We start from the raw sequence: 72,089 nt of genomic DNA, 5'->3' as shown, positions 1-72,089 counted from the left end.
TCCAAACTAAATGTATCCATTGCCAACCAACAGATTAGAGGCTTTCTGGGCAGTAGTTGTTTTCCTGGCCAATGCCTGGTTTGTGCTATGTTTGATCAGTAGATATGAATCCACTAGGAATAAACTGATATGGCTACAGCAAAATGCTAGCATTTCTTCTCTTCCTCCTCAAACACAAAAGTTACTTGATTGAGCTATAAAATGTGAAAATAAGGAACCACTTGATAATCTCATATACCCAGGCTAGTTCTCTACAATATGACAGAAGAAAGACTGAATGTGTCCAAAGAAGATTGTCTCAAAACGGAAAGCTGTAGCACCTCGGGTTCTGTGAAACTAGAAACATTATAAGATTTAATTTGAGTTGGAGAATGCAGTTATTGACACAGCCACACCTCTATGAACTCTTGTTCTTAGAGACTTGGACCTGACTTAATGTCAATTGTTCACTTCAGGAAGGGGAAGTTGAGGAACACTCACCAGTCATAAACACAAAATAATCTGCAGATGCTGGGGTCAAAGCAACACTCACAACACGCTGGAGGAACTCAGCAGGTCGGGCAGCATCCGTGGAAAAGATCGGTCGATGTTTCAGGCTGGAACCCTTCGTCAGGACTGTGGGAGTGAGGTTGGAACAGGAGAGAGGAGTGCTGAAGTTGAGACAGTTGATGTCTCAGCGACAGTTGGAGATAAAAAGATCGAGTGCAGGTAGAAGGCCCGGGCAGGGTGTCCAGGAGGAAGAGGAGGGTTGAAGACAGGAGAAGGTGTCATCAGTAGGGGGAGGGGAATCCTTGCCAAAGAAGTAGCCTCAGAGATGTAAGCGACGGAAGAAGAGTTCAGCATCATGGCGGGCACGGAACTCACTGAGGTGTGGACAGAGGGGGACAAAAGTGAGGCCCTTGCTAAGGACAGAATGTTCTGCCTCAGAAAGGGGGAAAACACAGAGATCGCAGAGGGGGAGCAGTGAGAGAGGGTCTCACTGAACTCCCATCAAAGAGAGGATTTAAAAAAACGGAGATCACAGAGGGGGAGCAGTGAGAGAGGGTCTCACTGAACTCCTGTCGAAGAGAGGACGACTCATCAGTCATCATTGAGGGATCATCAATAGAATGAGTAACCCATTTCACATTCCTGGGTATCAACAGCTCAGGGGAACTAGCCTGGACCCAATGCACTGACACAATCCTGAGGAGGGCACGTTAGTGACTATACTTCATGAGGCGACTTGGTATGCTACCAAAGACTCTGTCAAATTTCTACAGATGTATGGTGGAGAGCATTCCGACAGGTTGCGTCACTGCAAAGTACAAAGGCTCCGATACTCAGGAAGAAAAGAGACCACAGAAAGTTGTAGACTTAGCCGGCTTCATTATGGGCACAGCTCTCCCTACCATCATGGACATCTTCAAACGGCAGTGCCTCAAGAAGGAAGCTTCAATGACGAAGGGTCCTTACCATCTGTGACAAAGCATTGTGGCGTAGCAGTTAGTATAATGACTTTTACAGCACTAGTGACCCAGGTTCAATCCACCACTGTCTGTGAGGAGTTTCTACATGTTCACTGTAATCATGTGGGTTTCCTCTGGGTGCTCTGGTTTCCTCCCACATTCCAAAGACATCTGGGTTAGTAGGTTAACTGGTCTTATGGGTATCATTGGGCAGCACGGGCTGTTTGTGCTGGAAGACCTGTTACCATTTCATATCTCTAAATAAATGAATAAAACACATAAAAATCAATGAATTTTATGACATATGCCAGTGATAGTAAAGCTGATTCTGATTTAGTGTCTGCCAATTCAAGTTTAGCTCTTGCTGGCGGAGATTGAAAGCTATAATGTAGTCACGCTGAGATCTTGATGCTTGGGAACATGTGCTACATGGGCAAATAGTTGTTATGATGCATTATTCTCTCAACAGTGCCTATGTTTGATAGAAGACACCCATGTAACATGATGTATCATGAAGCACAGGGTAACAATAAAGTCAAGAACACAAGAGATTCTACAAATGCTGGAAATTCAGAACATCACACACAAAATGTTGGAGGAGCTCAGCAGATCAGGCAACATTAATGGAGAGGAATAAACAGTTGACATTTTGGGCTGAGACCCTTCTTTAGGACTCATGGAGTGTTCTGATGAAGGGTCTCAACCTGACACGTTGACTGTTTATCCCTCTCCATGGATGCCGACTGACCTGCTGAGCTCTCCAGCATTTTGTATGTGTTGCTCCAATACCTTGGTAGTTTTATATCACAAGATGCTAGAAGTAAAGTAGAAATAAAAAGAAGAATTGCCATTGCCAAAACCAACTTCCAAAAAATGAAACCCATTTTTACCAACAGACACATTTCTATGACAACAAGGCTTAGGCTACTGAAATATTACACCTGGTCAATCTTGCTGTATGCTTCCGAAACATGGACTATAAACACCAGAACTCCAAAGAAACTTAGAAGCAACAGAAATGTGGTTTCTTAGAAGAATGCTGAAAATATCATATAGAGATAGGGTAACTAATGAGACAGTACTCCAACGTGCCCATACAAAAAGATCTTTAATGAGAACATTAAATGAGAGGAAAATTAAATTCCTGGGCCATGTCATCAGAAAGGGAGAAATAGAATGCCTTACATTACAAGGCCATATGCCTGGGAAACGCGGAAGAGGAAGGCAAAGAAGAAAATATATGGACACTGAAAGAACTAACAGATTTAAGTGTGCGAGATATCATCGACACTGCGAGGGATCGTTCGATGTGGAGAGCCATGATCGCCCAAGCGTGTAACGCGCAAGGCACGTGAAGAAGAAGTTGTTCCAATACCAATAAAACATCAAATTCAATTTTCCCTCTCTGGCAAGTCAAATGCCAGAGTTAGGTGAATTGGTGAAAGAAGGATATCCTGATCATTAGCTTTGAGAGTGGCCATTTGTATACTTCATCGCCATCTTAAGGTCATCTGGATTGTCAGTGTAGCAAAGACAAGCCATGTAAAATGTTGAAGAAGCACCTACTTTAATGAGACACAGATTCCACATGCATAGCCAACAGTCAGCCCCAGGAGGTGATCACCTAACATCCAACAATGTCCTTCCTACCAATAGGCACCTCCCCACCCAACACTCCTTATGCTTGGATATAATTCCACCAAAGCCACCAATTTCTTTATACCATGACTTGTGCTTTATGTGATTATGAAGAGCAACGCAGGCTAACCTGATCACTTGCTTAACCAACGTGACTTCTATTTTTCGGGATACACCTCTGGCATAAATCTGGAACAGAAACATTGGACGTCATTACCCCAAATAAGGATCAATGACATCAGTTATCAAATTCTTGCCACTGCCTCAGCAGGTATCAGCCAGGTCAGTGTGGACTTTTGGTTCATATGACATTTTTGATGCTTTCCTCCAACATGCCTGTGCAATCAGCTCAAGAATTGTGCGTATCTCGAACCAGTTCACTGGAGATAAGATGCGTTACGTTATATTTTTGACTTCTATGAAATTAACAAATTTTTGAATGTGCCAAGGGATAGTCACTGCTCCACATGTCAGTGTTGTGATATCACAAACAAGAGAAATTCGGCAGATGCTGGAAATTCGAGCAACAGACACAAAATGCTGGAGGAACTCGGCAGGCCAGGCAGCATCTATGGAAAAAAGTACAGTCAATGTTTCGGGCCGAAACCCTTCAGCAGGACTGGAGAAAAAATGCCGAGGAGTAGATTTAGAAGGTGGGGGAGGGGAGAGAGAACCACCAGGTGATAGGTGAAACCTGAAGGGGGAAGGATGAAGTAAAGATCTGGGAAGTTGTTTGGTAAAAGATATAGAGGGCCACGGAAGAGAGAGAAAGCGGGGAGGAGCACCAGAGGGAGGTGACGGGCGGGCAAGGAGATAAGGTGAGAGAGGGAAAAGGGGATGGGAAATGGAGAGGGGGGAGGGTTGGTGGGCATTACCAGAAGTTTGAGAAATCAATGTTCATGCCATCAGGTCGGAGGCTACCCAAACGGAATATATGGTGTTGTTCCTTCAACCTAACTGTGGCTTCATCACGACAATGGAGGAGACTATGGATGGACATATCAGAATGGGAATGGCAAGTGGAATTAAAATGGGTGGCCACTGGGAACTCCTGCTTTTCTGGCAGACAAGATGCTTGGCAAGGTAGTCTCCCAATCTACATCGGTCTCACCAATGTACAGGAGGCCACACCGGGAGCGCTGAACACAGTAAGTGACCCCAACAGTCTCACAGGTAAAGTGTCGTTTCACCTGGAAGGACTGTTTGGTCGTGAGGGAGAAGGTGTAGGGGCAGGTGGAGCACTTGTTCCACTTGCAAGGATAAGTGCCAGGTGGGAGGCAGTGGGGAGGGATGATTGGACAAGGGAGTCATGTATGGGGAGCAACCCTTGTGGAAAGCAGAAAGTGGCGGGGAGGAAAAGTTGTGCTTGGTGGTGGGATCCTATCGGAGGCGGCAGAAGTTTTAGACAATTATGTGCTGGATGTGGAGGCTGGTGGGGTGGTAGGTGAGGACAAGAGGAACCCTATCCCTGGTAGGGTGGCGGGAGGATGGGGCAAGAGCAGACGTGTGTGAAATGGAAGAGGTGCAGTTGAGGACAGCTTTGATGGTGGAGGAAGGGACAGAGGAATTGAGAAAAGGGGAAGGCGTTTTTGCATGTAGTAGGATGTGACAAGGTGTAGTCTAGGTAGCTGTGTGAGTCCATGGGTTTGTAATAGACATCAGTGGATATGCTGTCTCCAGAGATAGCGACAGTGAGATTGAAAAAGGGAAGGGAGATGTCGGAAATGGACCAGGTGAATTTGAGGGCAGGGTGGAAGTTGGAGACAAAGTGGATGAAGTTGACGAGTTCAGCACAAGTGCAGGAAGCAGCACCAGTGTAGGTGTAGTATAGGAAATGTGCAGGACAATCACTAGTGCAGGCTTGGAACATAGACTCTTCCATGTAGCCGACAAACAGGCAGGCATAGCTGGGACCGATACAAGTGCCCATGGCTACCCCTTTTGTTTAAAGGAAGTGGCAAGAGTCAAAGGAGAAATTATTTAAAGTGAGGACAAGTTCGGCAAGGTGGAGGAAAGTGGTGGTGGAGGGAAACTGGTTAAGTCCAGTGTCCAGAAGGAAACGGAGAGCTTTAGGCTTTCCTGGTGGGGGATGTAGGGATATTATTTGTTTGCTCAGTGGATTACTGGCTCCTGGGTATCACACTAGCAACAACTAACCAACCCAACTGATAACTTTTGGAAATAAATAACTCACTTAGTCTTCAGGGCATCAAAGTTTAAGTGAGTTATTTACTTTCCAGTTTTTAACCTAAAAAGAAAAATTAAAGATCAGTGTTATTTGTCACATGCCCATCGAAACTTACTGTAAAACATGTCATTTGCAATAAATCAAATCAGTGAGGATTGTACTGGGCCACTCTTCCAGGACCAACAACTTACTGACCTTAACTGTACATCTTTTAGAATGTGGGGAGAAACTGGGGGAAACTCACATGGTCATGGGGAGAACATACAAACTCCTTACAGACACCCACTGGATTCGAACCCTTGTGCAGTAAAGCATTGCACTAACCTCTACTCTGCCATGCCAACACCATTGGAGCTTACCAGTGATTTCTATATTTTCACCTAATCCTTACATTCCAACGATTCAATTTGTCCAATTACGGTAGGTTGATCATTACTTACAGAGTACAATGAGCAGCTTAAATGAAAAGAAATAGCAGTAACATCAATACAAAGCATGATAAAAGAAGCCTAGCATGGGACAACACTACAAAATGTCTGAGGTGTATGCAAAGAAACAAAAAGATTTGATATAAAAGCACAATGCTAACAATTATATCTACTTGCTCATGAAGTACAATAAAAGATTTGATGCACAGTATACTTTTGTTATAATGCTGACTGACAATTTTTAATATCATTTTGGTCTTAGTAGTAGTAGTAGTAGTAGTCATACTTTATTGATCCCGGGGGAAATTGTTTTTCATTACAGTTGCGCCATAAATAGTTAAATAGTAATATGTAAATTATGCCAATAAATTATGAAATAAGTCCAGGTTCAGTCAATCTTCAACTAGGAATTCCAAATGGGGTTGAAAATATGTAACAATATTGGAAAAGTTGTTAAATAAAGTTAGCAAAAGACCGTGAATCAGAGAGAACTGTAGTATATTAGGGAGACAGCTTTTGTATATCAGGAACCAGACTGCAGTCTTTATTTTATATTACGTTTTTTTTAATCGGTTGGTTAATATGTTTATAAAAAGCCACTGGTGAATTTGGGGGTCAGGATCTGCCTTCTGAGACGCAGTTGCAGTTTGCAGCTCACCTTCTGAGGGAGCAGCAACAGTCAGGCCTTGTGATGAATGAGTACTGCAGAGCTGCTAAAGGTAATGCAGCCCTGGGAAAAACAACGAGTCAACCACAGGCAGCAGGCCAAGTTGAAAATAAATGGACCCAAAAAAAGAAACAGAGAAAAGGTTCAGAAAATGCAGATTAGTGAAAATGCTGGATCAGTTGAAATTTTCAAGAGTATCCAAAGAGTTTTTTTTCATTAAGTGAGGCTCTCAAGGGTTTTGAAGGAAACAAGGAACAGAGTTGAGGCAGAGGCCATCCCACACATTACGAACATCCGACCTTATGAACAGCCCTATATGTGATTAAACTCTCATAATAACTGAATCAGGTTTGTAATCACTGACATGTCATGAAACTTGTTGTTCTGTGGCACCGATAACTGTTCTGGGGTGATCGCAAGAAACTGCTGAGAGCTGGGGACACAGCTCAGCCCGTCGCGGAAACCAGCCTCCCCTCTGTGGACTCTGTCCTTACCTCAGTAAAGCAGCCAACATAACCAAAGATTCCGTCCAACCTGAACATCTTCGCTTCTCCCCTCCTCCACAGGGTAGAAGCTACTGAAATACCTGGCTCAAGGACAATTCCTACCCTGCTGTTATAAAACTATTAAATACAGTGCTGTGAAATAGATAAAATCAATCGGCCTGGGCAGATATATACTGTGCCTAAGATCTTTGCACAGTATTGTAGTAATTTTATGTATTACACTGTACTACTGCTGTAAAAAAAAAGAAATTTCATGACATGTGAGTGATGATAAACCTGATTCTGATGTCTGGATTGAGAGTGGGAAGGGGGCAGCGAGAGGGGTATCATGGTTGGGAAAAAGAGTTAGGAGGAAGGAGAGAGTGGGAAGCAGCAGAGAGACATTCTGTAATGATCAATTGTTAGGAATCAAATGACTTCCCCTGATATCTCAGGGCTGGGTGTGTCTGCACCCATGCCAGTCCCCACCACTTGTATTCCTTGTCTTCCACCTGCCCCACACCCAGGGCCGGATTAAGCATATGTTATAAAGAGACCCTGAATTTTAAAACTGCACATAAGTATTAAAGCATAAATTATTTACTTGCATAGTAAAGTAATTCAATTTTTCCATTTGCTATACAGCCAGATAATACGACAAATGTCTGACACTTCAGTAATAGTATTACTTACATATAGGTATCAATTTCAAATGTCAATTTAAAAGTTAGAGTTTCTAGATTTAGCATGAGCAAATTTGTTGATGATACTGGAAATGTCTATTTCACGCAGAAGTTCATGGTCAATGCTCATTAGAGTGAGATTGTTCAATTTGTTTTGACCGATGGTTCTCCTTAGTTCATTTTTAATCCTTTTCAGTTTTGAAAATGAGCGTTCTCCACTGCAAATGGTAACCATGAGTAACAAGTAGATGTGCAAGGCATTTTCTACATTTGGAAAACATGACTCCAAAGAATTGTCAGTTATCAAACGGTACAACTGTAACTCTACAAGGTCTTGTTTGGCACCAATATGAGAAGAAAGATCAGTTTTCAACAGTTCAGTAAACTGCACAAATTCTTCATTAAGACTTTCTTCCAGATCTTCCAGATATGATTTAATAAGATTTGATGACCTCTTTATGATCTCTTCAGGTGTAAATGACTGTAACTGATGAAGGAATCCAAAAACACCGTTCACCTTTAGATAAACTTTCTGCCTTTTTGACAGGGCAGAAAGCAAGCTGTCAATAATGACAAGAAATGTTTGGTTTTTAAACTTCTGAGTGTTGGCGCATGGCCAAGTGGTTAAGGCGTCGGTCTAGTGATCTGAAGGCCGCTAGTTCGAACCTCATCTGAGGCAGTGTGTTGTGTCCTTGAGCAAGGCAGTTAACCACACATTGCTCTGCAACGACACTGGTGCCAAGCTGCATTGGTCCTAGTACCCTTCCCTTGGACAACATCTTTGGCATGGAGAGGGGAGACTTGCAGCATGGGCAACTGCTAGTCTTCCATACAACATTGCCCAGGCCTGCACCCTTGAAACCTTCCAAGGTGCAAATCCATGGTCTCACGAGACTAACAGATGCCTATTAAACTTCTGAGAAGGCGTTTAAGATTCAGCAAGTGGATCAAGAGTATTAGAACCACTGAAATCATCATACATGCGATTTTGCTTGTGTTCTCTTCGAGTTTGCCGTTGATAATCTTCACACTTAGTCAGATCCTTGGCTTTTTGCTCAATGTCTGAAAAAGTAGACCGCATAGCTTGAATATGTCCATGCAAGGATTCATAGAGTGCACAGGCTGTGTTCAAGTCTTGATCAGAAGATTGCAAAGAAGCACTAGTCATTTGAAATCACTGTAATACTTGATCCCACAATATGACCATTATTCCTGTTTCCAACTTCATCATGGTTTAAAGTAGTCCACGAGCCTGTTGTTGACACTCTGCCTTCTGATCATTGTTATTTGAAATGTCATCCAAGACTTGTTTTATTGCAGAAAAGCTCTGTAAAAGTGTTTTTGTTGCATCTGCACGAGCTGACCACCTGGTATCTGATATTCTTTTCACAATGGGCAAATGAGCACCACCACCATCAGATAATGCAGCAGAAAGGAGATCCCACCGATAAGTTGAAGCAGAAAAAAATGTGTACGGGCTTTCTACAAATTAAAAGAAAATTAATGCTTCTTGACAACATTCAGCAGCGTATTTTCCAACCAAATGTAGTGAATGTGCAAAACATGGAATGTAATCGGCAAACTCATTCAGCTCTTTAATTCGTGCTTGTAAGCCGCTATACTTGCCACTCATGTTGCTGGCATTGTCATAACTTTGACCATGACGGTCTTTTATATCAATGTAATTTTCCTTTAAGTCAAGTAAACTTTGAGTGAGCTGTTCAGCACTCTGACCTTCCATATCCAAAAACTTCACAAATCATTCAACTGGTCCAGACGGCAAAACATAGCGCACAGTCAAAGTCAGCTGGTCCACATTAGATATATCTGGTGTAGAATCCAATAAAACAAAATAATACTTGTATTTCTTCACTTCACTGATAATGTGATCCAGTATGCTGGATCCAATTAGATTGATGAATTTCTCATATATTTTAGATAGGTATGAGTTATGTCCCCTTCCTTGGTTTGCATGAGGCATTTATACCACGATACAGCAAGGAGCCAACACACGCCTGTACACACATACTGCACCATGCAGCATTCAGCTCCCCCGACATGAGAACAACAGCATTGCCAGATCGTCGTTGTTGTGGCATGGATGAAATCACAGAGCGTTGCGTTACCAATAGGTACAAGGCAGTTTCTTTATTCGATAAAACAAAGTTACAGCAGGCAGAGATCCCTGCCAGAATAGGTCTAACCGCCTTGTGATTGAGGCTCGATATTTATTTGCTAAACACAAAGCACAGTTCATAGTTACAAGTTTAGACAATTCTTTGAAGTTCTCACATCTTTTGATTAAATTCACTCTACTGGCACCAGTATGCCTAAACTGGCGTTCATGGCCTTTAGGAATGCAAGTTAAAATCCGTAATACATTATTTGGTATGCTACATGCTAACACAGAACATTTCATATTCAAAAAGCATAGATATGGTGTCTTCACAACTACCTGTAGACTTAGCATTCTTGTCTCAGAGGAACCAGAGATGCATTGTTACAAATGAAACTGGGTTCACAGCTTTTGAGGAATGCATTGTTATGAACTCAATCCACAGTACTTCGTCAATGAATGGAAGACTGATGTCTGTAGTCATTTATTTAAGTGTGAATGAATTGTCTGCCCAAAACTCACTCTAACAGTCATAGGAATACAGTGAGATGCCAATTTCACCAGACTGCAGCTTGCAAGCATTTACTGCGGGCAGGGCCCGTAGCATATGCTACTTTTGCTACTAGGTTAATCCAGCCCTGCCCACACCCCTCCCATGGCATCCACCATCGCCATTCCCAATCCTTTGCTTCTGCCAGATTTACTCTCCACTCCCTATTGACAAATACAGTACTGTGCAAAAATCTTAGAAGCCCTAGTTATATATATGTGCCTAAGAATATTGCAGAATACCGTAGTGTCTTAGTATGATAAGTTGAACTCCTGAGCTCACAATTCATCTTGGTATGATCATGCACCTTAGTGTTTACCTGCACTGTACTTTCATTCAAAACTCTGACATACATTTGTTCCATCAAATGGCAGAGCTAGTTTCCTCTCTCCATTTTCAACAGTTGTTCTTATCAGTTTTATATGCTTCAGATGTCATCCACTGCAATATTTTAGAGGTATGGTTACCACAATGAGTGTTTTTTTTTTTCTTGTATTTTCTGACTTACAGACAAAATCAACTTATGGACATCAATAATCAGAACTCACCTGTTACCTAGGACAGCTGGTACATATCATCCATCATCTAATTGCAGGGAATGGATTAGAATGAGCAGTTATTACTGGCTGGACACAAGCATAGATTTTGAAAAGAAAGTGTTTATAAGTATCCCATTCACTATAGTAGACATTGAGTGTTGGAAAGAGATTTAGATTTGGCAGCCTGATCAGTGCAAATGGAATAAAGCAGACAATTAAAAGTTCAAAGTAGCTTTTATTATCAAAGTACATATATGTCACCATATACATATATCAACTACAGTATGGAAGGCAGCAAATTGTGCAAATGCAAATATAAATAATAAATAACAAGAACATGAGATAACAAGATAAAGAGACCTTGAAGTGAGATTGTTGGTTGTGGGAACATCTCAATGGATGGGCAACTGAGTGTAGTTATCCCCTTTGCTGAAGAGCCCGATAGTTGAGGGGTAGTAACTGTTCTTGAACCTGGTGGTGCAAGTCCCGAGGCTCTTGTATCTTCTATCTGATGGTAGCAGTGAGGAAAGAGCCTGGCCTGGGTGGAGAGGACCTCTGATGGTTGATGCTGCTTTCCTGCAACAGTGTTCCATGTAGATGTGCTCAATGGATCGAATGGCTTCAAATGTGATGTACTATTAAAGAGTAAAGATGACAAGATCAACTTTATTTATCACAAGTACATTAAAACATAGTAAAATGAATCACTTGCATCAAATCAAATTGGCGAGAATTGGGCTGGGCAAGTGTCACCATGCTTCCTGTGCTAACACAGCATGCCCACAGTTCACTTACCCTAACTGTACCCATTTGCACAATGGGAGGAAACCAGAGCACCCAGAGGGAACTGGACAGTCACGGAGAGAAGATACAAACCCCCGACAGACAGGAGCTGAACGTGAGCAATATTGATGGTCCTTAATAGGATAGTGCCTATAAGTGGGGAGATTTAAAGAGAAAGAAGGACTTACATTTATTTAGTTCCTGTCACAACCTCATGAATTCTCAAGGATTTTATAGCCAACAAATAGTCTGTTTTAGTTCTAATGGTTGACTCCTTCACCTATCTTGGGACAAGCATCACAAACACTACCTCTTGATGCTGACCTATGCAACACAATAACCAAAGCTGCAGCTGCCAAGGCCAGGCTGAACGAGAGAGTGTGGAGCAACAACTATCTGACTGAGAATACCATGCTGTGTGTACCAGGGCAGTGCCCTTGGCACTCTCCTCTGCAGCAGTGAATCCTGGACAATCTATGCTAGTCAATAAAAGAGACTGAACAGCTTTCACCTGCATGGCCTCAGATGGATCCTGCAGATACCCTGGCAGGAAAGAGCCTCTAATACAGAGCTCTTACAATGTGCAGGCATCGCCAGCCCATTTGCACTTCTCAGCCAGAGGTGGCTCTGATGGTAAAGGCAAGTAAGGTGAATGGGCTCTGGTTGAAACCCAAAAGACTAGGGCAGCTGGCAAAGGATGCATGCCCATCTGGTCATTCACAGCTTCACTTCAAGGATATCTACAAAAAGGATCTGAAGCTGGCCAATATAATCGTGAACAACTGGGAAGGCATAGCAGATGACCAGGTTTGGCAGTTCGGAAGGGCATGCAAACAGCAGAAAGTACTCCCATCAATGAACTGGCTGCCAAGAGAGCTCAAAGGAGAGGGTCACTCAAACCAGATGCCCATCTTCCTTCACCTGCAGCCAGTGTGGAAGAGATTGTCACTCCAGAGTGGGCCTCCTCAGCCACTCTGGGAAGTACAAAATCACAAGTTGACTCTTCAGCATGCTACCCACCGTCTTTCAAGGCTGAAGGATGCCAACAAATGAAATCTGATCATGTGAAGTGAGATAGAATAAATCAGTGATCTCAAAATAGAGAAGCCTCTAAGGAAGAATGATCATCAAATGATACAGCTTTGCATTCAATTTGAGAATGAGAAGTTGGTTCTGCATTAACTACCTTAAACTTAAATGAATGTATTTGCAAATGTATGAACTACAAACATGAGAAAATCTGCTGTCACAGTGGGGGTCATTGATGATGGACCCAAATGCAAGACACAGACACTGAAGTACAAGGAACAGGACTTGACTAGAGTAGGGTCGTGACAGGATACAGACAAGGAGCAGGGACAAGAACACAGACCTGGTCTAGGACATGGACAAGACAGGGAACCCAGACAAGGAACTATGCACTACAAGCCTGGGCTTGGGCTCCAAGCCAGAGACTGGACAAGGACTCAGGACCTGGGTCTTGCCTCAGGCTCAGACCCCAGAACTAGGTAAGGACATGACATGGCTACAGGACAGGATGTGGCTGGGGTCTTGGATCTTGAGGCTCAAGGCTTGGAGACCAGCTTGGGGTCTTGAGGCTTGGAGACCAGCTTGGGGTCTTGAGGCTTGGAGACAGGCTTGGGGTCTTGAGGCTTGGAGACAGGCTTGGGGTCTTGAGGCTTGGAGACAGGGTCTTGGAATGCAGAGGCTGATAACTTGAGGCTGGAGCTTGGAGACAGACAGGAACTGTACATCAACATAGAGCTGGAACCTATCCTTCAAAAAGCCAGGACTCTTCTTTAACACAACACTAATATGAGACTAGACAGTACATAAACATAGAGCCAGGACTTATCCTTAGACAAGCCAGGACTCAACTTTATCTCCACACCAAGGTGGGACAGGTCTGTCCATCAGGTAATGGCAGAACAGCCAGACTTACCCAACAGAGGCAAAGACAAGACAAAACAGGACCCCCCCCCCACAGGGCAATAGCAGAACAGCCTGACTTACCCCACAGAGGCAAGGACAAGAAGAGACAAACACCAAAGAATGACAGACAGTTCCATCTCTGCATCAGGGTTGCTCTGAGTTGCAGTTCAGCCAGCAACCTCAGCTGGCTACAGAAACAGCCAGATCCCTACCTAGCTTGGAGTACCTGGCAGCCACTCAGCTGGCCCAGGAAACAGCCAAATCCATACCACAACAACAGCTCCAACTACCAACAGCAAGGCTCCATGAAGCAATGGTTCTCCAACACAGCCCAAAGATGACAAGTGTCCACCCCAGCCTTCCACCAGCAGGTTGCTCCCACAAAATTTTGACAATACTAACCAGCAGCCCACAGTCATCCTCAAGGCTACTTATATTCCAAGCCTCAAGATGGGAATCAGGTGCCTATGATTAACTCAACTAAAACGAGGGACAGCTGGAAGACCCGGAGTCCTGAGTCCACGGACCGGACCGTGAACCAGAATGCAGACTTCATGGACCAGACCATGACATCTGCAGGTGCTGGAAATCCAAGCAGCACCTAGAAAATGCAAGAGGAGCTTAGCAGTTCAGGCAGTATCTATGGAAAAGAGTAAACAGTCGACGTTTTAGGATGAGACCCTTCACCAACTGTTTATCTTTTCCACAGATGCTGCCTGGCCTCCTGAGTTCAGAATCCGGTTTATTATCACCGGCATGGACTGAAATTTGTTCTTAGAAGCAGCAGTTCAATGCAGTACATAATATAGAAGAGAAAAAAACACAAAATAAAATAATAATAATAAATAAATAAATAAATAAATAAATAAATCGATTACAGTATACTTGAATTGAATAGATTAAAATTTGTGCAAAAAACTATATATTTTAATAAGTGAGGTTGTGTCCAAGGGTTCAATATCCATTGAGGAATCAGATGGCAGAGGGGAGGAAGCTGTTCCTGAATCGCTGAGTGTGCGCCGTCAGGCTTCTGTACCTCCTACCTGATGGTAACAATGAGAAAAGAGCATGCCCTGGGTGCTGGAGGTCCTTATTAATGGACACTGCCTTTCTGAGACACCGCTCCTTGAAGAGGTCCTGGGTACTTTTTAGGCTAGTAGCCAAGATGGAGCCGACTAAATTTACAACCCTCTGCAACTTATTTCAGTCCTGTGCGGTAAACCTCCATTCCAAACAGTGACGCAGCCTGTCAGAATGCTCTCCACAGTATTTGTTGACATACCAAATCTCTTCAAGCTCCTAATGAAGTGTAACTGTTCGTTTCCTCCTGCATTTTGTATGTGTTGCAAATGTATGAAGGCAGAGTTGGCTATAGTTAATTCAGAAGATCAGACAAAGGGGAAAATACTTGAGAAGAGATAATCGATATTTAAAAAGCCATTTAAAGAAAAAAGGTAAGAGAGGATTGATTCAGAATCAGAGTCAGGTTTAATATCACTGGGATACGTCATGAAATTTGTTGTTTTGCTGCAGTATTACAGGAGAGCAGGATGTGAGAGGGTCACAAAGTTTTCAAAGGGGTAAGGTAGTGTAGAACTAGCAGACTTAGCTTCACAATAAGGAGTTGCCACTGGAGATGGAAATGCGGTGAAATTTAGTTCCTGAAGGGATCACGTACCGTTGGAAGTCTCAACTCAAGAGCTACAGAAGTCTGTTCAATCTATTCAAGGCTCAGATGAATTTATTGAATCTGTTCAAGGCTAAGATGAACAGATGTTTGGTCTCCAGAGGAACAAGGTTATGGGAAATGAGCAGAAATTACAGCTGAGGTCCTGGTCAGAGCAGCAGTGATTTTATTGCATGGCGGAGCAAGCTCAAGATGCTATATGGACTATTCCAGCTCCTGTTTCTTATGTTCTTAATAAAACTACTTTAAAAAGTATTCCCTGCTGCAGTGCTGGGAAACGCACCAAGCCCATCAACACTGTGTAAATACACAGACAGCAATATGGTTCAGCCAAAATCTTTCTCTTTGATTTTAGCTGAAGAATTAATATTGGCCAGAAAACACGGAGAATCTGTCTGCTCTTGTTACTTCTAATATGTTGCAGATAAACGAGAATATTCAGTTGGGTTTGATTTTATTAGAATCACAGCCATGATCTCTGCAAATCCAAAAGTAGACGGCCAAAAAAAAATCGTGGAAAGTTACAGACTAAATACAAATCATTTGAATCACTCATTGATATTTATTAATTTGGTATATTTTCCAAAGTTTTATTGTGGAAGTCACACATGTATTTGTTAAGTATACTAGTCTGTATTTGCTGAAATAGATAAAATCATTCGGCCTGGAGTACAATCTGAAGCAGTTCATAAATAGATTCCATTGCGAGAAGAGAATAACAGAGGCCACATATACTGGGACAGATCGTGGTAATTAACGGCACTCCCTTCATCATTTCCAGGGTTTCTTAAAATATATTTGGACACCCTGGATATGCAGTTGCCACGTTGACAGTATTCTCGCCATATAAACCAAATCCAGATGTTCAGATAATCAGCTAAGGCACAAAGAACCGATTGCTGAAGCAAGGGATAGCCCTCTGTTAATGAATCAATACGGCCAGATAGAACTAATAAATAGAAACGTAAGTGGAATTAATTAAAGGCTACGGTGCTCTTTCGTCCGGCCAGGCAGAGTTTTAAAGCCACTGAGCCAAATCTATACAAATAGTGCTGTCGATAGATTGTTCTGGTCTGCGACAGGGGATGCATTCCACTAGTAAACTATGCTTTTGATTTTCCACTCAGAACAATCCGAAGGGGGAGGGAAGGGCTGAGGCTGAAAGAGAGCCAGCTCGCCGGGGATAGCATTGCTTCATTTCCTGCAGGCTTGCACTAAAGACTGGAGCACTCGCACCGCCTCAGTCAGCCTGGTGCTCTCTCTCTGCTGTTCGGTCGTCCTTCTCAGGTATGATCTACGCTTAGTCTTAAACTGCAACACTATTCCTAAACTTTATTCCCGGCGCATTCACGTTTGCAGCCCATTTTGCTCAGATTTTCTTAACAATCCACTCTTTTGTTGATGCTTTGCTTAAAACTTTGATTTCTGCATTTCACACGTACACTTCCATTCACAGCCTTCAATGGTCTTTAAATGCGTTGTAATTCTCAGCGCTTGCCTGCTACTGTCGATGTTTCAAAGGATTTTTGTTTATTTCTGAAGGGCTTTGTTCACAGGATGGATAAAAACTTCCTTGTCCTTTGATGGACTAGGCACCGGGGTTACGTAGTTTTATGGATTCTGGCTTCTTTCTCCTTCCTTTCCAGTTCTGATGAAGGGTCTCAGCCCGAAACTGCGACTCTTCCATAGATTCCTTTCCATAGATGCTGCCTGAGCTGCATTTTGTGTGTGTTACCGTAGTTTTACAGATCCTCTCTGATTTTAATCGTTTAGTCTGCAGCCTCCGAGAGCCCCGTTAGGAAACAGGTGCTTTTAGTTTTAATTGGACAATGGGGGCCCTTTGTTTGAGGAAGGCGAACTGAACTCTCTGAAGTGAGCTGTCTCCTCCGACGAACAGCGGGAGTAAGCCAGCCTGTGTATTCAGGGCTGGGTTCCAGTAGGGGAAGAGAAGATCTGTGAGTGAGATTGCGTTCGAGTTGGGACCAGTCGACGAAGAATCTGATACAATCTGTTGGCACAGACAAGCGAAGCCGAGGATGAAGAGAAGTGAAATTCTTGTTCCTTCGACGACAAAGAGGCCCTTCCGATTGCATCTTTCCAGAAACTGTCGGGTGTAATTAAAACTTCTTTTGATGTGTTCGTAGTTTTCTTTAGAAGCGGCGAACCGGTAATCGCTGTGAATCGCTAGTTTTGCACCTTTCAAAATATCTAATCTATAACTAAAGAGCCTTATCAGAATTACTTAGATATATACGTAAAGAAGTACGTTTGTATCCACATCAATGTTAACGTATTTCCTCACTTGTCCCTGGCCCCTTTCAACGTAGACTTGCTTTAAATGTGGAAGTTTGCCGGACAAAAGCCTGTATACGCGAGGATGATTAATAAAATGTTTCTGTAAAGCATCTACTTCTGCATTTAAGGGGGGGGGGGGTTCGAATGTACTGTAATTATCGCTAGTGTGCAGCTCTTTATTGTGGTAACTCTGCACTCATTTATTTTACCAATCTTTACTATTCGGTTGGGAGAAGTAAATGTTGAACACAGTGAGGCTTTGGGTAGGTTCTGTGACTCGGTTGTGGCCAGATAACAGCAGCAGGTGAAGGCTCCCAGCTGTAAGTGGAGCTCTCGTATCTCCGCTCCGGGACCGATCGACCGATCGACAGCTCGACGAGCGAGACAAAAGTGTCAGCGTATTCACGTCATCCTATCGCCTCTTTGAACGAACCACGCATTAGTTGAACCCTCTGCTCTTTCGAACCATATCCTCAATCAACACCCCTGCCCCCCCACACCCAGTTTTGAAATCTAAATCCAATTTCCTTTTGACCGTTTGTTCCACTCCCAACAGGAGGAGGAGGAGACTACGTAACATCCACGCCAGGAACACCGGACTCAAGAAACAGTTTCCCCAAGTGGTACGGCTGACCAACACTTCCAGCTACTAACCCACTCCACCTCTACCTTATCACTTCCTGTCACTCACCTTATGTACAGACATTCCTGTATCTAGCGTCACTCTATGGACCATACATGCAATCAATCGATGTATAGAAGCTTTCTTAAATTCTTACGTATTTAAATTTATTGTGTTTTTTTTTATTGTGTGTGTTTTTTATATATGCAACATGGGATCCGGAGTAACAATTTCTTCATTCGATTTACACTTGTGTTCTGGAAATGACATTGAACAATTTTAATCCTATTTAATATTGAACAGGCCCCGCCCTTTCAATCAATTTCCATGTCAAAACAGAAGGCAGTGCGCCGAAAATTGCTTACGAATGCGACAAGACTGCTCGATCCATTAACGTTAAAACAAAATAAACCGCACTCAGATCAAAAGCCAATTTATCGTACTTACTAGAAATATCTGGAATGCCTAATACATTTTGCATCACACTATATGTGGAATATCATATATGTAAGACGTGTAATATTGGAGAAAGGTGAAAAACAGAATACAATTTTAGAACGTCAATTCGATAATTTAAAGTGTGGTTCAGAAATCTATATATATAGTCGGAAAGGAATTCGGATTGAGAAAAGCAAGTCCCTATACGGTTACAGTTCATGTATTGACGATGGTACATAAGCCAGAATGATTAATTGGTGTTATATTCCTCACAGCCGAATTAGTCCTTTTACTACTGCTAACTATGCGAGATTCTGGGTTTTACAGTGCGTGAGGGAATTATACTAGATGCTGTTCCCAAATTGGGGGAATCTTTCCAAAGCACCTCTTTAAATCTGTACTGGTCCAGTGAGCCGGTCCAGCAAAGAGCACAGGAGGAATGGGAATTCTGTTTTCGAGTCTCACAGCGTGAATGGTTGCTTATTTTGGATAGGTATTAATTAAGTTTCCCTGTATTTCTGACCGCTTTTTGCAGTAAGTGGTCACAGAAACACAGCTGAATCGAACTCCTGTTCAGATCGTAACCATAACTTCCGAAATCAACCCAGTTCATGTTGGCTCTAGGAGGGGGTGAGAGGAAATTACCTGGGAAAGAGGATTTCCTGTAGGTTTTCAAAATCTCTTATGGTACTCCTTTAAGCACTTGAAATCGGATACGTCAGATCCCTAAACATGCAAAGAAAAACATCTCTGTTACATCTACCAACACCAATGTAATACATCTGAAATATTAACTGTTTCTCCCATCTTAGATCCTCCGAATGTTTCCAGCGACTTCTGATTTTATTTCAGATCTCCAGCTGCTGCACTTTCTAAAGGAAAATATATTTTCACTCCCAGAATTCAGCTCATTCAAATCTTTCCAACGTTTGCAAGTGAATGGCCTCTATAGAAATTGTCCTGTGTGCCAGAGCATCTGTTGTTCACTTCTCCATTAATCATACAGGCTTCTGAGAGAATACACCATGGCTAATATTCACAGACCCCTCCTTGTTAAAAGACCCTCCACTGAAATAAAGATCAATACAGCATGGTAACAGACCTAATCACACACCTACTAACTTTGAAATGTGGGAGGAAACCAGAGCACCCGGGGGCAAAATCCACACAGTCAATGGGAGAGCATCTAAACTCCTCACAGACAGCGACTCTCACCACCACGTCCAAGAACAGCTACTACCCCTCATATTAGGCTCCTGAACCAAAGGGGATAACTTCACTCCACTTCACTTGCCCCATCATTGAAATCTTCCCACAACCAATGGATTCACTTCCAAGGACTCATCATCTCATGTTCTCATTATTTATGGCTATTTATTTATATTTGCATTTGCACAGTTTGTTGTCTAATGCACTCTGCTTGAATGCCCTAGTTAGATGGTCTTACATTGATGCTTTTATAGATAGTATTCTATAGATTTGCTGATTATTCCCATAGGAAAATGAATCTCAGGGTTGTATATGGTGACATATATGTACTTTGATAATAAATTTACTTTGAACTTTGCTTCCATTGATCATGTGTCATTTTAATGTGACTTTTGCATTTATTCAAAATACAGGCTTGCATGAAAAGAACAGTGGCAGAATAACTCAAACCCACCAATCCCTCAAGTGGGTTGGACCATTTCTGTAGTCAGTGTTTATTTTTCATAAACAAGAGATTCTGCAGATGCTGGAAATCTTAAGGAACACACATAGTGTTGGAGGTACTCAGCAGGTCAGGTGGCATCTGTGGAGAGGAATGAACAGTTGACATTTCAGACCAAGACCCTTCATCAGGACCCACATTTTCCATACTTTATATAGTCATTATGCCAAAAATTTCTCACCAACATGCATGAAAACCTCATCAAATATTTCATTAACATAGAACTAATACTGAGAAAATTTACAAGGATGTTGCCAGGAATTGAGGACCTGAGTTATAAAGAAATGTTGGATTGGTTAGGATTTTATTCCCTGGAGTGTAGGAGAACGTGGAAGATTTGTTAGAAGTGTTCAAAATCTGGAAAGGTATAGATAGGATAAATGCAAGCAGGCGTTTTCCCACTGGGGTCGGGTGAGAGTTGACCTAGAGGTCATAGTTTAAGGGTGAAAGGTGAAATATTTAAGTGGAAGGTGAGGGGGAACTTTTTCACTCAGAAGGTGGTGAGAGTGGAATGAGCTGCCGGTGGGAGTGGAGGACGCGGGTTTGATTTCAACATTTAAAAGAAGTTTGGATAAGTACATGGATGGGAGGTTTGGTCAGTGGAACGAGGCAACATAGTAGTTCAGCATGGCACAGATGGGCTGAAAGATTTGTTCATTGCACTCTACTGTTCTGTGATTCTAAAACTCATGGCCTAGCAGCGATGTAAAGCTAAACATTGATTTTGAACAATTTGAACTCTTGTGCTCTTCAGTTTCGTTAAACCCACTGAGCTATTCTGCCACTCAAACATTAACAATAAATCAAATCATTTAGGCAACTGCTTTAGATTTTGAAATCTTTCAAGTAAAATTATAATTCTTCAGCTCAGTAAAAATTCAGACGTGTTAGTACATTTTCTTACGATTCTGCAAGTATGTCCCAGCTCTGTACAGAACTGCTGCAAGCAAACATTTCAATTTTATTTGACTTTTTGAATGTTACCTTTCCAGTAGGATTGTCTTCATTCACTCCTGATTTGTTCATCTAGCATTGTTCAAGTTAGCTCTATGGATTTCTATTTGGACGTAAGAGAATATATCAGTAGAAGAAGCTTTTCATCAACAAATAAAGTGAACTTTGTATAATTTTTGCACTGTGTGGTTTGGAACTTGTTTGTGCTAAAGCACGTCTCTGCTATTTTGGTGATCGCTCTCAGTCGGTTCCTGTTATGAAGAAAAATCTAAAGATGGGACAATGCAAAAGGGAATGTCAGATGACATTGCTGCATAACCATATTACATCTGATGAGCTGATTGTTCTGAAACCAAGAAACCAATGCTAAGAAAATTTTCATTTTTGACAAACTATTTTTCAGTGTCCAAAGCATATCTCCAGATGCCAAAAGTATTACTGACTTCCTTAAATAGCTGCCAAGCCTCAGTTATGTGGGCACCAAGAGTCCACATTCTGGGGAACTTGCACATGCTGCTTAATAAGAATCTCAAATCAAAGAAAATCTTTTCTGCTCCTAATAGACATATATCCTATTTACCTGTACATTTTACTTTACTATCTTATTTCCAGCAATATTTTGTATTATACACACTACTGACGAATATCGTGCCATTCCATTACTTGTAAATCTTGTAAAATGTAACAAATCTCTATATTGTTGTTTTTCACCAAAGTTCTACAGACAACAAGAAGCAGTCACTTGTATTTTGTAAGAAAACATATATTCTAATTTTTATGCAGTAAGATCCCAAAATTAAGATATTGACAAGGCTAAAAAAATTATAAAAATTGTTTAATGAATATGCAGAATAATTCTCTCAAGTAAATCAATCACCTGCTGAACAATGGCTATGCAGTAACAGTCTAGCTTCTGTGACCAAATCATAAAATGTGATTAGAATTGGTGGTCTAATGATGACTCATTATTCAGTTCAAATGAAGTTAAATAAACATGTATTCAAAATGGTCAATATAGGGGAGGGGCTATTTAAATTACATGGTTAAATCTTGTGACTATATTATCCAAGAAACTAAACAACTCTTGTATCACACACACAGTGAATGTCATTGCATTATTTAACAACTGATATCATAAAGAAAATAACGTACATTACTTTTTATCTCAGTCCCTTGTTGTAAGAAACTCCTTAATAAGCCTCAGTCAGTGTAGGTTCATTATTTTTAAGGCAGTTGAACTGAAACACTGACTGCTTTTATCTCCACAGATGCTGCTTGTCTTGATCAGGATTTTCTGAATTTTCTACTCCTATTTCATATTTTTAGCATCTGAGGTATTTTGGTTTTCTGACAAAAGTCTTATCAGATTGTTTTTAGAAATAATTGGGAGATTGTTGGTGAGATTGTCAAAATAATCAAATGGAAGACAGGTGGGGTTCAAAGAAAATGGAAAAGACATCCATGTGAATTTAGATTTTGTTTAAAAAGTTAAGGCGCTTAGTATCAGGAAAAGTGATTTAATAAGACCCAAGCAGCTGGAGTTCATCAGGGTGAGATAAGTGATGGTGAGTCGAAGCCATGGAACGTGAATCTGTTGGGGAAGCTGGAGGCCTGAGGCCTGCGAGACCCTGAGTCCAGTGCAGACTGGAGACCCAGAGGCAGCCTGTCTGTGTGTGTGAGTGGGTGGGAGGGGGAAAAGGGGATTGTTTTGCTGTGGTTTTGTTTTGTTGTTTATGTTGTCCTGCTGACCGTGGTGGGCAAGCTATGCTGGCTCTATAATGTGTGGTGACACTTGCGGGCTTCCACCGGCATATCCAATTTTTGTGTTGGTTGTTGATGCAAACAACATATTTCACTGTATGTCTTGATGTGCATGTGATAAATAAATGAATCTGAATGTAATGGATGGGCTTCAAATGTTTGATTTTAAAGGATCTTCATAAATGAATGGACAGTAGATGTGGCAGAGAGAAAGCCACAGCTGGTGGGTAGTTCATTTGATCTACTCATCTCTAAACTCTTTTTGACACTTTGTTATTGCAAGTTAAAAACACACCCAGAACACGTTTCCATGCATGCAGTAACCTCATCAGTGTGGAGCAGTCTTGCATGTAAAGTGCTGAAGTAAGACCCCATTGCACGGTTACATAATGGAAAGTAAACATGTCTGCCCTGTACCAAATGAAGCGTTTGAGTCCAGTCCACAATAGCCAACAGCTGCAACTCACACATATCGATCATATCATTTCTCTTAGTAAATCAATCATTAAAGTATTATTTATGCTAATGCAGTCGTTGTTCCATTACATTTGAGAATGCCAAATTTCTCCCACCTAATTCGGTGAATGTCTTTCATTCCTCATGCGTGTGAAAATCTTGCACGGCAATTATTAAATGTTCAAATTTTTTAAAATTATTCATCATATAAATGATCCCTATCTTCTTTTGAAATGTGTTAATTTTGTATGTATAGAATCAGTGCACTGTTCTGTGAAAGCAAGCCATAGGGATCAAGTACAAAGCAGGTCTTAATCTGATTACACACTTGACTACTCAAAATAGTCATTAAGGAAACATTAAACACAAGGGAGTGTGCAGATGGGTGAAATCTTGAGCAGCACCTACAAAATGCTGGAGCAGCTCAGCAAATCAGACAGCATCAAGTCAGACCCAAGGTCCGAAATGTCGACTGTTTATTCTCCTCTTTAGATGCTGCCTGATGTGCTGTGTCCCTCCAACATTAAGGAAGCATTGATCTGATGAAGTTCTGGGATGTGTGGGGATGTGTGGGATATTATAACTTTTATAGCCCAAAGGATTTTCAGAAGTCAAGAATGAGCTATAAAACTTGTTGCTTATGATCGTTTTACGAGGGGTCATTGATAAGTTCGCGTTCTAAGGTAGAAGGAGTCAATTTTAGAAAACCTAGTACATTTATTTTTCAGCATAGTCCCCTCCTACATTTGCACACTTAGTCCAGCGGTCGTGGAGCATACGGATCCCTTCTTTGTAGAAGTCAGCGTCTTGGACCTCCAGGTGGTCCACAGCTGGGGTGATTGATAAATTCATGGCCTAAGGTAAAAGGAGATGAGTTATACAGTCCTCCCCTTCCCCTTTTCTTTCTCCCTGGGCCTCCTGTCCCAGTGGCCACACATTTTAATTCCACGTCCCATTCCCATTCTGATATGTCTATCCATGGCCTCCTCTACTGTAAAGATGAAGCCACACTCAGGTTGGAGGAACAACACCTTATTGCCTCCAACCTGATGGCATGAACATTGACTTCTCAAACTTCCGCTAATGCCCCACCTCCCCCTCGTACCCCATCCATTATTTATTTCTATACACACATTCTTTCTCTCTCTCTCCTTTTTCTCCCTCTGTCCCTCTCACTATACCCCTTGCCCATCCTCTGGGTTTACCCCCCTCCCCTTTTTCTTTCTCCCTAGGCCTCTTGTCCCATGATCCTGTCATATCCCTTTTGCCAATCAACTGTCCAGCTCTTGGCTCCATCACCTCCTGGCTTCTTCTATCATTTCGGATCTCCCCCTCCCCCTCCCACTTTCAAATCTCTTACTAGCTCTTCCTTCAGTTAGTCCTTTCGAAGGGTCTCGGCCTGAAACGTCAACTGTACCTCTTCCTAGAGATGCTGCCTGGCCTGCTGCATTCACCAGCAACTTTTATGTGTGTTGAGTTATACAGCTCTCGTGACATGCACGTGCAGCTCAACTCTTTCAGTGATTATGCAGAAAGTTCAGAGTTAATAACTCATCTCTTTATCAATGACCCCTGCTGTGGACCGCTTTCTGGTGATCCAAAACGCCGACTTCTACAAAGAAGGGATCTGTATGCTCCACGACCGCTGGATGTGTGTACATGTAGGAGAGGACTATGTTAAAAAATAAATGTGCTAGGTTTTCTAAAATTGACTCCTTCTACCTTAGGCCACGAACTTATCAATCACCCCTCGTATTAAGTGTTACAAGAGCGGAAAACGAACAACAAAGAGGAGCAGAGAGAGCAAAGGAAAAGAAAAGAAGTTGTGGTCATCTCACATTCATACTAGAGACAGCAAATTCCAGTCAGTGATAGCAATTAACCTGTAAAAATAGCCGGATTCCAGATGTGTGACTCCTGCCACTGAAAACAAAGAAGTTTCGGGAAAAATACAGAAGCAACTGTACCATAATTGCTCAAAAATTCACTGAATAATTATATGTATATAGGTGATTATATTAAAATTAAATATACAAGCAAACATAAGAAAGTTAAGCTACAAGCAAATTAACAATCTGACATCCTAACCTAAAAGTTGCCATTTGCCGTATATGCCACTGGAGCTCTCATATGATGCCATTGCTGTCAAATGTTCAGACTGTTTTCGATTGCTATTGTATAAGAGTCTACTCCTCTATCACAAAAACTGCATTTTGAATTGAAACAAGCCTTTTCTTTGAGGCAAGCAAAACAGAACAGCAAGTAAATGGCTCTGAAGTCACTTTGTGATATCCCAGCTCTGAGGCAGTCTCTATTCAGACAGCTGACTCCTGAAAAGCTGTGACCTTGCAATGACCCTCCCATAAAACTTTTAAATCACACATGGAACCCATCAAAATGCCAGTGCTCTCCGAATTTATTCCAGGAGCTGACTTCAATCTGTTGTACCGCCTGTGTGGAGGCTCTTTAAATACTTTGATTAGTTTTATTGGAATTGGTTTACTGTATTCATGTCCCAAGTACTGAGATGGAGTAGAAAATCTTTGGTTTGCAAGTTTTTGTATAGATCATTATGAAGAGTAAGCACATTGAGATAGTGCAAGGGAAAATCAATAACAAATTGCAGAATATCATGTTGCAGTTACAGACAAGTTGCATTGCAGGTTGAAGGGCCAGGACAAGGTAGACTGGAGGTACAGAGTATCTCATTGATGTACAAGAAGTCCATTTGTGGAGTGTAATTAGAGCTGGTTAGAAGCTCTCCTTGAACCTCATGGTTGCATTTTCAAGCTTTTATATTTTCTGCCTGATTGAGGGGGTTGGGGTCAGGGAGAAGAGAGATTATTTGAAGTGGTTGAATATTAATTTCAGAAGAGTACTCCCCAAACCTCCTGCAAGTCAAGTTTACTGTCATTTAACTATATACATGTATACCATCATACGAGACAAATTTTCTCTGAGAACCAGGGTGTAAGGCACTGTAGTACACATAAACAAACAAACTGAAGTGTATAAATTAAGTATTGTAAGGTACAGAACAGATTATCTGGTGACACTTCGAATACGATGCTGCAGATAGTTTAGAAGTCTAATAGCCCGAGGGAAGGAACTGTTTCCCATCTTAACTGTTCTTGTTTTTATGCATCAGAGTCTCCTGCCTGATGGTAGAAAGTCAAAGAGAATGCTGGATGGATGGTTGGGATCCTTAATAATACGAAGGGCCCTGTGTACGCAGCGCTCCTGATAAATGTCCCTGATGGATGGTAGGGAGCCCCTATGAGCCTCTCAGCTGTTCGCACAGTCCTTTGTAAGGACTTCCGGTCTGATGCATGGCTGCTCCCATACCAGACGGGGATGCAACTTACCTGGATGCTTTCAATGGTGCTCCTATAAAATGCAGCTAAGATGGTGGGGTGGTGGGGTGGTGGGATGGGAAAGCCTCACTTTCCTCCATCTCCTTAGGAAGTGGAGATGCTTCCATTGATTGCTTTCAAGGTGATAGGTCTTTACTTGCCCTTCTTTTGCTAGTGTCATGGGCACACCAAAATTGTGAGCTGAGCTTGTTCTGATTAGCATAATGCTAATCCTTAAAAATGTTCATCAAGTAAGAGCTTACTGACATTGCAATGCAGGGATTGGGAGAAATAGAGGAGCCTATTTAGTTTTGTAGACATTGTAGGCAATGGAAGAAGCAATATATGTTGCACAATTTTTTTTAAAAAAGCGCTTAACTGACAATGAACATTATTGTTGTTGAAAGAGAGCCTGGTAGCTAATTTACATGAGGCATGACTTAACAAAGTGAAAGAGAGAAGTGGTTTAATAATTTGTTTTAATGCTGTAGATTGGAGGATAAACGATGACTAGACAACTAAAGAATTCTTTGATTCTCCTTCATATAGTGCAGTGCAGTCTTTTAGATAGAATTATAGAACTCGACAGCACCGAAAGAAGCCCCTCGGCCTATCAGTCCATGCTGAACTATTATTCACCTACTTCCATTGACCTGCACCCAGACCATAGACCTCCATACCCCTCCCATTCATGTATCTATCCAAATTTACAGAGTCGTCAAATTTACATCTACCTGGCAGAGCAGATGTGCTTATAATGTAGTCTTTATCACTGAAACTGCTTTTCTCCAACTGTACGAGTTTTGGTTCTGTTCCCCTGTAAGGAGTGCAAATGACTTCCTAACACAGGAAAATATAATTTGTCCCTCGCTGAGGTTGTCACCTATCTTAAACCAAATGATTGAAGGGATTGATGAGTTCATTTGAAAGCGGAGAAGTTGAGGCAGACATCGTAAATGACTCATTGTGGAAGACTAATGGCCAAAAATTGAACTAATACGTTCCATGCATGGAAAATTACAATCTACAATGATTGGACCTTCAAAAAAAAAAGATCCCTTAATACTGTATATCCTTTTCATAGTTCCTTGAAATCAGGCTACCTCATCCACTTGCTCTCTAACTCCATCCTACAGCTTGCACTTTGAACTTTGACCTTGTGGCATTGGCTACCTCAATTTCACCATCCAATTCTAATTCACGAAATAGTTTTGTTAAAAACCTCCAATTCCTCCAGGTTTAGAACTGAGCATAATTAAGTGAGGAAAATGATGAGGTAGAGAATTCATGCATCAAAAGAATAACTGATTTCCTGTATATTGCTTTGTGTAAAAGCATTTTTGTATGAACACACATTAAATTTTATGCTTATTTTTTGTTTCTCCTCAGATCTCAAAACACTAAAATGAGGGCCTGGACCATTCTTGTCCTCTGCCTTGCAGGCAAGGCACTGGCTGCTCCTGTAAGTACTTGCAATAAAAGACAAGTTCAGAGCTGTTGTAATCTGGAATGCAGCATCTGGGATGAGGGATTGTGCAGTTTGAGCAAAGTGCATTTGCCAGTATGTGTGACCACTTGCCCAGACTAGGTTGCACTTGCTGTTCAGATAGGTAATTATTTGTTTCTTTCCAAATGTAAATGCACTGAATCTATGTATTATGAACTCACTGTGCAAATCCAGCAGGCATTCAGAACAACGCCCATTTACTTTGGGACACTGCAGCAAATATTTTTTAATCACGATAGGGTGGCGAGGTTGTGTAGCGGTTAGCGTAACATCATTTCAGTGTCAGCAACCCAAGTTCAATTCCTCCACAGTCTGTAAGGAATTTGTACTTTCTCCTTGAGTTTCCTCTCACATTCCAAAGGCATACGGGTTCGTAGGTTAAGTGGACATGGGTTTAATTGGGTGGCGTAAGATCATTGGGCCAGAAGTGCCTGTTACTGTGCTGGGTCTCTAAATAAATAGATAAATGGATTTTAAGAAGATTGCTTTAGATGGTACTTTCCATGTTCCTTTCCATTTTCTATTTTAGAATATTCTATAATTTGTTTTCTCCTGATCTCTGCATTCCATCAAAGGCTCCAGACAGGCTTGTTGAATGTTGAATAAAAAGATTGGAGATGAGAGTTTTGAAAATAGCACATTGCAGTTCAAAAAGCAATTGCCTTAAGTCTGACAGCTGTTTTTTAAATTATTCCCAATTTCACAGCAGGAACCTGTGGCTGAAGTGGAGGTTGTTGAGGAAACCGAACAAGAGGTAAAGCAATATTTGAAATAATGATAAGTTTGATATTTAAATAAATTCCAAAAGGAAAGCAAACAGATTCAGTTTTTATTGCAAGTTGCTCCCACACACCACAGCAAATTCCTAACCTATGTACATAAATGTATATGCTGAGTAAAGTTGATCCTTGATCCTAAACAATGAATTGTTTAGGAGCTAAGCTGATTCTGTGGCTGTGGCCTGCAGCCATCGTGCTCCTGGATTGGCTGTAGTGCGGAGGTGGCTCTTTGGCTGTGGACTCACTTCTGGGTACCCTGCAGTTCATGTTCTGTATATTATTTGTTCACTTTTTTAATTGTTTGTACAATGTGTTCTTTTTTCATATATTGGGTGTTTGATGGTCTTTGTTGTGGGCATATATTTATTATTGGGTTCTATTGTGTTTCTCTGTTTTGTGCTCCAAGAAGACGGATCACAAGGTTGTATACAGTACACATACATTAATAATAAACGAACTTTGAACTATGTACTTTGAATTACTGATGAATCTTATTAACAAATGTCTGCCATTGCAGTACGACTTATAAAAGATGTTTATCAGATGGGAAGCTAGTAAACAGCCCACTTTTGTTAGCTTTCTCCAATTGAATCATTATAGAACCAACAGATTTTATAGATGTTCTTATTTTGAGTCACGTTGCCTTTTTAGGATAATAATTTATTATTTAAATATAATTGCCTTAAAATCCACACAATGATACCTTTTCTGTGCTTGATTTTTCTTGGATAGGATTTTGCAAATTTTTTTTTTCCTTGAAGAGTGGACTTTCATCAAAAGATTGTGACAGTCACTAATATCCATCCTTTGACTTTCAATAACAACAGTAAAAACTGTAATTGGTGTACAGCTCAGAAAACACTCTAACAAAGCAACACACACAAAATGCTGAAGGGACTCAGCAGGTCAGACAGCAACAAAAGAAATAAATAAACAGTCAACATTTTGGGCCATGATATTTCTTCAGGACTTGAAAGGAAGATGGAAGAAGACAGAATTAAAAGGTGGGGGTGGGGGGAAGGTTGATAATTAGAAGGTGATAGGTGAGGCCAGGTGGGTGGGAAAGGTAAAGGACCGGAGAGAAAGGAATTTGATGGAGAGGAGAGTGGACCACAGGAGAAAGAGAAGGAGGAGGAAACCCAGGAGGAGCTGATAGGTAGGTGAGAAGAGTTAAGGGGCCAGAGGAGGGAATAGAAGAAGAAGGGAGGGGGAGGGATATTCTTAATGGAAAAGGAAACCAATATTCATGCCATCAGGTTGAAGGCTACCCAGGCAGAATACACAGTGTTGTTCCTCCCCCCTGAGGATTGCACAAGAGGAGGCCATGGGCTGACATGTTGGAACGGGAATGGGAATTAAAACATTTGGCCACCGGGCGTTCCACTTTTGACAATGGAGCGGAGGTGTTCAACGATGCATTTACAATGCATCTCACCAATGTAGAGGAGGCAGCATTGAGAGCTCGGACGCAATAGTTAACCCCAGCAAATTTGCATTTCCTGTGCTTTCTGAGGTGGTCAAGGAACTTGTTCATGACTAATATAAGATGAATATGTGAAGTCATATTTGGAGCCTTGTATACAGCTTTGGTTACCCTGTTATAGATATGAAATTATTGACCTGGAAAAAATGTGGAAAAGGTTTACTAGAATGTTGCTTGGACTTGCGACCTATTTACAAGGGGAGGTTGCTTAGGACTGGGACCTAGGTGATTGGGAGGGTGACCAGATAGAGTTTTAGAGGTTCTTGATTAGTAAGAGTATCAAAGGTTATGGGGGGAAGGCAGGAGAATGGAGTTGAGGGGGATGATACATCAGTCATGATGGAATGATGGAGTAGACTCAAAGGGCTGAATAGCCTAATTTTGCTTCTATATCTTATGGTCTTATATAAGATTATGAAGAGTATAGACAAGGTGAAAGAACATGGTCTTTTCCCTAGGGATTGGGTGCTAAAAACAAGAGGACATAGGTGTAAGAACAAGAGGCATAAAGGAGACATCAGAGGCATTTTTTTCACATAAAGTGTTAGATTTTTGGAATAGGCTGCCAGAATTAGCAGTTGAGGTGAGCAAATTAATAACACTTACAAGCCTTCTTGATAAGTACATGGATAGTGGGCTATGGGCGAAACACAGGCAGATGAGACTAGCTTGCTGAGAAACATATTTGATATGGATGATTTGGTCTGATGGGCCTGTTTCCATTTTGTATGACTCTATGACTAAACAATCCAAAATCTGTACCCCAAAGTGAAAGGTGAATGGGATTTACAATGATATTGCACCGCTACATCCTGCCTACCTTTGCAGTAACTGTTCTGTGAAATCAGCCAGCTCCATCATAGGCACTAGCCTCCCCATCACTGAGGACATCTTCAAAAAGCAATGCCTCAAAAAGGTGGTCATTAAGGGCCTCCATCATTAAGAATATACTCTCTTCTTATTATTACCATCAGGGTGCAGGTACACCAAGCTGAGGACATGCACTCAACATTTTAGGAACAGTTTCTATTCCTTCACTATCTGAAGGGACAATGAAACAACCCATGAACACAACCTCACTATCTTTACTCTCTTTTTGCACTACATATACAGTATATGTATATCTATGTATATATAATGTATATATCTTACTGTAATTTATATTTTTTTATTGCAGTGCACTGCTGCCCCAAAACTACAAATTTCACAACTGGTGTCAGTGATATGAAACCCAATTCTGACGGTATCTTTTTCCATCTCACTATCTCTAAGTTTAAACCTTTGCTAATTATCCACGACCAACATTCATTCAATCTGGTCAGACATTTTGTACAGATTTTTATTTTGTCCCTTGGATGATCTGTAGAAGACTTTCCTCCCTTATTCAACGTTCAAAGTGGGATGAGAAAATCAAGTTAGCTAACAAGCGATTTGTATTCAAATAGGCATTGCCAGTCGGAGCAAATCCAGTCCAAGTTGCCACAGGAGATTTTGAAGAAACTGACGATGATACCAAGACAGATATTGAAACTGAAAGTAAGTAAAATTGTTTCCAGTCTGTGGCTTGACTGTTCTCCAGAATTTAATTTGCAAGCAGGCAAATCAGTCTGATTTGGCCTTTGCTGGCTAACACAATCTAAATTGTTGAATCTAAATTCAATTCAATCTAAGTCATTGAATTTGAGGCTTGAGTTTCAGAACATCACTGATACCTTCCCACTTCCAACTCCGACACTATCTTTCTATACTGAATGCTACATGATGCTTCACATTACTGTTCTAACCATGGAAGTCTAGAAGTTGAGACCCAGTGTTGAGTCCACTGGGGAAGTCAAAGACCCAGTGTTTGCACTGGAGGGTTGAAGCTGGAGACTGCTTGTCCTGGAGCTGGAAGACTCTCTGTGTGTATGGGAGGGAGGAATGGGGTTTGTTTTGCTGGCATTATTTCTGTTACTAGTCTTCCGCTGAACATTGTGGGCATGCTGCGTTGGTACCGGAATGTGTGGTGACATTTGCACATCCTTCGATTGAGTTGGATTTTGGCACAAATGATACGTTTCACTGTGTGTCTCATTATATATGTGATAAATAACTGAATCCTAATCTGATTTTTGTTATGCACTGGTTTACATGATGGAAAAAAGGAGAGATAGAATAAATACACTGCTATGGAAGAGGAGGCTCACTCAAAGTGAAATAGCTTGGAAGGAAATCTGCTTGAGGGCAACAGTCCGATTGATGAATCAGTGTTTCTGTAATGTAAGTTTGAGATCTGACTTTGCCTTCCTAGATCCATGTGAGAACTTCCACTGCAAACGAGGGAAGATATGTGAGGCCGATGAGAACAATGAGCCCATGTGTGTCTGCCAGAATCCATCAACTTGTCCACCCAGCACTGTTGAATTTGAGAAGGTCAGTTTCAAACGTTTGTCAAACCCAACATTGTAGTCGCTGAGAAAGTGAAACAGGATGGAACATGATTGGTAAGGCAGAACCAAAATAACCCACCAATTAGAGGAGATTACAAAGTGGGAAGTTACTGAGGTTCTAGGCTGTAATGACTTGAAGACTCTAAAGAGACATTGGTGACATATAAGACAAAAATAAACCACAGAATGTGGAGTCTAACGATCTCCTGTGGTGTAGCCAGCCGATCATTCAAAAGATAGACATTGGCAACTCTTTAGCAACAGTGAAGACTTGAATGGCTGTGCAAGTCTGCTTGATGCAAAGGTCTGAACTGTGTAAAAAGTTCTCATTTAATAAAACATTGAATCTATAGGACTGGTAATATTTGCTAAATAGAGATATGGAAATAATGAAAATAATTATCCTTTCACTTTGGTCGTAAATGATTTATTAGAAGGGATGACACAAAATAAAAAGCTGATTAATTCTCTCAAGTAAGTTGCCATTAATAATACTTGTGCCTTGTGTGCCCATAACATCTGCAGAAAACATCATAAAACCCATGATTAGGAATCTGCATTGGGGGAATTGCTCAGCGCACGGCTACTGAACATTCAAGAACTACCAGTAATGGTGACCTTTGTGTGGAAAAGGGCTGAAGATTTTAAGCTAACAAGCAATAGGAATGGCTTGGGATCATGATGGATAACATTTGTGTATCCTACCATGTTTTATACTGTATTGAATCTAATATGCAAGATCAGTCTTAGTATTGTTTACTTTCCAAGCTTAGACCGGTTAAGAATTAAAAGTTGGTTCAAACCTCAAGTGTTTTGGTGAAGAGGGGATTACTCTTACATTACCATAGCAGTACTATTTCTGTGTTTCTTTTTAACTTTACTCCAGGTGTGTGGCACTGATAACACCACCTACGATAGTGCCTGCCAGCTCTTTGCAACCAAATGTGCATTGGAGGGCACCAAAAAGGGTCATAAGCTCCATCTGGACTACATTGGACCATGCAAATGTATGTGAAGTGTTTAATTTTCCTGAATATTTACAGAGACAAAATCGTGCAGAAAGATTTTTTTTTTGAAAATATCGTTCCTTATTGTTCTACCATTACAAAGTTGTCACCAATACAGTCACATAAGTTAGCTTGTTTATTTCATGCTGCATTGCAATATCTAAGCAGCAGAGCTATCTATGCAAATGCAGCATGATAGCGTAGTAGTTTGTGTTAATGCTGATACATCACCAGTGACCCGGATTCAGTTCCGCCACTGCCTATAAGGAGTCTAAAGGTTCTCTCCATGACCACATGGATTTTCTCTGAGTGCTCCGGTTTCCTCCCACATTCCAAAGATGTACTGGTTAGCAGGCTTTGTGGTCACATTGGTGTGATTGGGTTCATTTGGCAGGAAGGGCTTGTTACTGGCTGTATCTCTAATGATAAAAAAAATTACCCTGAATTTGAAACGAAAACAGAAAATGATAGAGATGATCATGTGGAGAGAGAAACAGATTTAACGTTTCTTGTTAATGACCCTTCATCAGATGTTCGATTTAATCCCTTAAAGTCCACGATAGTTTTTCCTCTTAAAATAAGGGATTAACTTCGGCTTTAAAGATGATGCTGCTTTGATCAGAAGCTTTTTTTTCATTAGTTAATGTTGCTATGAATTATGTTTATAAACACAGGCACCCCTTATTTCTTAAATGATAAGTGAACAGCGCAAATATTATGGTAAGCCTTACAAGTCAGGAAGTTGCAGGGTAATTTCTTAGTACACTGGCTAATTATGGCTGGAATAGTGGTGGGATCTTTAAGTTGCTTTGCTGTTTCTGGACTGAGTCTGCGTTCCTGGTCTGAACATAAATTCCTGCCTAACATTCAGTACTTAAACTTGAAACTGAAGCATACCTAGTTAATCCATGTATCAGAAACTCAGTGTGGTCACAAATTCAGGAGGATCAGAGGGTCTGTACATAGAAGATAGGCAGGAATCATTTGTTCACCTTGTGCACTGCGTAACAGGAAGTTGTGGACATTGACCTAAGTCACTACATGCAGTTGATATAGAAGGAGCAAAGGAAATGTCAGGAAGTGTATGGTCGTGCACTTTGGTAGAAGAAATGAAAAGGTAAACTACTTTTTAAACGGAGAGAAAATTTATAAATCTGAGGTGCAAGGAGACTTGGGAATCCTTGTGCAGGATTTCCCGAAGGTTAATTTGCAGGTTGAGTTGATGCTGAGGAACGCAAATACAATGTTAGCATTCATTCTGAGAGAATTAGAATATAGAAGCAAGGATGTAATGCTGAGGCTTTATAAGACACTAATGAGGCCTCACTTGGAGTTATGTGAGCAGTCTTGCATCCCTTATCGAAGAAAGGATGTGCTGACATTGGAGGGGTTTCAAAGGTGTTTACAAAAATGATTCTGGGATGAAAAGGCTTATCATATGTGCAGTGTTTAATGGCTCTGGGCCTGTAGTCACCGGAATACAAGAGAATGAGGAGGTATCTTATTGAAATCTAATGAATGTTGAAAGACCTCGATAGAGTGGAACTATAGAGGGTGTTTCCTATTCTGCGGAAGTCTAAGACTAGAGGACACAGCCTCAGAATAGAGGAACGTCCATTTAGAAGGTAAATGAGGACAAATTTCATTAGGCAGAGAATGGTGAATCTATGGAATTCGTTGCCACAGGTAAAAGTTTAAGGCAAAAGTTGTTAGATTCTTGATTAGTGAGGTCATGAAGGGATACAGGGAGGAGGCAAAAGATTTTGGCGCTGAGAGCAAAATGGATCAGCCATGGTGAAATGGAGCAGACTGATTCTGCTCCCATATGGTATGGTCTGATGATCACATTTGAAGTGTTACTATTCCACTAAGTAATCAAATGAAAGGATCAAGTAGCCCATTTAAAAAGAAATGGGAGAAAGCTGTACATAGTTAGACAAGCAGGGAAAGCGGACAGCAGGGAATAAAAAGAGACCAGGGTGGAAAGAAGAGAGTGAAAACATGAGACAATGCTCTGCTTAGGAATATCATGGAGTTATAGAGTAAATACAGTGCAGAAGCAGGTCTTTCAGCTACATCATCCTCCTTGCTAGCCCATAACCCTCCAGGCCCCTTCCATTCATCTACCTCTCCAAATGCCTCTTAAATTTGGAATTATACCTGCCTCAATCATTTCCTCTGGCAGCTCATTCCAGGTATTCACAGACATCCCGCCTCTCCCGTAAGTTCTGGGAGGTCCCGCATATTGTTAGTGGCTCCCTGATGCCCGCAAATTATATACAATACCCCAGAAATTGATTTTTTTTAGAGTGAGCGAAAGAGAGCGCGTAAGAGAGCAAGAGAGAGAGAGCCTGAGAGCGAGAGAGAGAGCACCATGGCAGAGTGTTCCAAAAAAAAAGAAAATATAAAACGTACATCACCCCAGACCACACTAAAGTGTACCCCTGCCTAATAGGGGTCAAAAATAATGACAGTGTTGCTCGCTGCACTGTTTGCAACAGTGACTTTTCTATTGCCCATGGTGGGTTAAGACTGTAAAAGACATGTTGAGGTGAGTTTAACAGGTGTCATTCGTTCATTAGCGTAGCTAACGTTATTTAAACTAGCCGGCCGGCTGCTAAGGAGCTACTGTATTGCAGACATCCCACCTCTCCCGGAAGTTCCGGGAGTCTCCTGCAAATTGATGGTGCTACCTCCATGAAATGAGTTTTTGCAGGGTAGGATGTCTGTATTCACAACCCTCTTGTTGGGGACTCCCCAACCCTGGGGAAAAGACTATGACCATTCATCTTATCATTATCCCCCATGACTTCATGAATTTCTATGCGATCACCTCTCATTCTCCTGAAGTGTAGCCAAGCAACCTCCCTCTATAACTTAGGTCCTCTGGTTCAGTCAACATCCTCTTCACCATTCTGTCTATCTGTACGGCCACTTTCAGCAAACTATGCACTTGTATTCCCATACCCTTTTGTTCCACAAAATTCATCAGTGCCTTCCATTCACTGTATAGGCCCTACCCTGATTTGAATGTCCAAAATGCATCACCTCACACTTAAGCTAAGTTGAAATCCATCTGCCATTCCACAGTCCATCTCCATAACTAATTCAGTGTGACCTGTCTCTCTATCAACAAGACCCCCCCACCCCCAGTTTAGTATCATCAGCAAGCTTGCTAATTAGGTCATGTATATTCACATCCCTATCATTTACATAAATCATATACAAAAAAGCATGAGCCTTTAATCGGATGCATTGCTCATTAAAATTTTAAGCAGATAGATACTTTTTTCCAATGTGTTTATGCTAGTATGTTTTCTACATCAGATCCATGACTTTTAGTTCAAGCAGCATAGTTCACACTAATGCATTCAGCAAAGGGAGATAGTTGTAAAAAATTCTATCATAGTTGAAGACGTTCTATGTTGTTACACAAGCAACACACACAAAATGCTGGTGGAATGCAGCAGGCCAGGCAGCATCCATAGGAAGAAGCACAGTCGACGTTTCAGGCCGAGACCCTTCATCAGGACTCACAACGAAGGGTCTCGGCCTGAAACATTGACTGTGCTTCTTCCTATGGATGCTGCCTGGCCTGCTGCGTTCCACCAGCACTTTTTGTGTGTTGCTTGAATTTCCAGCATCTGCAGATTTCCTCGTGTTTGCGCTGCTATGTTGTTACACTTTGGCTTTGTAACTGAGCACCATTTCATTTTCCTATTTTTCCTTGTACCTCCCTCGAGCTTCAACCTTTCTCCCAATTCACTTAACTCTTCCTCAAATTGCTACCGATGTCATGTACTCCATTTTGGTCGGCAGTATAGAGCTATACCTACAAGTTGCTGCATAATTTCTTCAGGGGTGAAAGTGAACATAGGGAGAGGCTGGGGCATGAGAAGCCTCCTCCTCTTGCTTTCCCTGCATGGATTCCAAACTAAAATTCTCGACGTGCACACACGTTTGACCCACAGGATTAAGGATCTGAGGACATTCTCTTCCAAAGCTGGCAAAGGTCAGCTTTTGATTTTTGCCTTTTGACCCAGTCTTTGTAGATTCATCTGTATTTCTCATTTTCTGTTTGATTTTTCAGGTTTGGACAGCATGGAAATTAGTACAGGAATGTATATATTAAAATGTCTTATTAGATAATATTTTAATATCTCTAAATGAGCTCCTTTGCATTCCTTTGCAGTCATTCAACCCTGCCAGGATGGCGAACTGGCTGAGTTCCCTCTGCGCATGCGTGACTGGTTGAAAAATGTCCTGGTGACCCTCTACGAGCGGGACAATGAGCAAAACAACCTGCTGACTGAGAAGCAGAAGATGAAGGCAAGAAAAGTGCATCTTTTCCAACGCGTTAAAACAAATGTGGGAAATAAGACAATGCCAAATAAGACACGAGATTCTGCTGATGCTGGAAAACCAGAGTAACACGCACAAAATGTCACAGGAGTGTAGCGCTCAGCATGGTGCTATTACTAAATAGGTGGATAATGATTAGCAAATACAGAAGACATTGACAGGTTTATGGATAGGTGGCAGATGACATTGAACGGTGAAAAATATAAAGTGTTACTATTATGGTAGGAAGAACAAAAAGGGGTAATATAAATGAAAGGGCACTGTCCTAAAATGGGTATAACGGATGGGGATGTAGATTATTAAAAGTGGCAGCCAAGTTGGAGCAAAGCATTTGAGATCCTATTATTGTCACTTATAGCAGAATACAGTGAAAAGCTTGTCTTGCATACTGTTCATACAGATCAAATCATTACACAGTGCATTGAGCTAGAGTAGAACAAGGTATAATAATAATACTGCAGAATAAAGTGTAAAAGCTGCACAGAAAATGCACGGTCTACTCACATCTGGAAAAGTATGGACATATTACGGATAGTCAGCATGACTTTGTGCAGAAGCAGTCATGTTGTACCAAGTTTTGAGGTTTTTGAGGTGGTGACAAAGATGATTTATGAGGATAGGATTGAGAATGTTGTCTATGTGATATAGTAAAGCCTTTGACAAGAGACCTCATGGGAGACTGATTCAGAAGATTATGGCAGATGAGATCTGAAAAGATTTGGTGGATTGGATTCAAAACTAAAAGATGGAGGATAGTGGTGGAAGGGTGTTATTCTAACTGGAGGTCTGTGGGGGCACTGTGGGCTCTTCGAGCCAGGAGGGTCTTTTACCATGCTGTATCTCGAAATAAAATAGGTAAAACAGCGATGCTACACAATGTTTAGTATTGGGACCTCTGTTTGTGAATAATTTGAACACAAATGTAGATGAGCTGCTTAGTTAGTTTGTAGGTGACACTACAATTGGTGGAGTTATGGACAGTGAGAAAGGTTGTCAAAGGATACAGCAGGGTATAGACCAGTTGGAAATGTGGACAGGGAAATGGCAACTTTATGGAAGACTAGAAGTGTGGTCTCTTTCATTCCTGTCCCACGATTCTGAAGGTCTGCTGCTAATGATTGGTCCAATTTGAAATATCAACTGCTTCATTTTTGACAGATGCCACCTGATCCATTAAGCTTTTTTTTTCCAGCATCTGCAGGTTTCAAAACATAAAATCGTAAGATATAGGAGCGGAATAGCAGAATTGGTCCGTTCAGCCCATCGAGTTTGCTCTGCCATTCCATCATGGTGATTTATTATCGCTCTCTGCCTTCTCCCCATAAGCTTTGATATTGACAATCAGGAACCCACTAACCTCCATTTTAAATATGTTCAATGACTTGTCCTCTTCAGCTATCTACAGCAAAGAATTCCACGGATTCACCACCCTCTGGCTAATGAAATTCTTCTCCATCTCTGTTTTAAATGGACATCCATCTATTCCGAGGCTGTGCCCTCTGGTCCTAGACTCACCCACTATCAAAAACAGCCTCTCCGCATCTACTCTGCCTAGGCCTTTCAATATTTGATAAGTTTCAATGAAATCCCCCTTCATTCTTCTAAATTCCAGCGAGTGCAGGCTCAGAGCCATCAAACGCTCCTCACATGTTAACCCTTTCATCCCCAGAATCATTCTCATGAACCTCCTCTGGATCCTCTCCAATGCCAATACATCTTTTCTTAGATAAAAGACCCAGAATTGCTCACATTACTCCAACGGGGACTCACCAGTGTCCTTTAGCATCACCACTGCATGTTCTGGTTAACAGGTGAAGAAGATGTATGAAAATGAAAAGCGTCTGCAGGCTGGAGAACACTCAGTGGACCTTCTGGCTCATGACTTTGAGAAGAACTACAACATGTTCATCTTCCCTGTTCACTGGCAATTTGGACAACTTGACCAACACCCAGCTGACAAGTAAGCTTCATAGAAATGCTGCACGTTGTTGATCACAGGTTTAGTTTCCATCTACCTTGCTGTAAGTGAAGTCGAGGCAAATGTGAACAGTCGTGAGGCTTCTCATATGTATCTGCCAATGGAACCAATCCAAAAATGGATAAAGAAATTATAGAACCCAAGCATCTTGCCTGGCCATCTTTGAACATCCAGTCAAGGCATATTGAACTTCCAATAACTTGACCGATTTTTTTCCCCCAGTGATTCGATTGATTTTTTTAAATGTACTGTATGTACTCAATTCTATTTCTGTACATGGAGGTCTTGTGTAGACCCAAATTAGTAGTGGAGCTGGAAACACTAATTACATTACTACATTGTTTTGCAAGGATTCAGCGAAAGCACAAGGTGCCCCCAATAGCTGTTTCTGAGATTATGAAGTACAATTGTACTATGTAGAAGCAGGAGGCGTAATTTATGATGTCCGTGCCCACCTTTTCACGGCTCTATCCAATTGCCAATAGAGCTCCAGATATGGGAGTAGAATTAGGCCATTCAGCCCATCAATTCACCTCTGTCATTCCATCATGGGTAATTTATCATCCCTTTCAACTCCACATTCTCCTGTCTTCTCCCCATAACCTTTGATGACCTTACTAATCAAGAATCTATCAACCTCTGCTTTAACTATATCCAATGACTCAGCCTCCATGGCCATCTGTGGCAGTGAATTCCACAGATTCACCACTCTCTGGCTAAAGAAGGTGTCAATCCCAAAATCACTTTAACTTGGGAAACCTATGTGGAGAGTCTAAAAATTTGTTTAGTACATCAGGTCACCTTGCAACAGTTAAAAATTCATTATCAAATGAACCTAAACCTTGTAAACCTGCCTTTATTTTAAATCCAGGTACCTTTCTCACTCTGAGTTGGCTCCTCTCCGTGCTCCCCTTGTCCCAATGGAGCACTGCACCACTCGCTTCTTCCAGCAATGCGACGCAGACAATGACAAGTACATTGCACTGGAGGAGTGGGCCATGTGTTTTGGCATCAAAGAGGGTGAGTGTCTCAAGACAGCAGGAAAGTGAAACAGTCCATTGCTAAGTTTGAAGTTAACTCCCCACTAGCAGCATTTGGATTTTGAAAGGGGATTAAGGCAATTTTTAATGCTGATAAGCGGTTCACAACCTTGAGGCAGTTATCTTCTTTTGCAATGAGTATTAAGCAAGTACTTCAGGCGATAGATTAAGGATAGTAAATGTAAGAAGCAAGTGGTCTAATCGTGCTTAATATAAACAGGTTTAGATGGGAGTAGTTTTTTCGTATACTTTTTGCACTTGCATGAGAGTTTTTGTGGTGGTGATTGGACAGGAGAAGCATGTGGGTATACAATTAATTGTACCTCTATGTGCAGATTAGATTTCCACCTCACCCTGGCAATAATAAAAAATAATGGATAATACTATGCTGGTTGGAAAATCAACCTGATTTTCATTTCTATGGCTCTCAATGGAACTGAAATTAGCAAACTCCTATGACAAGTATCCAAAAGATAAACAGCTTAACATTTCCTTAATGTCTTTTGTGATCCCGGTCGTGCCAAAGACAGACAATTAAGCTTTTCTGTAGTGAAATTACTACTGTATTGAATGAATTGCAGCAGCCAATTTGCATGCTACAAATTCCCTCAGAAACAATATGATAGTTGTAAATAAAAATCTTCATCAATCACCTTCCCCTCCCTCACCTTTTTATTCTGGTGTTTTTCCCCCTCCCTTTCCAATCCTGATGAATGGTCTCAGCCTGAAACATCAGCTCTTTATTCATTTCCATAGATGCTGCCCGACCTGCTGAGTTCCTCTGGTATTTTTTGTGTGTCACTACATATTATACCTTTGAGATTAAAATAAAACTCTGGAAAACTCAGCAGCTCGGGCTGTATCCGTGAAAAGATAAATATTTCAGTCTGGAGATTTCTTCATTAGAACTGGGAAGGAGAAAAGGATGAACTGGTACTCAGTGGAGGTATGTATAGGCCAAAGGAACTATCTCTAAGGTGAGGCTAAGGTTGCCGTGATGATGTGCTGTTGATGAAAACATGTCAGATTAATGAAGCCATCAATAATCTATCTGTCAGATGGCTTTATAAATGATGTATTGTGTTGGAGACCTTGCCTTCACTCTTACAGAGATGTTCCCTTTGTCTTATCCACTACTCTCAGCAACTTAAAACTAAATGGATTTCTCACTTTTCCAATTCTGATGAAGGACCTTTGACTTATTGGCTCTGTTTTCTGTCCAGTCATTATCATATTGCATGGGAATGTCTTTTTAGGGATTTTTGGTTGAAGGATAACATCTAAGTGTCTGGATAACTTCCCTACTTTTCTGGAGGGGTAACCAGTCAATTTGTTTTTTTATGACTACCTAGGGAGCAGGTACAATGTTGCATGCATAAGACTCTGCCTCCCAACAAGCTTGATACTTTCTATTCTGCACTGGAGCATATAATTTTTACAGTATTTTTTATGTCTTTCCATTGTCCTTCTACAAAAGAAATTTCAGATCATAAAAGTCAGTGATAACAAATCTGATATTTCCGACCCAAGCCAGAGCCCTGTTGCTTGCTTTATCATGGCAGCAGGTCAAGCTTCCCCATCGAGACTAATATATCCAATTTTATGATAGAGAAAAACACTGTTAATTTCCGACTACGGTTGCTCAACTGGATGCTAGTTTAACAGCCTGGTGGTTTTGTTTAGAAGCGCTTGCTCTTCATTAATATCAAATTATTTAGCATGCTATTTAGGAGATACCGGTAAATTAATTCTGAATTGAAATCTAATTTCTATATTATGTTTGTTTTTTCCACAGAGGACATTGACGGCAATCTTCTGATATAATCTGTGTTACTTCACCCGTTGCTGTCCATTGCTGCCTTTGGGTAGTGGTGCTATCTAGAGACTGACTACACTAATGGTGCTACACTTACCTATTATCTATACCACTGTAACACAGTGCATATGCTTTCAGTAACACTTTTTGACAAAAAGGACGCACATCTTCGTTCAATTGTTGAAATTCGATGGATTTCTTTTTGTTTTGGCTGTGTTTTTAATTGTCCTTGTCAATTAAAGGATTAACTTGCATGTGTTAACAGTATTGCCTGGATTGTTGCCCTTGTAAAAAGAAATGCACATGTATCCATGTCCAGAACCCGGAAGGTTCATAGCTTCTCTCTTTCATGTACAGGTAGATGGTGATTGCTTTGATTCAATGGCTGAGTGTTAGGGAACTAATTTCAGTAAACTGTCAAAAGTTGTTATGGGTTTGTGTTACAGCAGGAGTGCTAATATGTGCTTTGCATGTGTAAGAGTTTGTAAAGGGAGAAAAAAGAGACATCTCAGATGTTAATCAGAAAGTGTAAAAATTGGAATAAGGATGTGGTTGTACAAGCTGAAGAAAGTCTACCTCGAGGTCCCCTTACGCTATCCACTAACACAGGATAAGCACACTTCTCATATTTCTTTCTAATAAAAAAAATTAAAACAAATAATTTCATGCATGCAGTTGCGATGTTGAAAGTGTCTTTTTTTTTAAACTGCAGAGACCCATGTTATTCCAAATTTTGTAACTTGTTATTTTCTATATGGATACTGAGCTTAAAAATATCTGTTATGAGCTTCTAACTGTTTACCGTACAGTGGAATAAAACAACACAATAGTGTCACAATATATTGCATGCCCATGCTTCTTCATGGCAGTCACAAATTACACGGTAATCTCGATTTCTTTTATAATGATGCACAGTACAATGCACTGTGCAGTGCAGTCTCAAACATGTGATTTATAAAAGCATAGCTGTCCCAAAGAGAAATATAACTTTTAGATTGGCAGCTTCGTTATTCAATTTTGGGAACTAGATACTACTCTCAAGGACATAATTCACTGCTGATCCATAATTGCCCCTGAGAAGGTGGTAGGTAGCTGTCTCCTTCAACTGCTGCAGTTCCTCTGATGAGGGCGCAGCACAGTAGTGTAGCGGTTAGTGTAACACTATTACGGTATCAGCAACCCAGCTTCAATCATGCCAGTGTCTGTAAGGAGTTTGTACGTCCACCCTGTGACCTTGAGGGTTTCCTTCGTGTGGTCTGGTTTCCAAAGACAAACCAGGTTATTTGGTCACATGGTGTAATTCGGCAGTGTGGGCTTGTTGGACCAGTAAGGCCTGTAACCGTGCTGTACCTGTTTAAAAGAAAATAAATAGAAAAGCACTACTTTTCAGCAGGTGGATTTGGGATTTCAATCCGGCAACAACGAAGGATTGGTAATGTAATTCAAATCAGTATGATGAATGATCAGGGGACTCTGAAAGGTACCTGTATGGTACAGTGGTGGTAAAATAGCTAAAGTAACACATCAGTGACCTAGTGACTGGAGTTTAAATCCCACGACAATCATGGAATTTAAATTCCGTTAATAGATTAGATTAGATTATGAGGACACTCAGTCCTCGTTTATTGTCATTTAGAAATGCATGCATTAAGAAATGATACAATGTTCCTCCAGAGTGATATCACAAAAAAAAACAGGACAAACCAAAGACTAACACTGACAAGACCACATAATTATAACATATAGTTACAGCAATGCAAAGCAATACCATAATTTGATAAAGAGCAGACCATGGGCACGGTAAAAAAAAGTCTCAAAGTTCCGATCGACTCCCAATAGTCCCCGATAGCGGGTGGCAGAAGGGAGAAACTCTCCCTGCCATAAACCTCCAGGCACCAACAACTGCCAATGCGTTGAAAGCACCCAACCACAGCCGACCCTGAGTCCATCTGAAAACTTCGAGCCTCTGACCAGTCCTCCGACACTGAGCATCGAGCACCATCTCTGCCGAGTTCTTCGACCCCGTCTCGGCCGCCGAGCAACAAGCAAAGCCGAGGACTTGGGGCCTTCTCCTCCAGAGATTCTGGATCACACAGTAGCAGCGGCAGCGAAAAAGGCATTTCAGAAGTTTCTCCAGATGTTCCTCCATTCTCTCACGTCTGTCTCCATCAAATCAGGATTGTGCACGGCACCCTACTTGACAGATTACTGATATCATTCACCGGAGTGGCCGCTGCGTGGTGCATCACACCGCCATCTTCTCCTCCTCCAATAATCCAGAATTTGTGGTTTTCAATAATATTTTGTAAAGATGACCATAAAACACTTAGCTTTGAGTAAAATAAGTATTCACTCAGTTTGCTAATGCTCTTTAAGGGATGAAATCTGACTCTCTCGAATTGTCAGCCTACGTATACCTCTAGAACCAATCCATGAGATTAACTCAAATGGCTTCTGGTGGGCACTTACTTGTACCATTAATGTTAAGTTCAAAGGAAAACTAATACAACTTTTGCAAGACCATAAACCAGGTCCAATACCATCTATTAGAACAAATTAACTTCACCATTGGACGTAGTACAAAACATATCCGACACAATATTAGCTGTATAATGGCAAACAAATGTGACACAATGCAGTAGGTTCACATTATGGCACAATGCCAATTGAACCAGGCATGCAATAACAATTTTGCCCTTTATAGAGAATATGAAACTAACTAGTAACTCCACACTGCAATCCTAAAAGTCTCATTTACACTATAAATTGCATAAACATTGTTATAATAAAAATGTACTCTAAATAAAACGTGGTTAAACAGTAATTATGCAATGCATTGTAAACCATATGAAACAGCTTAAATGATACAGTAATAAAAGACACAAGACTATTAATATTGTTCTGAAAATGGGAAAGTGCCAATATTTCCAACAAAAGGTTGTCAATCATGTGTTAATACACTCTGCAGCCTCTATTAGGCAGCTCCTGTACCTAATAAAGTGACGATTGAGTGTAGAATTGCTAATAAATCATTCCATGCCTATAATATGAGCAAAGCTGAATGGGAGGAAATATTGTGGTAAAATGAAGGGAAGTTCAAAAAAATTGAATAGCTGTGTGATATTTTTATTAGATACGTAAGATCACTGGTAATTCTTACAGTAACAAATGCCATTTATGAAGTACCTTCAGCTGAGCAAAGCCTCCCAAGTTGTTTCACAGTTGCATAATAAGGTTAAAGCAAATGCTGAAAGGAATGAAGTACAGGATGATATCTTAAAATGATCAAAGCAATGATACTTACAAAAACAGGAATATGTGTCAGCATGGATGTCAGTGACAGGGCACCTTCTACCACGAGGTGCACTGTATTAAGAAGTTTTTTTTTAATACCATACACCACATAGTAGAAATTTAGTTCTCTGTCACATACTATGTGCGCAATAAATTCAGGCATATGATAGACGTACAGTATTTTGCTACAGACAATAGAAGCAGATACTCTGAGGCAGAGTGGGAATGTGTCCTACATTAACCCATATTCAAGGGATCTGATCGAGGATAAATTTCACATCAGAGCCCTCTGCCACGAAAGGTGGGTCAGCCGTAATAAGCACAGGGCAATACCGCAGTCACTGAAACCTATAACACAAGAGGGAGTTATTCACCACCTGTGCCTGTGAAAAATCCTTCAATTCTTTATCAGACATTTTGTTAACATAATGAATTTGTGAAGAATCGCAGTTACTGTAACTGAATCCAGTCACAGTTAATGTGCAAATGAGAGATGCCACAGTAATCTAGTGAAGATGCCTTGTTCTAAAAACAGTGAAAGCTTTTGCTATCGCACACCCTGCATATTTTCTATAATTCCTTATTTACTGGGGAAGACAACAAAATCCTATGCAAATTTCTAACAAGATTCTAATTTTGTTTCTTAAGCCAAGTATTATTTTCTGTGGGGTGGAATGCTCTCACTTTATGCATGGGACTATCGCTAAAGAATCATAGACCACAAACTGTAGAAAATAAATCATCTTCAGTCCAATAGTTTGGAATGCCTCATTATGTTCTGCCTGTCCAGAGGCAGTATTGAGAGACCATTGTAACTAAATATTCTGAGGATCCATTTCACAAGATCACAAGACAAAGGAGCAGAAGTAGGCCATTCGGCCCATCGAGTCTGCTCCGCCACTCCACCACGAGCTAAACTATTCTTCCATCTAGTTCCTATTTCCGGCTTTTTCCCCATATTCCTTGATACCCTGACTAATTAGATACCTATCAATCTCCTCCTTAAACACCTTCAATGATAGGGCCTCCACAGCTGTATGTTGCAACGAATTCCATAAATCCACAACACTATGGCTAAAAAAATTTCTCCTTCTGAGGAAGGTGGGACCTGTACAGATTGGATGGGTTGCACCTGAACTTGAGGGGGAGCAATATCCTTGCAGGTAGGTTTGCTAGCATGGTTCGGGAGGATTTAAACTAATTTGCGAGGGGGATGGGACCCAGAGCGATAGAGCAGTGTAAGAAGTGCATGGAGTAAAGCCAGATCTAACATACAGAGAGGCTTTGAGGAAAGAGAAGCAGAATAAACGGTGTAAAGACAGTAAGGTAGAAGGGCTGAAATGTGTGTACCTCAATGCAAGAAGCATCAGGAACAAAGGTGATGAACTGAGAGCTTGGATACATACATGGAATTATGATGTAGTGGCCATTACAGAGACTTGGCTGGCACCAGGGCAGAAATGGGTTCTCAATATTCCTGGATTTCAGTGCTTTAAAAGGGATAGAGAGGGCGGAAAAAGGGGACGAGGGGTGGCATTACTGGTCAGGGATACTATTACAGCTACAGAAAGGGTGGGTAATGTAGCAGGATCCTCTTTTGAGTCAATATGGGTGGAAGTCAGGAACAGGAAGGGAGCAGTTACTCTTCTGGGGGTATTCTATCTATAGGCCCCCTGGTAGCAGCAGAAATACCGAGGAGCAGATTGGGAGGCAGATTTTGGAAAGGTGCAAATATAACAGGGTTGTTATCATGGGTGACTTTAACTTCCCTAATAATGATTGGCACCTGATTAGTTCCAAGGGTTTAGATGGGGCAGAATTTGTTAAGTGTGTCCAGGATGGATTCCTGTCACAGTATGTGGACAGGCCGACCACGGGGGAACGCCACACTAGATCTAGTACTAGGTAATGAACCGGGTCAGGTCACAGATCTCTCAGTGGGTGAGCATCTGGGGTACAGTGACCACCGCTCCCTGGCCTTTATAATTAGCATGGAAAAGGATAGAATCAAAGAGGACAGGAAAATTTTTAATTGGGGAAAGGCAAGTTATGAGGCTATAAGGCTAGAACTTGCAGGTGTGAATTGGGATGATGTTTTTGCAGGGAAATGTACTATGGACATGTGGTCGATGTTTAGAGATCTCTTGCGGGATGTAAAGGATAAATTTATCCCGGTGAGGAAGATAAAGAATGGTAGGGTGAAGGAACCATGGGTGACAAGTGAGGTGGAAAATCTAGTCAGGTGGAAGAAGGCAGCATACATGAGGTTTAGGAAGCAAGGATCAGATGGGTCTATTGAGGAATATAGGGAAGCAAGAAAGGAGCTTAAGAAGGGGCTGAGAAGAGCAAGAAGGGGGCATGAGGGGGGCATGAGAAGGCCTTGGCGAGTAGGGTAAAGGAAAACCCCAAGGCATTCTTCAATTATGTGAAGAAAAAAAGGATGACAGGAGTGAAGGTAGGACCGATTAGAGATAAAGGTGAGGAGATGTGCCTGGAGGCTGTGGAAGTGAGCGAGGTCCTCAATGAATACTTCTCTTCAGTATTCACCAATGAGAGGGAACTTGATGATGGTGAGGACAATATGAGTGAGGTTGATGTTCTGGAGCCTGCTGATATTAAGGGAGAGGAGGTGTTGGAGTTGTTAAAATACATTAGGACAGATAAGTCCCCGGGGCCTGACGGAATATTCCCCAGGCTGCTCCACGAGGCGAGAGAACAGATTGCTGAGCCTCTGGCTAGGATCTTTATGTCCTCGTTGTCCACGGGAATGGTACCGGAGGATTGGAGGGAGGCGAATGTTGTTCCCTTGTTCAAAAATGGTAGTAGAGATAGTTCGGGTAATTATAGACCAGTGAGCCTTACATCTGTGGTGGGAAAGCTGTTGGAAAAGATTCTTAGAGATAGGATCTATGGGCATTTAGAGAATCATGGTCTGATCAGGGGCAGTCAGCATGGCTTTGTGAAGGGCAAATCGTGTCTAACAAGCCTGATAGAGTTCTTTGAGGAGGTGACCAGGCATATAGATGAGGGTAGTGCAGTGGATGTGATCTATATGGATTTTAGTAAGGCATTTGACAAGGTACCACACGGTTGGCTTACTCAGAAAGTTAGAAGGCATGGGATCCAGGGAAGTTTGGCCAGGTGGATTCAGAATTGGCTTGCCTGCAGAAGGCAGAGGGTGGTGGTGGAGGGAGTACATTCAGATTGGAGGATTGTGACGAGTGGTGTCCCACAAGGATCTGTTCTGGGACCTCTACTTTTCGTGACTTTTATTAACGACCTGGATGTGGGGGTAGAAGGGTGGGTTGGCAAGTTTGCAGACGACACAAAGGTTGGTGGTGTTGTAGATAGTGTAGAGGATTGTCAAAGATTGCAGCGAGACATTGGTAGGATGCAGAAGTGGGCTGAGAAGTGGCAGATGGAGTTCAACCCAGAGAAGTGTGAGGTGATACACTTTGGAAGGACAAACTCCAAGGCAGAGTACAAAGTAAATGGCAGGATACTTGGGAGTGTGGAGGAGCAGAGGGATCTCGGGGTACATGTCCACAGATCCCTGAAAGTTGCCTCACAGGTGGATAGGGTAGTTAAGAAAGCTTATGGGGTGTTAGCTTTCATAAGTTGAGGGATAGAGTTTAAGAGTCGCGATGTAATGATGCAGCTCTATAAAACTCCGGTTAGGCCACACTTGGAGTACTGTGTCCAGTTCTGGTCACCTCACTATAGGAAGGATGTGGAAGCATTGGAAAGGGTACAGAGGAGATTTACCAGGATGCTGCCTGGCTTAGAGAGTATGCATTATGATCAGAGATTAAGGGAGCTAGGGCTTTACTCTTTGGAGAGAAGGAGGATCAGAGGAGACATGATAGAGGTGTACAAGATAATAAGAGGAATAGATAGAGTGGATAGCCAGCGCCTCTTCCCCAGGGCACCACTGCTCAATACAAGAGGACATGGCTTTAAGGTAAGGGGCGGGAAGTTCAAGGGGGATATTAGAGGAAGGTTTTTTACTCAGAGAGTGGTTGGTGCGTGGAATGCACTGCCTGAGTCAGTGGTGGAGGCAGATACACTAGTGAAGTTTAAGAGACTACTAGACAGGTATATGGAGGAATCTAAGGTGGGGGCTTATATGGGAGGCAGGGTTTGAGGGTCGGCACAACATTGTGGGCCGAGGGGCCTGTACTGTGCTGTACTATCCTATGTTCTATGTTCTCATCTCTGTTTTAAATGGGTACCCTCTAATTCTAAGACTGTGGCCTCTCGTCCTGGACTCACCCTCCAAAGGAAACAGCCTTTCCACACCTACTCTGTCCAACCCTTTCAACATTCGAAATGTTTCTGTGAGATCCCCTCTCATTCTTCTATACTCTAATGAATACAGTCCAAGAGCTGACAAACACTCCTCATATGTTAGCCCCTGCATTCCAGGAATCATCCTCGTAAATCTTCTCTGAACTCTCCCCAACATCAGTACATCCCTTCTAAGATAAGGGGCCCAAAACTGCACACAGTATTCCAAATGAGGTCTCACCAGTGCCCCATTGAGCCTCATCAACACCTCCTTACTCTTATACACTATTCCTCTTGAAATGAATGCCAACATAGCATTCGCTTTCCTTACTGCCGATCCAACTTGGTGGTTAACCTTTAGGGTATCCTGCACGAGGACCCACAAGTCCCTTTGCACTTCCAATTTTTGAATTTTCTTCCCATCTAAATAATAATCTACCCGATTATTTCTTCTTCCAAAATGTACAACCGTACATGTCTCAACATTGTATCTCATCTGCCATTTCTCTGCCCACTCTCCTAAACTGACCAAGTCTCTCTACAACCTTTCCATTTCTTCAACATTTCCTGCTCCTCCACCTATCTTGGTGTCATCTGCAAATTTAACCACAAAACCATTTAATCCATCATCTAAATCATCGAAATACATTGTAAAAAGAAGCAGCCCCAACACCGACCCCTGTGGAACACCACTAGTAACCGGCAACCAATCAGAATAGGATCCCTTTATTCCCACCCTTTGTTTTCTGCCTATCAGCCAATGCTCCACCCATTCCAATATCTTTCCTATAATTCCATGGGCTCTCATCTTATTAAGCAGCCTATTATGCAGCACCTTATCGAAGGCCTTTTGAAAATCCAAATACACAACATCCACAGCCTCTCCCTTATCAATCTTATTTGAGGTTACCTCAAAAAATTCCAATAGGTTGGTGAGGCAGGATCTTCGCTTCATGAAACCATGCTGGCTTGAGCCTATCTTGTCACGCACCTCGAGGTATTTCATAACCTCGTCGTTGAGGATCGACTCCAATATCTTTCCAACCACCGATGTCAGACTAATAGGTCTGTAATTTTCTTTTTGCTGCCTCCCTCCTTTCTTTAACAGCGGAACTATGTTTGAGACCTTCCAGTCCTCCGGAACCATGTCAGAGCCTATTGATTCCTGGAAGATCATTTCCAATGCCTCCACAATCTCCAAAGCCACCTCCTTCAGAACCCTTGGGTGCACTTCATCTAGTCCGGGAGACTTATCTATTCTTAGTCCATTTAGATTCCCAAGCACTTTCTCTCTAGTAATCTTGACTGTACCTAATTCTATTCCCTGAGACCTCTGGCTATCAGGTATGTTGCTAATGTCTTCCACTGTGAAGACTGATGCAAAATACTCATTTAGTTCCTCTGCCATCTCTTTGTTACCCATTATAATTTCTCCAGCATCATTTTCAATTGGTCCCATATCTACCCTTGTCACTCTTTTACTCTTCATATATTTAAAAAAACTCTTAGTATCCTTTTTTATGTTAATTGCCAACTTCCTTTCATAATTCATCTTTTCTTTCCTAATGACTTTCTTAGTTTCCTTCTGTAAGTTTTTAAAAGTCATCCAGTCCTCAGTTTTCCCACTATTTTTGCTTCCTTGTACGCCGTCTCTTTTGCTTTTATTTTAGCCTTAACCTCTCTCGTTAGCCACATTTGTGCCATTTTTCCATTCATGATTTTCTTTTTTCTTGGAATATATTTGTCCTGCACTTTCCTTATTTCTTGTAGAAATTTCATCCAATTCTGCTCTACCGTCCCTCCCTCTCGCTTATTTTTCCAATCTACTTGGGCCAGTTCCCCTCTCATACCACTGTAGTTTCCTTTGTTCCACTGAAATACCGATACACTTGATACCAGCTTCTCCTTTTCAAATTTGAAACTGAACTCAATCATATTATGATCACTACTTCCAAGGGGTTCCTTTACTTCCAGCTCCCTAATCGCCTCAGGTTCGTTACACAGCACCCAATCCAAAACAGCCGATCCCCTGGTGGGCTTATGGACAAGCTGCTCCAAAAAGCCATCCCGTAGGCATTCTACAAACTCCCTCTCCTGAGATCTAGTACCTTCCTGACTTTCCCAATCCACTTTCATATTAAAATCCCCCATAATTATCTTGACATTTTCCTTCTGACACGCTTTTTCTATTTCCAGCTGTAACTTGTATTCCACATCCTGGCTGCTGTTTGGAGGCCTGTATATAACTGCTATTAGTGTCTTTTTACCCTTGCCGTTTCTTAACTCGACCCATAAGGATTCTGCCTCTTCTGATCCTATGTCCCTTCTTTCTAGTAATTTGATATTGTTGCTTACCATCAGGGCCACGCCACCCCCATTACCTACCTTCCTATCCTTCCTATACACTGTGTATCCTTGGACATTCAGCTCCCAATCACATCCATCATTTAGCCATGACTCAGTGATGGCCACAATGTCATCACCGAGTATTTACATAGTTATGTTTCTTTTCAACAAATGATTCAAACCCTTTTTACTATTTTCTTTAATCATATTTTGCATTTCTACAGACAGCAAATTTCAAATATTAAAACCCTTTAAGTTAAATATTTTTGCAGTTGTAATAACTTTATAGAACACAGATTAAGGACTTCTTGCTTACCAGCGGTGTTCACCTATCGAAGGCCTTGCCAACCCATAGTGAATTGAAAGTCGATTCCACACATCAAGAGATAGATAGATACTTTATTGATCCCAAAGGAAATTACAGTGTCACAGTAGCATTACAAATGCACAGATTTATAAATATACAAATATTAGAAAAGAAGTAAGAAAGAATAAAAAAAAAGTCACCTCAAACAGTCTAACAGGAGGGTCATTACTTCCCTGGCTATAGATTGATTCATTATAGAACCTAATGGCCAAGGGTAAGAATGTCCTCATATAGTGCTCTTTGGAGCAGCATAGTTGTCTCAGTCTATTACGGAAAGTGCTCCTCTGTTAAGGCAAGGTGGCATGCAGAGAGTGAGAAACATTGTCCAGAATCGCCAGGATCTTCTGTAAGGTCTTTTGTTCTACCACAGCCTCCAGTGTGTCCAGTTTGGCTCCTATAACAGAGCCAGCCTTTCTAATCAATTTGTTGAGTCTGTTGGCATCGCCTGTGTTGATACCATTGCTCCAGCACACCACTTCAAAGAAGATTGTACTGGCAACAACAGACTGGTAGAACACGAGAAGGAGAGGCCTGCATACTCCAAAGGACCTCAGTCTCCTCAGGAAGTAGCGACTCTGGCCCTTCTTGTACACAGCCTCCATATTGGTGCTCCACTCTAGTCTGTCATCCAAGTGTGCACCCCCCAGGTACTTGTAGGTCCATATAAGCAGTCCTGGGTTATACGAGGGTTCTGTTTCCGAGAAATGGTCAAAACCTGAATTCCTTTCTATAAATCAGAGATGTCTATTTTCTCCAGTACCCCATATCATTTTGCTCGATATGCGTTTGCTGCGATTCTGCCATTGAACAATTACCCTAACAATCACATAATTAAATAAATGGAATATACACTGTATCCAGTAATAATGAATTACCATGAAATATTCTTTTTGTTTGAAAAGTACTTTATAAATGTATGGGAGAATTTGCATTAAGTTAGGTTTCCATAAGCCAGGTCATTACTAACCCAGAGAGTCCTTGCACAAAGCATTCCACTTTGGTTCTATAGGAGGGAGATAAGGATTGTGAAATTCTTTCTAATGTAAAGCAGCTGAACACTGTGGCCTCTGCACAGTTACTGGCAGCTATAATGTATAGCCTCAGTACATTTGGAAGTGCTACGAACAGGCAGGTATTCCTGGTATTCTTTGTGTAGCCCCAGGTCAATGACTCACCAATGCATACTTATGTCTGAAGCTCATTATTAGAGCTGGAAAATGCACTAATTTGTCACTGACATCTTACTTTGCAGCTTGGATGTATTAAAATGCAGTTGGATATCAACATGTCATAATCTAAATAGTGTGGGGGTTTATTCAAGGATTATATTCTTTCTAAATCCTTGGCAGTGAATCAGTCCTTACTTCATCCCATGGAGAAGATTTGAATTAAACTTGCCTGCCAAAACTTAGAAAGTTAAAATGCTTCTACTTAACTGCCCTGAAGCTAGCAGGGTTCCAGCATAGTACACGCAAAATGCTGGAGGAACTCAGCAGTTCAGGCAGCATCTATGGAAATGAATAAACAGTCGACATTTTGGGCCAAGGCTCTTCTGAGGGACTGAAAAGAAAAGGGGAAGGAGCCAGAATAAAGAAGTTGGGGGGAGAGGAAAGAGGACTAGCTAGAAAGTGATAGGAGACGCCAGGAGGATGGGAAAGGTAAAAGGGCTGGAGAAGAAAGAATCTAATAGGAGAAAAGAGTGGATCATGGGAGAAAGGGGAAAAGGGGAGGGGGCGGGCACCAGGGGGAGGTGTTAAGCAGGTGAGGAGAAGTAGTAAGAGGCCAGAGTCAGGAATGAAAGTGGGAAGGGAGTGAGAGGGAAAAAAATTACCGGAAAAGGAAATCAATGTTCATTCCATCAGGTTGGAGGCTACCTAGACGGAATGTGAGGTGTTGCTCTTCGATGTTGAGAGTGGCCTCTTCGTGACAAAAGAGGAGGCTATGGAACATGTTGGAATGGCACCCCTCACCCTGCTTCCATTAAGGACTAGCCCCAATTTACACTTATATATCCTTTAACATTGATGGATATATCCAGGCATTCACAGGAATGTATTCAGACAAATAATTGGCACAGAGTTCAATGAAGAAGTAAGATAGATAATCAAAAGATTTATTAAGATGGTAGATGTAAATGCCTTTCTTGATGACGGAGTGAGATGCAAAGTGATTCAGGCAGACTAAAGCTAATAAAGATAAAGACATGATTAATACCTCAAGAACAGCCATCGCACAGCCCAACCAGAAGCCCCGACAGAATGCAGAGATCTGTTCCCAATGCCAAACCCAGGATGCTGCCTTCAAGCCTAGAGACAGAGCAGCCAAGAGAAACTTTATCCTAAGCATCAAGATGACAAAGACCATAGTGCATTAAATATTCTTTTCATTCATTTAGTTCTACTTCACACTTCCATACTTGAAATGAATCTTGAATGTGGTATAAGTACACACAGTGGCCATTTCATTAGCTACATCTGTGCTCATTAATGCAAATATCCAATCAGTCAATCACGTGGCAGCAACTCAATGCATGAAAGCATGCAGCCATGGTCAAAAGATTCAGTTGTTCTTCAGAACAAACATTAGAATGGGGAAAGAAATGTGACCTAAGTGTCTTTGACTGTGCAATGATTGTCATTTTCAGACAGGGTGGTTTGGGTTTCTCAGAAACTACCAATCTCCTGGGATTTTCACACACAACAGTCTCTAGAGTGTACAGTGAATGCTGTGAGAAACAAAAAGATCCGGCAAGCAGCAGTTCTGTGGGCATAAGTGCCTTATAAATGAGAGAGGTCAGAGGAGGATGGCCAGACTGGTTGGAGCTGGCAGGAAGGCAACAGCAACTCAGATAACCATGTGTTGCAACAGTTGGTGCAGAAGAGCATCTCTGAATGCACAGCAAGTCGAAGCTTGAAGTGGATGGGCTACGGCAGCAGAAAACCATGAACATACACTCAGTGGCCACTTTATTAGGTACAGGAGCTATTTAAAAAGTTGCATCAAAGATCACTATTACCTTGAGAAACTCATATGGTTAACTAAGGAGTGGCACAGTGCTTAAAGCTACTGCCTCACGGCCCCAGAGCCCGAGGTACCATATTAACCCTTGGTGTTGCATGATTTTCCCTGTGACCAAATAGTCTTCCTCTGGGTGCGTTGGTGTCCTCCCACATTCCCTAGTTGTGAGGGATAGAGATTTAAATGGCCGCAGTGTAGGTGAATGGTAGAGTATTGAGGAGATGTGAGGAGAAGTTAAAAAAAGGTTAACATAACATATGTAAATGGGTCATTTATGATCAATGTGGACTCATGTAGCCAAAGTGCCGGTTTCAATGCTGCATCTTTCTATGGCACTTTTGCAGTATCATATGCACCTCAAGTTATGAAGAATAAGGACAATCTCAGAAAGAATTGTTTAGTGGTGAGGTATATAAGATGATGAGAGGCATTGATCATGTGGATAGTCAGAGGCATTTTCCCAGGACTGAAGTGGCTAGCACAAGAGGGCACAGTTTTAAGGTGTTTGGAAGTAGGTGCAGAGGACATCTCAGGGGCAATTTTTTTTTACGCAGAGGGTGGTGAGTGCGTGGAATGGGCTGCCGGCGGTGGGTACGATCGGGTCTCTTAAGAGACTCCTGGATAGGTATGTGGAGCTTAGAAAAATAGAGGGTTATGGGTAACCCTAGGTAATTTCCAAGGTAAGGACATGTTCAGCACAGCTTTGTGGGCTGAAGGGCCTGTATTGTGCTGTAGGTTTTCTATGTTTCTATGTTTCTAATTGGTTTGGCAAACTATTGTGGACTATAGGGCCTGTTCATGTGTTGTACTGTTTTATGTTAATTACTGTTGAAATGGAGAAGGTGCTTAATGATCAATTAGTACAGGTCTCTGAAACACAGAGAGTTACAGATTCAGATTTACTTATCACTTGTACATTGAAATATATGGTGAAATTTGTCATTTGTATCAACAACCAATGCAGCCTCGAGGTATACTGGGGGAATATCCAGCATCTAGATAGCATGCCCACAATGCTCGGCAAAACAACACAGATTACAACAAGCAACAAAACAACAGCAGCAACTCAAGTCCCTTTCCTCCCTCGCCCCCACACAGACACAAAGCCAGTCCTCCAACTGCAGGACGGACCTCCACCTCCATTCTCCAGGCCTCAGCCACTGGGCTTCAACTTCTGGACTTCTGAATGACGTTCAGGGTCCAGTCTTCAGTGTTGACCCCCTGGACTATCTGATGATGGGACCCCATACTCCAAGCTTGAACTCTGGAGACGCCGACTGCCCTGACCTTAAGCCTCCTGCTGGCACAGACACCCGATGCTGGAACACGCTGACAGGGTCAGCCTGACATCAACAGGTGCCTTGCATCACTCGTCGAGCATGGAGCGGAGGTTTAGACTGCAGATGCTCTTCATCACCCATCCACATCACTAGACTTCAAATGCAGAACGCCAGGCAGGGGCCTGACCCCTAACTCCTCCACATCCTTGTCCCTATACCCTAACCTGACCCCTAACTTCCCCTCACCACCAACCCTAAACCTGACCTCTAATCCCACTCTATGTCCCCAAACGCCGACACTATGAACTTAAAAACAACTACCTCTGAGCCATGACCTCAGTGCAGACTCCAGCTCACTGATATCCTGAAAAATATGTTACAGTAATATTGTTTTCATTGTCTTCAACAGCAGTAGGAGAGACAGCAGTGCGCCGCGCGTGCGCAGCCCCCCGGTGAAAAATGATATCGTATCTGTTAAATAGGGGCCGTGGACAATTCTGATTTGATGGAGATGGACGTGAAAGCACAGAGGAACATCTGGAGAAATTTCTGAAATGCTCGTTTGCTGCTGTTGTTACTGTGCTGTCGGGAACCTTCCGGAGTGAAGGCCTCAAAATCCCCGGCTTTGCCTGCTGTTGGCGACCGAGATTGAGGTTGAATTGTTCGGACAGAGATGGCGCTCAGTACTCAGTGTCGGAGAGCTAATCGGAGCTCAAAGTTTTCGGATGACTCAGAGTTGGACTGTGGTCAGGCATGGCAGGGAGAGTTTTTCTTCCTTGTCCCGTCTGCGTGAGATGTGGGACATTTGAGAGACTTTGAACTTTTTACTGTGCTCATGGATTTCTTCATCAAGTTATGGTATTGTTGCACTGTTGTAACTATATGTTATAATTAAGTGGTTTTGTTCATTTTTTCAGTCTTGGTCTGTCCTGTGTTTTGTGATATCACACCGGAGGAAATATTGTATCATTTCTTAATGCATGCATTACTAAATGACAATAAAAGAGGACTGCGTGTCTTCATAGTCTAATTGGGTCATATGAGTTCAGAGGTTATCGTCAGCAGGAAATCAGCAGATAATATGGATCTGAAAGGTGGAAAAGGCTGCTGATGTATCAGGAACAAGGCATTACGGGGGGTGGGGCAATCTAACTACTATGATAAAGTAGTTCTGATGCCATTTTGTAGAGAACTGGATGAATTTCTAGCTTTTTTGCATCTCCCCTTGGAGAAAACCATTGCCTGCAAGCTGGTAGCTTATGGAAGCAGGATTCTTCACTTATTCATCTCTGTATCTCAGTTCTTTGTAGCACTCTAATTGCCACTTAGAACTGAGGTCAAATAAGATTGTAAAAACTTGGTCAGCCATGTTCAGCAGTTCATTAGGTGAACTTATGATGTTGTCATTGCGATTCACCACACAGTTACTCTGTTGTCTCTGTTCTGTTATGTGATATGGATAGAAGGTAAAGTGATAGAGGAGCTCATGCAGTCATAATATAAAGTACAGTAAATATAATATTACAGTACAGCTGAATATGAGATGGATGTAAAGACAGAATTGACCTGGTGCTGATGAACTGCAATTCAGTCCTTGGCAAGTCTATCTGGTTAGTCATTTTATAACTCCTTCCAATGATTGCTTAAAAGCTATGTGGTTGTATTCTCAGTTGATGCCCACCCTCAGTTTAACATTTGGAAAAATGCATTTTCTCAGAATAAAATTTATGATTCTTGCAAATAAAAGAGGCCCTTTGCAATTGCAAATTAATCAACATCTTAAATGCTGTTTTCCACCAGCCATCTGTGTCCATTCCCTAGACTTACTATACCATCCCTCTTCAAAGTTTAAAGTTCAAATTAAATTTTACTGTCGAAGTACATATACGTCACCATATACAACCCTGAGATTCATTTTTCTTGTAGACATGCTCAGCAAATCTGTAGAATAATAACTATCACCAATCAATGAATGATCAAGAAGATAAAGAAAATGTGCAAATATAAATAAATAGCAATAAATCAGAAGAACATGAGATAATTTGGTAAAGAATCCTTAAAGTGAGATCATTGGTTGTGGGAACATCTCAACGATGGGTCAAGCAAGCGTAGTTAGTCCCTTTTATTCAATAACCTGATGGTTGTGGGGTAGTAACTGTTTTGAACCTGGTGTTGTGAGTCCTGCAGCAGTGAGAAAAGAGTATCAGCTGGGTGATGGGGATCTCTGATGATGGATGCTGCTTTCCTGTGACAGCATTTCATGTAGATGTGCTCACTGGTGGGGAATGTTTTACCCATGATGTACTGAGCCAAAACCACCACCTTTTGTACAATTTTCCATTCAAAGGCATTAATGTTTCCATATCAGGCCATGATGCAGCCAGTCAATATACTCTCCACTACGCATCTATAGAGGACTGTCAAAGTTTTAGACATCTTGCTTAATCTCTGAAGACTCCTAAGAAAGTAGAGGTGCTGCCGTGCTTTCTTCAGAATTGCATTTACGTGCTGAGTCCAGGACATGTCCTCTGAAATAGTCACACCCAGGAATTTAAAGTTACTGATTGTTTGCACCCATGAACCTCCAATGAGGACTGGATCATGAATCTCTGGTTTCCCACTCCTGAAACCTCTGGTTTCACCTCACCATTAAGATCCTTTCTAAATCTTCTTGCTTTGGTTAAACTTCCAGTCAAACGTCATTCCCTCCTGGTAGCTCCTACTTTGACTTCTTGGTTTTTGGGCAGTATGGTAGTCCAGTCAGGTGAACTGCTGCCTCCCAGCTCCATAGACCTTGAATCTAATCCTCACCTCTGGTACTGTCTGTGAGCAGTTTACATGCTATCTCTGTAACAGGGGGACTTCCTCCAACTGCACTGGTCTCTTTGCGCATATATGCAGGTTGGTAGACTAATTATCCAGTGTAATTTATCCCCTGTATGGAGGGGGAGTGTGTGGGGGAGAAATGGGAATGTGAGGAGATCAAAATGGGCTAAATAGGATTAGGATAAAAATCTGTGCTTGGTGTTGGCAGTGGGCTGAGATTAATTGTCTAGCATTCAAGGACTAATATAAGCATTGAAATTTCTTTCTTTATCAAAAATATACATTGTTATTCATAGTTTTTGTTTTACTTAGAACATGTTGTATACCTCAGTAGCAACGTTATTACAGCACAGCCGCCTAGATTCAATTCCACCACTGTCTGTAAGAATTTTGTATGTTCTGCTTGTGGCCTCTGTGTGTTCCGGTTTACTCCCACATGCCAAAGACGTACGAGTTAACTGACTAATATCATGTGAGCAGCAATCTCAGGAAAATCATAAATTAATCACAATTTTACAAAATCAAATAATTAGATTAGATTAGATTATGAGGACACTCAGTCCTCGCTTATTGTCATTTAGTAATGTATGCATTAAGAAATGATACAATGTTGCTCCAGTATGATATCACAGAAACACAAGACAGACCAAGACTAAAACTGACAAAAACAACATAATTATAACATGTAGTTACCACAGTGCAAAGCAATACTGTAATTTGAATTAGAACAAACAAAAAGTTCATTTTACTGTGATCAGAGTAGTCATAGAGTTGCTAAACTGCAGTGATGATTAGGTTTTGCCATCTTGTTCAAGACCTAAAGTATTCAAGGGTTGTAGCTGTTCTTGAACCCAGTGCTGTGGAACCATCTGTAAGTTCCTCAGCATACACATCACTGAGGATCTCACGTGGTCTGTACATACCAGCTGCATGGTGAAAAAAGCACAACAGTGCTTTTTCACCTCAGACGATTGAAGAAGTTTGGTATCGGCCCCCAAATCCTAAGAACTTTCTGCAGGGGCACAACTGAGAGCATCCTGACTGGCTGCAGCACTGCCTGGTATGGGAACTGTACCTCCCTTAACCGCAGGACTCTGCACAGAGTGGGTTGGACAGCCCAGTGCATCTGTAGATGTGAACTTCCCACTATTCAGGGTATTTACAAAGACAGGTGTGTAAAAAGCGCCCAAAGGTTCCAGGTGCTACCATCCGGGAAACGGTACTGCAGCATAAAAGCCAGGAACAACAGGCTCTGGGACAGCTTCTTCCACCAGACTATTAGACTGATTAATTCACACTGATACCATTGTATTTCTATGTTATATTGGCTGTCCTGTTGTACATACTGATGGTGGCATTCATTAGTCTCGTGAGACCATGGATCTGCTCCTGGAAAGTCTTGCTTCAGTCTGCGTTGGTAGAGCAGCATCTGTTGTGGCTGTAGAGTCCCACAAGTGAGTGACAGTCTTGGCTGCAGTGACTGCACTTGAAGGCGCTGTCCTCCAGTGTTGTCTTGACGCTGTTTTTCTGACGAGTGCGCTTTTCTTCAGCAGCAAGCCTCAGCTTCTCTTCTCCTCTTTTTAGACCTCTGCGTAGTTCCAGCCTCCATTGAGAGCGATCGCTTGTGATGTCCTCCCACCTCACGACGTTCATTTTCAGTGACTTCATGTCTCTCTTGCAAACATCTTTGAAATGAAGATGGGGTCACCCTAGTGCTCTCTTGCCGGAGGCCAGTTCCCCGTACAGCAGGTCTTTCGGGATCCTCCCGTCTGACATGCAGTGTACATGGCCCAGCCAGTGGAGACGGCGTTGTTGGAGCAGGGTGAAGGGGCTGGGTATCTGGGCGCGGGCCAGGACCTCATTGTTGGTGACTCGGTCAGTCCACGTGATGTCCAGGCTGCGTCTCAGGCTGCGAAGGTGGAAGGCGTTGAGACGCCGCTCTTGTCTGTAGTAGAGGCTCCAGGTCTCGCTGTCGTAAAGAAGTGTGCTGAGGACGCAGGCCCTGTAGACTGCAACTTTGGTGTGCGTCGTCAGCTTTCTGTTCTCCCAGACTCTCTTTGTCAGCCTGGCGAATGTTGAGGCTGCTTGTCCGATCCGTCTATTGATCTCGGGGTCTAGGGAGAGGCTGTCCGTGATGGTGGAGCCAAGGTATGTAAACTCGTGAACTACCTCCAGCTCATAGTTGTTGATGGTAATGGCAGGGGGGTGCTCAACGCCTTGGCCCAACACGTTGGTTTTCTTCAGGCTGATGGTCAAGCTGAAGTCCTGGCAGGTTCTTGAGAAGCTGTCCATGAGGTGTTGCATTTGCTCTTCAGAGTGTGTTGCCAGTGCTGCATTGTCTGCAAACAACACGTCCCTGATGAGTACTTCACGAACCTTGGTTTTTGCCCTCAGCCGGGACAGACTGAACAGCCTCCTGTCCAATCTGGTGTGGAGGTAGACACCCTCAGTTGATGTTCCAAAGGCGTGCTTCAGCATGACTGATAGTCCACAGCGGTGTACATACTATTTATTACAAATTACTATAAATTGCAAATTGCACATTTAGACAAAGATGTAATGTAAAGATTTTTACTCCTCACGTATGCGAAGGATGTAAGAAATAAAGTCAGTTCAATTCAATTCAAGCTTCTGTACCTCCTGCCCAATGGGAGCTGTGAAAATGAAATGGCGCTGTGGTGGGGATCTTTGATGGTGGATGTTGCCATCTTGAGGCAGCATCTCCTGTAGATACCAATGCTGGCATGTTGTGATGTGTCCATGATGGATTGGGCAATGTCTAGTCCTCTCTGCAGCTTCTTACATACCTTCGCCTTCAGAATACCATATGAGACCACGTGTAAAACTCAAAGATATCATTACCTTTACTGTTAATTGCTATCTGGCTCCAACTTCCACACAGTCTGTCTTTAATTTTTCCCTTCTTGATTTCTTTATCATCACATCAGGAGTGATAATATGCATTACTAAGCATCAGAATCAGACGGTAACCTGAACTATACACCCACACATTATTCTTCCTGCAAGGACTCCATTTCATTCTCCCTGTATGTCTTGTTGGTTCCCAGCACAATACTCCCATCTGTCTCCATCCCTTGCTCTCTCACACATGCTCTTCAGCTCTTCTTTGGAGGAATGATTTACAAAACTAATATACCAGCTCATGTCCGGGATGTGTAACGAAACCAGAAAATAGCAGAAAGCCACTTGACAACAGAGAAAACATGCAAAGAGTTAGAGGCAAAGGGTTGAAGAAGTTCTCAGTCTAAGTTTGAACAAAGGATCTCAAACTTAAAATATTAAGTCTAATTCCCAGTTTACAGAAGGTCCCTGACCTGCTAAATCTAATTTGCAGTTCTTTTTTAAATTTTTAGTCAAGTGGGTTTGCTCCATCTGCTTTCTATGTAGCAAGTTCCACATCCTAACCTAATTAAAGGAATGTATCTTTGTCTCCGCACTGAATTCATAAGCAGTGATATTTTATATGGGTTCCACAGCTTCACTTGCAAAATGTCAGCTTCCCTTTAAGAGGTGTAGCTGGTATTAACAAAAGTTATCTTCCCATGATATTAGCCCATGATGAAGTGCGCAACCAATGAACAATGCAATTAATACCAACTCAGTGCTGTAATAATTATAATGAGTAGACAGCATGAAGCTGGTGTTATGCTTGCATTGCAATAATCTGATATGAGTAAATCATGCAATGCAATAGAATTCATTTTATCAACTATTTTAATTAAATTTCTTGAATTTTAGTGGAAGCATTAAAAACAGGAATCTCAGCATAATGCTTAATTTCTGCTTGTTCCTCAAGTGGTCAGCAGCAGTTCTTAGTTGTTAATAATTTAAAGAAAGAGGATTATTCAGGAGTTTATTACTAATAGCTAACAGTAACTTGTTGTAAAGTGACAGCAGATATGGGCCTCTTTAGAAACTCCATTCTACTGGCAAGTGAACATAACTTTGAGAGAGGAGTTTAGCAAACAGCTGGTAATATGTCAGAGCACACAATATTACAAAATAAGATCAATTTATGGAGATTTTAATTTTATATAGCATTCTTCAATACCTCAGGATCTAAGTACCCTTTTGCAATCAAACAAGAGCAGCCTATGTGCAGAATCAAGAAGCTGTCATAAATACCGTCTGTCAAATATTTATTCTTCTAATTCTAAGTAATTTCAATGTGCTTTATTGAGAAACTGAGTGTGTTTCAAACCCTAGAGAAATGAGAGGCTTGGAACAAGGATTAATGTGAAAACAACAGATATGCCAGAAATTAACAGCTATGTTATTTTTGTCTGTCTTGTGGGTTTTTATATTTACAATTTCTTTTGTTTATTCGTATTCCTTACTTCTCATCCATGTATTTTAAATGTCTTTCTAGTTTTCCATTCATTTAAATAAAAGATGAGATTTAGAGAAACATCGGTAGTGGAAGTGTTCGGAAATAGCCAAATTTGAGAGTTCAAGATTCAGTTATGGAACTAATTTTCTGCAGAGTTGTTTGAGGTCATGAAGGACTGTGTATACATAAAGCTTGTGTAGACCCACTACACAAATTTACCTCCAGCAGAGTCAGTGCTGCTTTATTAATTCCACATAACTGAGAAGGCATTAGCGTGCCACATCAAAGAGCCACTACCCTGTGAGCTGTTGATTGTTTCAACATTATCAACAACTGAGAGCTGAACTCCCTTGCGGTATCAGCAAACACCAAATATCCCCGTGGTAACTGCCCCTTTCTCTGCCTCGCCAAACATTCTGAAGCACAAGTCAACTGTGCTACACAACTAAACTCACAAGGTGTACCAGTCCTCAGTAAGAGAGTGTAAACATTTCTGAAACAAGCTAAAAAAAACAGAACTCTCTCACTGTCTTGCATATTAAATAACTCATCCTGATCTAATGCTGTTCTCCTCAACCATTATTTATTAGTATTATGATAATGATTGATGCTATTTCATGACAAATCAAATACACAAAGGTTCTATCATACTGAACTAAAACCACATTCATTCTATTCATTGTCTACTGTATCTGGTGCTCCTGGTGTGGCCTCCTCTATATTGGTGTGACCTAACATAGATTGGGGAACCAATTTGTTGAGCACCTTCACTCCATCCGCTACAGAAGTTGGATTTTCCCAGTGGCCACTTCGACTTCCATTTTCCATTCCAACATGTCAGTCCATGGCCTCCTCAACTGCCACAATGAGGCCACCCTCAGGTTGGAGGAGCAAGTCCTCTTCCGATTGGGTAGCCTCCAACTTGATGGCATGATAAACAATGTCTCCATCTTCCAGTAATTTATCCACCCCCCCACCCACTTCTCTCTTTTTCCATTTCATTTTCTGGCTCCTCTCTTAACCCTTCTCTTCTCCTCACCCACCTATCACTTCTCTCTGGTGCCCCTCTTCCTTCCCTTTCTCCCATAGTCCACTCTCCTCTCCTATCAGATTACATCTTCTTCAGCCCTTTACTATTTCCACCTATCACCTCCCAGCTTCTCACTTCAACTGCCCCCCATCCATCTGTGTTCCCCTCACCCGACTTCACCTATCCCCTTACAGCGTGTATTCCTTCCCCCCCCCCCCACATCCTATTTATTCTGGCTTCTTCCCCCTTCCTTTCCAGTCCTGATGAAGCGACTCAGCCCAAAACATCCACTGTTTATTCCTTTCATTAGATGCTGCTTGACCTGCTGAGTTCTTCCAGCATTTTGTGTGTGTTAAACAAATCAAAATTGCTGGTGAACACAGCAGGCCAGGCAGCATCTCTAGGAAGAGGTACAGTCGACATTTCGGGCCGAGACCCTTCATCAGGACTAACTGAAGGAAAAGCTAGTAAGAGATTTGAAAGTGGGAGAGGGAGGGGGAGATCCGAAATGATAGGAGAAGACAGGAGGGGGAGGGATGGAGCCAAGAGCTGGACAGGTGACAGGCAAAAGGGATACGAGAGGATCATGGGACAGGAGGCCCAGGGAGAAAGAAAAGGGGGAAAGGGGGAAAAACCCAGAGGATGGGCAAGGGGTATAGTGAGGGGGACGGAGGGAGAAAAAGGAGAGAGAGAGAAAGAATGTGTGTATAGAAATAAATAACGGATGGGGCATGAGGGGGAGGTGTGGCATGAGCGGAAGTTAGAGAAGTCAATGTTCATGCCATCAGGTTGGAGGCTACCCAGACGGAATATAAGGTGTTGTTCCTCCAACCTGAGTGTAGCTTCATCTTTACAGTAGAGGAGGCCGTGGATAGACACGTCAGAATGGGAATGGGACGTGGAATTAAAACGTGTGGCCACTGGGAGATCCTGCTTTCTCTGGCGGACAGAGTGTAGGTGTTCAGCGAAACGATCTCCCTGTCCACGTCGGGTCTCGCCAATATATAGAAGGCCACAATTGGGAGCACCAGACGCAGTACATCACCCCAGCCGACTCACAGGTGAAGTGTCGCCTCACCTGGAAGGACTGTCTGGGGCCCTGAATGGTGGTAAGGGAGGAAGTGTAAGGGCATGTGTAGCACTTGTTCCACTTACAAGGATAAGTGCCAGGAGGGAGATCGGTGGGGAGGGATGGGGGGGACGAATGGACAAGGGAGTCGCGTAGGGAGCGATCTCTGCAGAAAGCATAGACAGGGGTGGTGAGGTGGTAGGTGAGGACAAGGAGAACCCTATTCCTAGTGGTGTGGCAGGAGGATGGAGTGAGAGCAGATGTGCGTGAAATGGGGGAGATGCGTTTGAAAGCAGAGTTGATGTTGGAGGACGGGAAGCCCCTTTCTTTAAAAAAGGAGGACATCTCCTTCATCCTGAAAAGCCTCATCCTAAGAGCGGATGCGGCGGAAACGAAGGATTTGCGAGAAGGGGATGGCATTTTTTCAAGAGACAGGGAGAGAAGAGGAATAGTCCAGATATCTGTGAGAGTCAGTAGGCTTATAGTAGAGATCAGTAGATAAGCTGTCTCCAGAGACAGAGACAGAAAGATCTAGAAAGGGGAGGGAGGTGTCGGAAATGGACCAGGAAAACTTGAGGGCAGAGTGAAAGTTGGAGGCAGAATTAATGAAGTCAATGAGCTCAGCATGATCCCACTACTAAGCACATCTTTCCCTCCCCCCCCCCCCGTTTTCTGCAGGGATCGCTCCCTACGCGACTCCCTTGTCCATTTGTCCCCCAAATCCCTCCCCACCAATCTCCCTCCTGGCACTTATCCTTGTAAGCGGAACAAGTGCTACACATGCCCTTACACTTCCTCCCTTACCACCATTCAGGGCCCCAGACAGTCCTTCCAGGTGAGGCGACACTTCACCTGTGAGTCAGCTGGGGTGATATACTGCATCCGGTGCTCCCGATGTGGTCTTCTATATATTGGCAAGACCCGACACAGACTAGGAGATCGTTTCACTGAACACCTATGTTCTGTCCACCAGAGAAAGCAGGATCTCCCAGTGGCCACACATTTTAATTCCACGTCCCATTCCCATTCCGATATGTCTATCCACGGCCTCCTCTACTGTAAAGATGAAGCCACACTCAGGTTGGAGGAACAACACCTTATATTCCATCTGGGTAGCCTCCAACCTGAGGGCATGAATAATGACTTCTCAAACTTCCGCTTATTCCCCACCTCTCCCTCATACCCCATCCGTTATTTATTTCTATACACACATTCTTTCTCTCTCTCTCTCCTTTTTCTCCCTCTGTCCCTCTCACTATACCCCTTGCCCATCCTTTGAGTTTTTCCCCCCTCCCCCTTTTTTTTCTCCCTGGGCCTCCTGTCCCATGATCCTCTCATATCCCTTTGCCGATCAACTGTCCAGCTCTTGGCTCCATCCCTCCCCCTCCTGTCTTCTCCTATCATTTCGGATCTCCCCCTCCCCCTCCCACTTTCAAATCTCTTACTAGCTCTTTCTTCAGTTAGTCCTGACAAAGGGTCTCGGCCTGAAACGTCGACTGTACCTCTTCCTAGAGATGCTGCCTGGCCTGCTGCGTTCACCAGAAACTTTGATGTGTGTTGCTTGAATTTCCAGCATCTGCAGAATTCCTCGTGTTTGCGTTTTGTATGTGTTACTCTGGATTTACAGATCTGCAGAATCTCTTATGTTTACATATTTTTCCTACTGCATTGTGCATTAAATAACATACTCTGATTGTTGCTCCCTTCAATCACTATTTATTGATGCTATTTCATGACAAATCATAATGCACAAAGGTACAAAGATACCAGACCCAAACCGTATTCGTTATATACGTAAACCTCAGGTTTAGCTGGTGACGTTAGTCTTGGGGAAGACAGTCTCCGGCCCCACCAAACTTGTGAAACCTCGTTTGTGTGGATGCTGTGTGATGTGTCTCCTGTTGCAAATCCGTACCATGAAATATCAGCCAGTACACCATACGCAATTAAACGATTGAGCTTAATAATTCTTAATTTGACTCTAGGGCTAGTGGAGAAAACAAAAAGAAAAAAGGCTCATTTTGATGAAACAGTCTGATGTGCACGTTGGAGTTCATGGTTTCCCAACCATTAGTCCCCCCACCAAAATTAGTCACGTCTTCATGACTTTGAGATAATTTGTCAACCTTCTTGCAAAACACAAAGTCCAACCCAGGTGTAAAAGGCAGTGACATAGCTCCCCAAAGCAGTAGGGGCCACACTCTGTTCCCCCAGTGCTACATAGCCAAGCCTATCCGGTGGTCCCCTGATTATTTGAGACCCCCATACCCCCTCATCTACTTCTTCATGTTCCGACACTACTGAGGATACTTTTGGTCTATCTGGCAAGGCCTCCCCCAGTCAATCACTCATGGCCTCCTGCAACTCGGACCCTTGACCAAGCCCCGCTTCATCCCTTGCATGGTCCCGCTGAACCCCCGGTTGTCCACAGATAGTCCACCCAGTTTCAACTGACTCAACGGGAGAAGGGTTGGGAATCTCTTCTTTAGTCAGTGGGGAGTTAGCAAAGGGCAGCACATACCACACCCCCATTTCCTCATCCTCCAAATCAGTATCCCACTCAGGGGCGGGGGCCGGTCTAATCTCTCCTGCTGTTGGTCCTGCAGTCGCTCCGCAACGCCACAAAACCCTCTTATGAGGTGTAGGCTCCAGGTCAGGTTCTGGGTCAACCTGCACCTCTTGTCCCAGAGGCAGCAGGTAGTTCCGATGGAGAATTTTGACAGGCCCATTCCCATCCCTCTGGTTTCGCCTGGAAAACTGGTACATTTGGCATCTGACTCTTCACTACGTAGGGCGTAGCCGCCCAGCGGTCAGCCAACGTATGCTTCCCAGGAAGCCCCAAAATACCTATGAGGACTCGGTCTCCCGCCATGAGGGCATGAGTTGGGAGAACCTAACCTTTTGATTATACTTCCTCTTACTTCCTTGATCCTGCTTGGCAGCTGAGACCTTTTTCAGCTCCTTTTTCATGTCAGACACATACTTCAGAGGGGTCTTCGGTGGTAGGTCGTCCTCGTCAATCCCAAAACAAAAGTCGATGGGCAACCTCGCCTCGCGCCCGAACATCAGAAAATATGGTGAGTACCCAGTAGCTTCATTTCGGGTACAGTTGTAGTAGTGGGCCAGATGTCCAATATGTTGACTCCACCTGCTCTTCTTGCTGATTTCCAAGGTTCCGAGCATGTCTAGCAAGGTCCGATTGAACCTCTCGGTATGGGGATCACCATGTGGGTGATAAGAAGTAGTCCTCGACTTCTCAACTCCGAGCATGCTCAGTAACTCATGGATGAGCCTACTTGCAAAATCCCATCCCTGATCACTATGCATCCCCCTGCGGAGGCTATAATAAATGAAATACTTCTCCCATAACACTTTGGCCACCATGTTGCCCTCTGGTCCTCAGTAGGGAAAGCCTGTGCATATCTGGTGTAGTGATCCGTGATGACTAAGACATTCGCCATGTTGCTGGCATCTGGCTCTATTGACAGAAAACTCATTCACACCAGGTCCAGGGGTTCCACACTTCTGCAAGTGGGACAAGGGAGCTGTCCTCGTAGGCAGCGTCTTCCTCCGTATGCATCGAATGCACGATTTGCAGTATTCTTCGATCTTCGGCTTCATTTGGGGCCAGTAAAATTGATCGCTGAGCAATCCATTGGTCTTTTCAATCCCCAGATGTCCAGAATCATCAAGAAGTGATTTCAACACAAATCTTCCGATACTTCTCAGGCAGAACCAGCTGGGAAGTTAGTATCTGCCCTTACCTCTCTGGCGAATAAGTGGGAAATGCCTAAGTCCAAAGTCCCCGTTATGCTAGGATCCGCCTATTCTCTAGAGCCCCTCACGGCTGCGTACTGAGTCCCCTCCTTTACTCCCTGTATACCCATGACTGTATCGTCACCCACCGCTCCGATCTGCTAATTAAATTTACCGATAACACTACAGTGATTGGCCTTATCTCAAACAATAACAAGGTGGCCTTACAGAGAAGAAGTCATCTCTCTGACACAGTGGTGTGAAGAAAACAATTTCTCCCTCAGTGTCACAAAAACAAAGGAGCTGGTTGTGGATGACAGGAGGAATGGAGATGGGCTAACCCCTATTGACATCAATGGATCTGGAGTTCAGAGGGTGAACAGCTTCAGGTACCTCAGCATCCACATCACCAAGGACCTCACGTGGTCTGTACACACCAGCTGCGTGGTGAAAAAAACACAACAGCACCTCTTTCACCTCAAACAATTGAGGAAGCTTGGTATGGGCCCCCAAATTCTAAGAACTTTCTACAAGGGCACAATTGAGAGCATCCTGACTGGTTGCATCACTGCCTGGTATGGGAACTGTACCTCCTTTAATCACAGGACTCTGCAGAGAGTGGTGCGGACAGCCCAGCGCATCTGTAGTTGTGAACTACCCATGATTCAGGACATATACAAGGACAGGTGTGTAAAAAGGGCCCGTAGGATCATTGGGGACCCAAGTCATCCCAACCACAATCTATTCCAGTTGCTACCTTCCAGGAAGCGGTACCGCAGCATAAAAACCAGGACCAACAGGCTCCGGGACAGCTTCTTCCACCAGGCCATCAGACTGATGAACTCATGCTGATTTGAGTGTACTCTATATTTTATTGACTGTTCTATTTATTATAAATTATTATAAATTACTATGATTGAACATGGCACATTTAGATGGAGATGTAACATAAAGATTTTTACTCCTCATGTACGTGAAGGATGTAAGAAATAAAGTCAATTCAATTCAAAAAGATTAATGACCACCCCTAAAGGGAAAGAGGAGTCTGGGACTTGGGTGGACCAGACCTCACAGTTGTTAGATGAGTGGCAGTGCTCTGATGACATAAAGTGACAGGGATTGGTTGAAAGTTTGAGTGGGCGGGCTGTTGAGTGGGCATATGATGAGGCTGATAGGGAGATGGATCCTCTAAGGGGCCGGACTATGCGGAGGGCTGCTATCAGCCGGTGTCACGCAAGAAGGGGAGCCGCCGGTACTGTCTGTTATAACTGTGGTGAAGAAGGACACTTCAGGCGGGAGTATGAACAATGGGAACCCAGTAAGAGAGTGA

General features: G+C 42.3%; 1 protein-coding gene across 4 annotated transcripts; it reads left to right on the top strand.

Annotated features, from left to right (window-relative positions):
- The first annotated feature begins 16,322 nt into the window (after positions 1 to 16,322).
- On the top strand, positions 16,323 to 43,975 carry sparc (secreted protein, acidic, cysteine-rich (osteonectin)). Of its 4 annotated transcripts, none has more exons than XM_072264043.1 (10): positions 16,323 to 16,431; positions 28,124 to 28,196; positions 28,951 to 28,995; positions 31,949 to 32,039; positions 32,794 to 32,915; positions 33,819 to 33,939; positions 38,132 to 38,268; positions 40,113 to 40,261; positions 41,151 to 41,299; positions 43,115 to 43,975. In XM_072264043.1, exons 2-10 carry the CDS (start codon positions 28,140 to 28,142, stop codon positions 43,141 to 43,143), a joined length of 900 nt encoding a protein of 299 aa, XP_072120144.1. In that variant the 5' UTR covers positions 16,323 to 16,431; positions 28,124 to 28,139; the 3' UTR covers positions 43,144 to 43,975. The 4 variants fall into 4 exon arrangements, with proteins under 4 accessions (XP_072120144.1, XP_072120147.1, XP_072120146.1 ...); XM_072264046.1 differs by having other exon boundaries at positions 16,327 to 16,431; positions 28,948 to 28,995; XM_072264045.1 differs by lacking the exon at positions 16,323 to 16,431 and adding an exon at positions 22,438 to 22,498.
- The last annotated feature ends 28,114 nt before the right edge of the window (positions 43,976 to 72,089 follow it).

This window comes from Mobula birostris, chromosome 7 (genome assembly GCF_030028105.1).
Source record: "Mobula birostris isolate sMobBir1 chromosome 7, sMobBir1.hap1, whole genome shotgun sequence".
In the NCBI taxonomy this organism is placed as follows: domain Eukaryota; kingdom Metazoa; phylum Chordata; class Chondrichthyes; order Myliobatiformes; family Myliobatidae; genus Mobula; species Mobula birostris.
The sequence above is the reverse complement of the archived record's forward strand: the minus strand, read 5'-3'. Positions and strand labels throughout refer to the sequence as shown.

Coding starts and splice junctions, on each gene's coding strand:
- sparc (XM_072264046.1), top strand. CDS start 28,140: ATGAGGGCCTGGACCATTCTTGTCCTCTGCCTTGCAGGCAAGGCACTG. Junction 28,197..28,947: donor GCAAGGCACTGGCTGCTCCT/GTAAGTACTTGC, acceptor CCAATTTCACAG/CAGGAACCTGTGGCTGAAGT. Junction 32,916..33,818: donor GCACTGTTGAATTTGAGAAG/GTCAGTTTCAAA, acceptor ACTTTACTCCAG/GTGTGTGGCACTGATAACAC.